The following is a 72,089-nucleotide window of genomic DNA, read 5'->3' on the forward strand; positions in this document are numbered from 1 at the left end:
AAGAAACAAAATGACCAAAAAAACCTACAAAATGACCAAAATACGACACAAAATGACTTAAAAAAAGACACAAAATGACCAAAAAAAGACACAAAATGACAAAAAAGACACAAAATGACCAAAAAACAACACAAAATTACTTTAAAAAAGACAAAATGACAAAAAAAGACACACAATAACCAAAAAAAGACACAAAATGACAAAAAAAAGACATGAACTGACCAAAAAGACATAAATATGTGAGACAGAAATATGTGAGATTAGTGGTAGAAATAGAACAAAGCAGCGTGGAGCCCTACTGTAAATTTACCTCTAAAGTTCTGGCTGTAAACTCCATGAGGCCAGTTTCAGTTTGATGATGATATACCAAGTAAAACTGGAGACAAGCTCAAATAGATTTAGTATCAAATGATAGAACTGGATGGAACCCTCTTATATGGTAGATTTGACACCTTTGGTCACATTTGACACATTTATAATTCTTTATTGAGCATGATAGTGTTTTAAAGTAAAAAAAAAAAAAAGATTCAAAATCACATTTTATGTTGGACTAAAGGACTAAAAAAGACACAACATGACAATAAAAAACTAAATTACTTAAAGACAAAATGACAGAAAAAAACTAAATTAATTTAAAAAAGACACAAAATTACTAAAAAAAATACACAAGATTACTGAAAAAAACACTAAATTACTTTAAAAAGACACAAAATTCCTTAAAAAGTCACAAAATTACCCCAAAAAAGGACACAAAATGACTAAAAAAAGACACAAAATGACTAAAAAAAGTCACAAAATTACCCAAAAAAAGGACACAAAATGACAAAAAAAGACACAAAATGACTAAAAAAGACACAAAATGACAAAAAAAAGACACAAAATGACAAAAAAGGACACAAAATGACAAAAAAGACACAAAATGACAAAAAAAGACACAAAATGACAAAAAAAGACACAAAATGACAAAAAAAGGACACAAAATGAATAAAAAAAGTCACAAAATTACCCAAAAAAAGGACACAAAATTACTAAAAAAAGACACAAAATTACAAAAAAAGACACAAAATTACAAAAAAAGGACACAAAATTACTAAAAAAGTCACAAAATTACCAAAAAAAAGACACAAAATTACCAAAAAAAGACACAAAATTACTAAAAAAAGACACAAAACGACCAAAAAAAGGACATTAAATGACCAAAAAGACTAAAACACATTAACACATGAACACTTTAACACAGAGCTGACTAACAAAATGATTCGGAGACCCCCAGAAATCATCTCGCGACCCCAATTGGGGCCGGGACCCCAAGGTTGAGAACAGCTGTCATGTTTACTCTACCATGGGGCGCTAATAGGGGCGGTCTACAACTGAGATAACCCTTTTTTTAAAAATATTAAATAAAAAAATGTTTATTTTGTTGTTGCATTATACTGAAAGACACCTATTTCTATTAATGGATGTTTTTGAGTTTTCCTTCAGTGGAAAGTCTTTCTGTGGAACCTGATTAACTCTAAAAGTGACTCGGAGGTCATGGTTAACTTGTTTGAGATATGATCGAGTCGTATCATTGGACAAAGAAAGCCGAGAGCCTCTGAGTTCCCCTTGACTAAAGTCAAACAGCAGTGACGCATCGTTATGAGGAAGTTGCAGCAGTTTTTATTCTTGCAGCCTGTGAATGAGAGGATTAAAGTGGTGATCAGCTTTAATACACAACAGGCTCTTTTCTCCTGTGAACACAGAAGGAGACAGTGAGTGTTTGAGATATTTTCGGGCTGTGGGGTGTGAAACCTTTCACTGCTGCAGCTATTCACTGCTGTCCTTCAGCATTCACAGCACGCACCTTTACACCACTGTCAAGCTCCCCAGAACTAGACCAGCCACTTCCTGTACACGGCTGATTTCACAATAAAACCCCCAGTCATCAGTTTTTGTGGATTCCAGAGGGTGTGAGTGAAAATGATATAAAAAGGGAAGTAGAGTGTTGATTTTATGATTTTTTTTGTTTTAATTTGTAATCATGCATATTTTATTTTGTGCGGGCAGTACATTTTTACATTTTATTTTATTTATTTTTATCCTATTTTTATTTTATTTTATCTCATTGCAGTACATTTTTACATTTTATTTTATTTATTTTTATCCTATTTTTATTTTATTTTTTCTTATTGCAGTACATTTTTACATTTTATTTTATTTATTTTTATCCTATTTTTATTTTATTTTATCTTATTGCAGTACATTTTTACATTTTATTTTATTTATTTTTATCCTATTTTTATTTTATTTTATCTTATTGCAGTACATTTTTACATTTTATTTTATTTATTTTTATCCTATTTTTATTTTATTTTATCTTATTGCAGTACATTTTTACATTTTATTTTATTTATTTTTGTCCTATTTTTATTTTATTTTATCTTATTGCAGTACATTTTTACATTTTATTTTATTTATTTTTATCCTATTTTTATTTTATTTTGTCTTATTGCATTTTACTGTTCTATTGTTTCCTACATCTCTTTGTATTGTGTTATCTATTTATTGTTTGTGCAGCACTTTGGAAACCTTGTGTTTGCTAAAATTGTGCTATATAAATAAAGTGGATTGGATTGGAAAAACTTTTAAATGTAATTTTAAGCACCAACTTCTTAGAAACCATGGGGTTAATTAGATATAGAATATTTAATTTTTTTAACCACTGTCCTGTAGGTGTTTGTGAAGACTAGCTGCCCCCAAATTAATCCAAAACAGACTGTAATCTAGTCATTTAAAGCAGTCTACTTAACACACACGGCTTTATTTCACTGACAAATGACCGAGTTGGGATTTTGTGGTTGTCACAGCTTTACATGCTCCAAACCTTCAAGGCCATCACACTTCAAAAGATGCATGACAGACGGTTTTACTAACTTTACAGTCAATTAAAATGTATATTATCTACTCAATTACCTTTATAATGGAATATAATAGACAAAGGAATATGGAAATACTCACACGTGGACATTAACAAAGTTAATTTACTTGAGAAATGGACTTATGTTCATTACTTATTTTATTGTTTTTACTGTTTTTAGTATTTTATTGTTTTCATTGTTTTATTGTTTTATTTATACCTATTTGTGTATGATTTATTCTATTTGAATAACTGTACAGCACTTTGGTCAACTGAGGTTGTTTTTAAATGTGCTCTATAAATAAAATTTGACTTGACTTGACTTGACTTGAGTAGTCACAACATTTTACAAGACAAATATTATGCATTTGAATCCACTACAAAGTCCTTGTTACTTTGAGGCGTAGCTTTGAAGTCAACTGATGGATTTTCTTTTCTTTTATTAAAATGTGATCGGACATATGCTGAGTAGGGATGGGTATTGAAATGTGAACCAGGAGACATGAAGGACCAGGACTGACGTGCGTGCGCAAAAAAAGAAGGATCTTAAAATAAAACCTTTACGAATGGATGGATTAATTCAGTAAATGTATTGCAGCAACAATAAACAATAAAAACTATGCTCTTTGAAAATAAAAAGAAAATGTGCTTTGAAATACTTTTTTTTTAAATTGTTTATTTCAGTACAAAAAGTCAGTACAAAACACTTTTATATGACCAGGAGTATCTATACTTTGACTCAAGTTTGGTGGTTGTGTAAAAACATTTTCTTTGTTTTATTTTGGAGGTGCATCTCATTTCCGTCCTCCTCTGTGTTTCTTATATATATATATATATATGTATATATATATATGTATATGTATATATATATATATGTGTGTGTATATATATGTGTATATGTATATATATGTATATATATGTGTATATATGTATATATATATGTGTATATATGTATATATATATGTGTATATATGTATATATATATGTGTATATATGTATATGTATATATATGTATATGTGTATATATGTATATGTGTATATATATGTATATGTGTATATATATGTATATGTGTATAGATATGTGTATATGTGTATATATGTATATATGTGTATATATATATATGTATATATATATATACATATATATATATATACACATATATATGTGTATATATATATGTATGTATGTATATATATATATACATATATATATGTGTATGTATGTATATATATATATATATATATATATGTATGTACCTAAACATGTATACACTCTTCAAAAGTAAAAAAATAAATAAGCAGAGACAGGAATAAAAAAAATAAATAAATAAATAAAAGTTATTTCCTTCTTTCCTTCTATTAAGAGCACTTCTATAACTTGCCCTCAGACTATGTGTTCTGGTTAAACTAATCAATAAATGGTTGCCAAATTCTGTAGAACTTTGTTTCCTGTTTTTCAGTAAGAATCTGATTTTCTCCAGCTCTAAATGTCTCATAACATCTGTCATAAGATTCACATAAGTTGGGGCTGCCTTTTGTTTCCAATCAAGTAATTAATTCAATTAAATCCAATTGGCACACTGTAACACTGTACATATTGCCAAAGCAAGCGTCAGAAGTTTAAAAAAAAAAGAAAAGATAACAGTAAGGAAAGCAATGTTTACAATAAATTAATTATAATTCTATTATTAATTTTAAAGGAATTAAGAAAAAACTAATAACAATACAATAAAGCAATATTTACAATAAATTATTATAATTATATCATTCATTTTAAAGGAATTAATAAAAGAAAAACTAAATATCATTAGTATATAATATATGTCTAATTCTTTGTTTTATTTTGAAGGTTTATCTCGTTTCCGCCGTCCCCGGTGTTCGTGCCTCCAGCTTGACTTCTCTCCGGTTAAACGGATCTCCCGCTGTCTGTCATTCCAGCAGAGGCTCTTCATCACCGAGGCTCGTCCACCTGTCCTCCTCCTCCTCCTCCTCCTCCTCCTCCTCTCTCTCTGTGTGGGAATATTTGACGCTTTTTTTAAAAATCACCTTTTACAGAAAAAAGAAAGAAAAATGGCGAGCAGCTTCTCCAGACTCCTGTCGTCCAAGCGGAGGCTGGGGCTCCTGTCGGTGGTGGGGGGCTCGGTGACGGCGGGCCTCCTGCTCCACCGGGGGGACACCGTCAGCGCCGGGCTGCCGGTCCGCAGGACCTACCCCGCCAGGTACCGCACCGACCGCGTCCTCACATGACCCCACACACACACTGTGGGCCATTATTATATATTCATGTATAGGTCGTGATTCATTTAACCCTATAAAGCCAAGTGTATTATATTAGATACAGTAATTTTTGAGACCTCTACATCATCAAAAACCTGATGTATACATGTGTTGAAGATAAACAAACTGAGCAACAAATTGCACAAAAATACCAGATGTAGCAAAAATGATATGCAGGTTCCACGAGTGGATCAGTCATTGCTGCATTAAAAAACTTCATATCTGCAGATGTATGATGTTGTGTTATATGGAAGAAATATGTATTTTGCATGGTTGAGGAAAAAGGAAAAGTCAAAGTCTTAATAGGTTAAATATGTTAGGGTTTATATGTTTTTTTTAGTTCGAGAAAAACAAACTGTGAGCAACAACATGCACAAAAAGACCTGATGTATCAAATATGATACAAATTAGAATTCATATATGCAATTTATTTATTGATTAAAATTCGTCAGCATGTTAATAAGCACTCAGTTTTTACAAAAATTGAATTTTCTGGCAATTATTTCATGGTTCAGGCTTTATAGGGTTAACGTCTTTTTTTGTCGTGATTCACAAACATGTATTTATTTATTTTATTTTTTTTTCATAATTCACAAACAGTTATTTTTTTTCATGATTCACAAACATTTATTTTATTTAAAAAAAATGTATATCAAACAGTAATACAATGCACAGTTACAAAGAAGAAGAAACGAGTTACAGAATGATAAACAATGCAAAAAATAAAATAGAAGTAAATAATATATTTTTTTAAACTACATAGAATAATAATTAAATGGAAAAGAATGAAACAAAAAATAAATAAATAATAAAAAATAAACAGACGCAAGATTACATGTTAAAGACTGCAGTCTTCACAGCTTTTTTATTTTGTTAATTTGTTAATTTAACGTCATTTCATCGACGCAAATTAACGGAAATGACGCTCCTCATTATCAGTTTAACCGTTAGTGAAAAAAAATGGCGCGGTGTGAAACAACGTGACACTGCTAGCTGAACAACAAATTAAACACAATATTAGACTTAAAATATCATGAAGAAATGTGTGAATTTGAAACAGTTTCATGCTTTAAACTATCACATAACAGCTAATTACACATTAATATTCATATTAATAACATTAAATAGCTTTAGACACTAAGAAAAAACGCCAACTGACACTTTAAATGCGCCGTTATTTACATTATCGACCGTTAAGCTCCTTGTTAGTACTGCAGGAGTTGTATTTAATTTATTTTTTTTTATGGGCGGAGGTAGCAGCAGTGTAGTGTTAAATTTAAAAACAATGAATAAAGCGACTCTAAAATGGCAGATTTAATATTAAAAATGTTAGCTATGGGTTCATTTAGGCTCACATGACAGAGAGGCAAAAAAAAAAAAAAACCCCTGTTTCTGCTGTTACATGAGACGGTGAAGTGATATTCAGTGGGTGTGTAAATAAAGATGAGTCAGGAAGGCTGGAGGTGATGCGTACGTGTTCAGCTGCACGCTGCATTATAAAGCTCCGCATATATAATAAAGATTAATAAAACGTTATCTGATGCAAAGATATAATAAACCCCTGTGGAGGGTTACATAACACACACACACACACACACACACACACACACACACACACACCGTGAGAGAAAACTGTCAGAAATATCAAGAAAATCAGTCCTGCACTCAAAATCTCACTGAAGTAAAAAGATATAGATAGATAGATAGATAGATAGATAGACTGCAAAAAAGGTGTTAGATAAAACAGTAAATCTGAGGGAAATGATCTTGCTGCATGGACAGATAATTTACCTTGACAAGATTTATTAAATTAAGATTATTAAATCTAGAAATAAGCATGTTGAACGCTTAAAATAAGAAATTAAAACTCTTAAAACAAGATAAATTAAAGCTGCCAGCAGTGATGAACTGGCCCGAGCAGAGTGACCTGATGATTATTTGTTTCTTACCAAGATAAAAAAAACTTTAGATTTAGAAGTGTTGGATAAAAATCTAAGACAAAATCTATACTCATATCAGAACATTGATATAATAGCGATATATTGCCCTACAGTCTTGATTAAAGTAGATATAGCTGTAGGATACTTATGCACTAACAAAGTCCAATATTTCCTTCTAAAATGTAGAGTAGAGATATAAAGGAGCATAAAATGGAAACACCTGAGTAAAGAACCTTAAATGTTCCTCTGCTGAGTGTAAAGGTTTGGAGGCTGAGATTAGTGAGGTCACCTCAGGGTGTTTCACTGGCTGCAGCAACCAAACGGCCATTAATGGTTCTCTCTTATCAGGTCTTATTGATTTAATTAACAGGTAATCATAATCTAACATCATACCCAACATGCTGCCAATGGGAAACACCCAACTGTTATTAATCATTAAAGCCAGTGTAATGTTAGGCAACAGATAAGGCTCACTGGATATACTGGGGAATCAGAATGTAAAAACACAGATTAAAGCTCTTATATCAAACTTGTACATACCTACAGGATACAGTAGATACATTAGAGCAGGGGTCTCAAACTCAAATTACCTGGGAGCCGCTGGAGGCAGTATCAAAATGACCAAAAAAAGACACAAAATAACTTAAAAAAGACAAAATGACAGAAAAAAAGACACAAAATTACAAAAAAAGACAAAATGACAGAAAAAACACAGAATTACTTAAAAAAGACACAAAATGACCAAAAAAGACACAAAGTTACTTCAAAAAGACACAAAATGACAGAAAAAACTTAATTACTTAGAAAAGACACAAAATGACCAAAAAGAAACAAATTTAAAAAAAAAGACATAAAATGACCAAAAAAAGACATAAAATGACCAAGAAAAGACACAAAATGACCAAGAAAAGACACAAAATTACTTCAAAAAGACACAAAAAGACCCAAAATTACCAAAAAGACACAAAATTACTAAAGAAAGACATAAAATGACACAAAATGACCAAGAAAAGACACAAAATTACAAAAAAATACAGAAAATAACCCAAAAAATACACACAAAATTACTAAAAAAGACACAAAGTTCTTTTAAAAAAAGACACAAAGTTACTAATAAAAATTAAAAAAAGACACAAAATTACCAAAATGGACACAAAATTATTAAAAAAAGACACAAAAGACATAAAATTACCAAAAAAGACACAAAATGATTTAAAAAAGACACAAAATTACCAAAAAAGACACAAAATTATCTCAAAAAGACACAAAATTACCAAAAAAAAAGACACAAAAGTATTAAAAAAAGACACAGACTGAGATCTGTATTCTCTCTGTATTTCACCCAAAAATCTATCATCTAAATGTCCATAACAACATCTCCTTGTTTATGAGAGAATAAAGTGTAAATGTGTGACTTTACACAAATAAAACATAAATAATGTCAGTGTGGTGGCCTTCCCTGGTGTTGGCTCAGTCAAATACTATCATAGATAATAATAGATAATAATCTATAATAGATAATAATCAGCCTCACAAGTGTTAAAGTGGTGAAACAATTGATCAGCTGATCCTGATAACATCGACCGTCTTCTCCACTAATCGATGAGGGAGAAAGGGAAGCTTGTGCCTTTATGTTGTAGACCAGGAGCATCAGAAACACAGTTTATTCTTTATAAACCCATATTAGGGCTGTAAATCATATTTATAATATGTCATTCTCTGGATAACGATGTGATATTTGCTGTGATATGATTTAGAGTTGATTGATTTCAGAGGCCTGTGATCGATATCAGATGATATTATATGACCTTTATTACTGTCATACCAATTCACAAAGAGCAACTAAAACATGACATGACAACTTTACTGGAATTTCAAAATAAAGGCACGCTCGATTTCCATTCGAACTGCAAGGCGGCATGGCACGATTCTTAGCCCTGCTTTTATTCAATCACAGAACGGGGAGGGACGGCAAGATGATGACGAGTTCTATTGGGGAGATGGAAACTTGTAGTTTTGTAGTTTTCTTACGGATCCAACATGGCAGCAGCAGACACCTAGCTCTCTTTGGATCTAGCTGTAGACAGAGTTCTAGATAGTTTAGAGCAGGGGTCTCAAACTCGCTGGAGGCAGTATCAAAATGACCAAAAAATTACAAAAAATAAGACACAAAATGACAGAAAAAGACACAGAATGGCCAAAAAAAGACACAAAATGACTAAAAAAAGACACAAAATGACAGAAAAAAGACACAAAATGACAAAAAAAAGATACAAATTTATTTTAAAAAGACACAAAATGACCAAAAAATACACAAAATTACTATAAAAAAAGACACAAAATTACAGAAAAAACCTAAATTACTTAAAAAAGACACAAAATTACAGAAAAACTAAATTACTTAAAAAAGAAACAAAATGACCAAAAAAAGACACAACATGACCAAAAACAGACACAAAATTACTAAAAAAAGACACAAAATTACAGAAAAAGACACAAAATTACTTTTAAAAAAAAGACACAAAATTACTAAAAAAAAAAGACACAAAATGACAAAAAAAAGACACAAAATTATTTTAAAAAGACACAAAATGACCAAAAAATACACAAAATTACTAAAAAAAGACACAAAATGACAGAAAAAAACTAAATTACTTTAAAAAGAAACAAAATGACCAAAAAAAGACACAACATGACCAAAAACAGACACAAAATTACTAAAAAAAGACACAAAATTACAGAAAAAGACACAAAATTACTAAAAAAAAAAGGACACAAAATTACAAAAAAAAAAAAGACACAAAATTACTAAAAAAAAAAAAGACACAAAATGACAAAAAAAAGACACAATTATTTTAAAAAGACACAAAATGACCAAAAAATACACAAAATTACAAAAAAAGACACAAAATGACAGAAAAAAACTAAATTACTTTAAAAAGACACAAAATGACAAAAAAAAGACAGAGAATTACCAAAAAAGACACAAAATTATTTTTAAAAAGACACAAAATGACACAAAAAAAGACACAAAATTACCAAAAAAAAGACACGGAATTACCAAAAAAGACATTTAGCTAATGGGGTTTAGCGAGACCCCGGTCATTGTTGTGGTCTCGCCGTATAACTGATCTGATTGGCTAAGAGCTACCTACAGACACTTATGACAGACATTCATAGCGCCCAATAAACGGCTCTGGAGGATCGTATGTAGCTTCAATATGTAGCTTCTTTTTTTTGTTTCTTTTTTTTTACTTTGCATTGATGATATTGGACTGTCTATCATTAAATATATTGATATATCAAATAGATCAGTGATACTTTTTTATTTTGTTCAGGGAAAAATAAAAAAAATACAGTTTTTATATGATTTCTAATCTCTTGGCCTTCCTTATCACCTGGCAGACAGGAAACAGGAGCCAATAAGCTTCTTAGTCTGTGCTGCTTCTGCATTTTTACTGTTTGCCAAATGTAATTTCATTCCATCTTTGGCTTTAAGAAGCTGTTTAGTTTGGAGAAAAGCCAAAGTTTGACAGCAGGTTCTTCAGTTTCCACAGTAGGTTGATTAAAAGTCTAAATCATTCATTCAAACAGAGAGGTGGATTACCGTTGGTCCTTTTTGTTAATTCAGCAGCATTATTTTACTGAAACATCTTGTTGTGTATCCTTCACTATTATCCTCATCTACAGTCAAGAAAAATAAATATTTTCTTCAATTTCTTGTTAATTTTAATGCCTGGTACAACTAAAGGTACATTTGTTTGGACAAATATAATGATAACAACAAAAAATAGCTCATAAGAGTTTAATTTAACCCATTTAGGCCTAAAACGTCTGGGAAAATGCCTGTAAAACCTCTGGGCGATGTTAAAATCAGCCCCTAAAACCTGAAGTTTTTCTGTAAATTCAACAGAAGTGTCAACGCTTCCTACTAAATAATAGATTTTTCAGCCTCTGTAGCAGATAGAAATGAAATTCAAAAAGTGTTTGAGAGCTTATAGCTATATGTGGCTTTCATGAGAATTTGAGTTTATTTGTCCAAACTTTCATTTGGACTTTCGTTTCAAAAAACTTTCGTTTTTTAAAAATCACCATGTTGCATTGCGACATTCCCACATGTATTCTGATACATTTCGTTGGCCAAGAGACCGAAAATAAGTGGAAAAAACTACAAATATTACAAAACATGTGTCCGCTTTCCCGGCTTTAATGGGTTAAGAGCTGATAATCTAGACATTTAACATGGTTTTCTTGATAATAACCAAAATCAATATCAATAAAACCATGGAAAATGTCTAGATATCAGCTCTTAAATTAAACTCTTATCAGCTATTTTTGTTGTTATCATTATATTTGTCCAAACAAATGAACCTTTAGTTGTATCAGACATTAAAATGAACAAGAAACTGACCAGGAATTTCACCAGGAGACATAAAATATTTTTTAAAAAGACATAAAGAGACAGAAAATGACTCCAAAAAAGAAATGAACAGACAAAAATTGTTTGTAAAATGACTAAAAGATATACAAAATTACAAAAAAAGACATAAATATACAAAAAAGATGTGAAAGGTCCAAAAAAAATACAAAAAAGACGCAAAAAGACACAAATTGACCAAAAAAGACGTAAAACTGCCAAAATAGACATAAATATACCAAAAAAAGATGTGTGAAAAGACCCCAAAGAATTACGAAAAGACCAAAAAAGACTCAAAAAGACCCCAAAAAACCATAGAATGACCAAAAAAACACCAAATTACCAAAACAAAATACACAAATTGACCAAAAAAGATGTAAAAATACCAAAAAAAGGTTTTTGATCATTATATTAGTCCAAACAAATGTACCTTTAGTTGTACCAGGCATTAAAATGAACAAGTAAACTGACCAGGACTTTCACCAGGAGACATAAAATAATTTTAAAAAAGACATAAAGAGACAGAAAATGACTCCAAAAAAGAAATGAACAGATGTAAAATGACTAAAAAAGATAAAAAATTACAAAAAAAGACATAACATTTTTTTTAAAAAGATGTTAAAGGACCAAAAAAAAATACAAAAAATACACAAATTGACCAAAAACGACGTAAAACTGCCAAAATAGACATAAATATACCAAAAAAAAATGTGTGAAAAGACCCCAAAAAAATTGCAAAAAGACCAAAAAAGACTCAAAATGACCCCAAAAAACCATAGAATGACCAAAAAAACACCAAATTACCAAAAAAAATACACAAATTGACCAAAAAAAGGTTTTTGATCATTATATTAGTCCAAACAAATGTACCTTTAGTTGTACCAGACATTAAAATGAACAAGAAACTGACCAGGACTTTCACCAGGAGACATAATAATTTATAAATACAATAATTTTAAAAAAGACATAAAGAGACAGAAAATGACTCCAAAAAAGAAATGAACAGACAAAAAGTGTTTGTAAAATGACTAAAAAAGATACAAAATTACAAAAAACGACATAAATATACAAAAAAAGATGTGAAAGGACCAAAAAAAATACAAAAAAGACACAAATTGACCAAAAAAGACGTAAAACTGCCAAAATAGACATAAATATACCAAAAAAGATGTGAAAGACCCCAAAAATGACAAAAAGACCAAAAAAGACTCAAAAATACACAAAATGACCCCAAAAAAACATAGAATGACCAAAAAAAAAAAAATACACAAATTGACCAAAAAAGATGTAAAAATACCCAAAAAAGGTTTTTGATCATTATATTGGTCCTTTAGTTGTACCAGGCATTAATCGAACAAAGAAACAAAACAAATCATGTTTTCCATGACTGTGTAATAAAAGCAGCAGTGTGTCCTGCAGCTATAAGGTGACAGGTTTAGATGTGTACGTGCTGTTTGACGTGTCCTTGAACGCCTCAGTCTGTCTGCAGTAATGCAGTAATGTTATCTGTGTTTGTGTTTGTGCAGTGCGGAGTTCCCTGACCTGCGCAAACACAACAACTGCATGGCGTCCCACCTGTCACCTGCCATCTACGCCAAGCTGTGTGACAAGGCCACGCCCAACGGCTACACGCTGGACCAGGCCATCCAGACGGGCGTGGACAACCCCGGGCACCCCTTCATCAAGACGGTGGGCATGGTGGCCGGAGACGAGGAGTCCTACGAGGTCAGAGGTCATTCTACTCCAGCTATTCTCAACCTTGGGGTCGGGACCCCAATTGGGGTCGCGAGATGATTTCTGGGGGTCGCCAAATCATTTTGGAAGTCAGCTCTGTCTCCACTGTGTTAAAGTATTAATGTATTTTTGGTAATTTTTGGTCTTTTTTTGGTCATTTTGTGTAGTTTTTTGTCATTTTGTGTCTTTTTTTGGTCATTTTGTGTCTTTTTTGGCCATTTTGTGTCTTTTTTGGCCCTTTTGTGTCTTTTTTTGTCAATTTGTTTCTTTCTTTAGTCAGTTTGTGTCTTTTTTGATCATTTTGTGTCTTTTTTTGGTCATTTTGTGTCTTTTTTGGCCATTTTGTGTCTTTTTTTGTCAATTTGTTTCTTTCTTTGGTCATTTTGTGTCTTTTTTTGGTCATTTTGTGTCTTTTTTGGCCATTTTGTGTCTTTTTTTTGGTCATTTTGTGTCTGTTTTGAGTCATTTTGTGTCTTTTTTTGGTCATTTTGTGTTTTTTTTGGTCATTTTGTTTCTTTTTTGGGTGATCTGAACTGTGCCTGTGAGATTGTGTTCAGTGAGCGGGGGTCGGGGACAACATGCATGTTAAATTGGGGGTCGCGACTCAAAAAGGTTGAGAACTACTGTTCTACTCTACTGAGTCTGGGGCTACTTTGGAGCTTTTTCACTCTTTCTTTTTTCATTCTGCCTGTATATGCAACTTAAATAATGATCACCATGCCATGCTGCTATCACCTTTTTCAGCACAACTTTACCTGATTATTATTTTGTCATTTTGACTTAAAGTATCAACGTTTTGAAACACAAAGAAACACATAAACACACATAAAATACAAAAAAACACGCAAAATAAACACACAAACACACACACAAAATACAAAAAACACATACAAAACAAAAACACACACAAAATTACAAAAAAAACACAAACACACACACAAAATACAAAAAACACATAAAAAACAAAAACATACACAAAATTACAAAAAACTAAATAATTACACACACACAAAATACAAAAAAAACCCATAAAAAACAAAAACACACACAAAATTACAAAAAACAAAAATAAACACACACACAAAATACAAAAAACACATAAAAAACAAAAACATACACAAAATTACAAAAAAACACAAATAAACACACACACAAAATACAAAAAACACATAAAAAACAAAAACATACACAAAATTACAAAAAAACACAAATAAACACACACACAAAATACAAAAAACACATAAAAAACAAAAACATACACAAAATTACAAAAAACAAAATAATCACACACACACAAAATACAAAAAACACATAAAAAACAAAAACACACACAAAATTACAAAAAAACACAAATAAACACACAAAACGGACAATTTTGTTTTTACAAAAAACACCAAAAAATTACAAAAAACACGCAGAACACACACATAAGAACCACAAAAAACACACAAAAAAATACTAAAAACACACAAAAAAACAGTAAACACAAAAGATTAAAAATGTTGAAACACACAGTGCAAAAATTAGAAAAATCTAAGTAAAAGTAAAATGATGTTACACTTGGTCGAGGTGATTTTTACTTTTGCAGAAAAAAAATGAGTTGACGCACTAAATTGGACATGGAAACTTGTAGAAAAGCCAAAACTTTAGAGTTCAGCTGACAGCAGGAAACATGCTGCTGAACGTTTTTACGTCGTGACGTCATGAAGAAGTCGAGCTCCGGCGCTCTCATGGACTCCAGAGGGTTAAAAAAACACACAAAAACACACATGCAAGCTCCTCAGTGCTTCCAGGATGGGTTGACCTTACCCTGGATCACAATGTGGACAAACCTGATTCCTGCGGCCTCCCACTGATTTGGATCTGCTCCAAAAAAATGTGTATGTGGTTGTATGTAATTATTTATAGAAGGTGTGAAAGCTATAGCAGATGGCGGCCGGCACACAATGAACTGTTGTGAACGGATGCAGCAGATAAATTTATATTAGTCAGAAAATGTAGTTCAGGTTAGGGCTGCACAATTAATTAATTTTAATCGTGATCACAATTTTGGCCGCCACGATTAAATTAACCTGATCGTCGGCGATATTTCCATTTTAAAATGTGTCTCTCCTGCATATCTAATCAACACTTTCTACACCAGTAGTCCTCCAACTACCAGGGGGCGGGGCCGTTTTTATCCCCTGATAAAAGCCTGGTTACTGATTGGATAGAACGGTAAACAGGATGTGACGTAGTACTGGACGCCACAACAACACGCAACATTTGTAAAAGCCGGCGAAGCAGTGTTGCCAACTTAGCGACTTTGTTGCTATATTTAGCGACTTTTCAGACCCCCTTAGTGACTATTTGTCAAAAAAAGTGACTGGAGACAAATCCAGCGACTTTTTCTGGTGTTATTGGAGACTTTTGGAGACTCGTTCTTACTCTTCTTAACGAGCTGCGAGGGCCGGAGGCTCGTTAAGAAGAGTAAGAATGAGTCGAAGCAGCACAGTCCTCCTGCAGCAGTCTCTCCCAGCTGCAGAGCCGGAGGGGATGTTAACCCCTTAGCGTCCAGTCTGCAAATTGCTAACAGGCTAACAGTTAGTTCTATAGCAGTACAGTGTGTATGTGCTAACAGGCTAACAGTTAGCTCTGTAGCAGTACAGTGTGTATGTGCTAACAGGCTAACAGTTAGCTCTGTAGCAGTACAGTGTGTATGTGCTAACAGGCTAACAGTTAGCTCTGTAGCAGTACAGTGTGTATGTGCTAACAGGCTAACAGTTAGCTCTGTAGCAGTACAGTGTGTATGTGCTAGCAGGCTAACAGTTGTGTATGTGCTAACAGGCTAACAGTTAGCTCTGTAGCAGTACAGTGTGTATGTGCTAACAGGCTAACAGTTAGCTCTGTAGCAGTACAGTGTGTATGTGCTAACAGGCTAACAGTTAGCTCTGTAGCAGTACAGTGTGTATGTGCTAACAGGCTAACAGTTAGCTCTGTAGCAGTACAGTGTGTATGTGCTAACAGGCTAACAGTTAGCTCTGTAGCAGTACAGTGTGTATGTGCTAACTGGCTAACAGTTAGCTCTGTAGCAGTACAGTGTGTATGTGCTGCTGCTGCAGGAGGTGTTCACTTAGTGATCTCTGTTTGTTTACAACAAGCACCAGACACTAAAAACTGTTGCTATTGTTTGTTTAAAAGTAATGCAACGAAAATACAGATGTTTTCCCTAACATGATGAATAATCGTGATTAATAATCATGATTACAACATTGATCAAAAATAATCCAGTAGTTTTTCTTTCATCATCCTGCTGACAAACAGACAAACGAACCTCAGTGAAACTATCAGCTCCTTGGTGGAGTTAACACAAACACTGTGGAGTTGTTTTAATATTGACTTGAATTGAATTTGTAATTTCCCCACATCACCTTCCTTTTACTGTCAAAACCATTTCAACATCGATAAAAACCTCAAAAGTTATTTCGAAATTTGTCTTACAACAACTAAAGGCATTGAATCACTCGTCCTCCCTTCCTGTCCCAGAGAAAGTGTTACAACACCGGGGAGGGAGAGTTTTAGGTTAGGACAGGGATGGGCAACAGGAGGCCCGGGGGCCTCATACGGCCCGCACCCTCACTTGAAGTGGCCCTCAGTACAACTACATGCATTTGAGCATGAAATCTTAAAAGTGCAGTGTAAAAATGCACAAAATTACTTCTTGCAATTAATGTTGGTCTGCTGTTCTTGCGCTGAAAAAAAAAAATCACAGTAAGTGGTTATTATTTGGTAACGCTTTATAATAAGGTCCTTAATAACCATTAATTAACAAGTAATAAGGCATTGTTCTCGCTTTAGATCCGGTAGTTGCAAAAAGCATAGTTAACTTATAATAGATGAGCAATAAAGTATTTTTAATAGTAGTTAAAAGTAGTTTTAATATCAATAAGCAAACAAAATAAGATTAATAAAGGCATGGCAAAGACATAATGGGTGGGTCATGGGTGTTTGTAATGCCATTATTAACACTTATAAGATACTCATGAGGCTTTTATTAATGTTCTTAAGCATTTGCAAACTGTTAACAAGTTTCTTATTAGTGCTTATAAATCTCTTATAGCCTGCTGTTAGCTGTATTATAATGCCATTATTAACACTTATATAAACTTATAAACACACAGTAATGTTAATAAGCATCTTGTAAGGACTTACAAGAGCCTTATTACTTGTTAATTGATGGTTATTACAAGGACCTTAATATAAAGCATTACCTATTATTTTTTATTTGCTTCAAACCTTTTGTGTTCCTATTTATACTGTTAAACATGCATTTGAGCATGAAATATGTGAAGTTACTGCACTGTAAACATATTTAAAATTGCAGTTTCATCATATCTGGTTATATATTAAGTGACGCTCCTATATGTGGCCCTGTGGTAGTGAACATGAAACATCGTGGCCCCTTGCAGCATTTAAGTTGCCCGTCCCTGGGTTAGGACGAGCCTTTGGGCTGTTTCAGTGTCTATCTAGAACAGCGGTTCCCAAACTTTTTCAGCCGTGCACCCCCTTCTATGTCCCAACCGGGTTGACGCACCCCCAATCCCCCACACCTTCAAAAAAAACAAAATGCAATAAGCTTTTGTATAGCCATATTAAAGGTGGAGGATGATGACAGGCTCAGGATCAGAGGCAGAAAGCAGATCAGTTTGGAAAATGTTATAATATTTTCAGCTGCGTTGAACAAAAATTGCAGCAAATTTAAATGAGCGTGGAGTGAACACAACCCCGTCATCATAACACAGGCTGGAAAAATGATACAAGAACAAGAAGATAACTTCTTCTACGCTTCATTATAAGATCAAAAACAACCAAAAATAGATGCAAAAATGACCAAATATGACACAAAATTATCAAAATAGACACAAATTGACCAAAAATACATGTAAAAATTACCAACCAACCAAAAAATAGATGCAAAAATGACCAAAATAGATGCAAAAATGAACAATAAATGATACAAAATTGAATAGCCTGTATTTATTGATTAATTAATAACACGTCTTTATTGTGTGGGGGGAAACAAATGTAATTGTGTCATTATCAGACCGCCATTACATTTTTCATCTCGCGCACCCCCTAGCAGCAGCTCACGCACCCCCAGGGGTCCACGCACCACACTTTGGGAATCCCTGATCTAGAAGAATAGAATAGCCTTTATTGTCATTGTATATATACACAACGAAATTGGAGTGCAACTCCCATTGGTGCAAAATAAGAAACTCAAAATATATATATACATACACAAAAAAATCTACAGAGAGTAACTCACTGTAGTAACAGTTTCATCTTGTTCTTCCTTTAGCGGTCATGAAAATATCTTCCATTAGTCTGAATGTTGTTTAAATCTTGTATTAACTCAGAAATCAGACGCCAGCAGTCAGTGGGAGAGTTGAAGGAGGAGTCAGCTCAGTAAATGTTGCATCGCTGTTTTCTGTAGAATTCTGACTAATGTTGATTTACTCACTGCTACTTGTCTGGGCGTTTTATTTTATCAGGCTGTGTTGTAATAAAGCTGCTGGTTAGTAAACTAAAGTGCAGGGTGTGTTCACCTGCAGTGTGTTGAATGACATAAAGATAAATATAAAGATAAAGATAAAGCAGAAGGAAGTGGATTCTTTTACAGACTGGTCTGCTCTGAACTCACACCAAAACAATCTAGATTGATTAAAAGAACTACAAGTAAGAGTAAAAACACGTTTAAATTAGGGCTGGGCGACACATCGATATAAAAAATATATTGATATATATATTTATTATAGGGCTGTCATACGATTATTTTTTTAAATCGCGATTAATCGCAGAATTTCCATAGTTAATCACGATTAATCGTGTTTTGAATTGCATGTTTAAAGTTCTGTTATTTCGCATTTCAAGGCAGTTTTGAGCCCATAATGTAAATAATTTGTTACCATTGTGTCTTAATTGGGATTCAAGTGAACACAAAGAAAGAATTTCCTTTTTGACCTTTTTTATTTTCTTTCAAAAAAGTGCCATGTAGACCAACTTAATACACTGTCTACTTCAAAAACAGTTTTTCAAATAAAGTGCCACTTGTCTATTTCAAAATAAAAAATACAGCTTAAACAAAGTGCTACAACAGTGTGGTCATGAAACCATGGTTTAGAGGCAGGAAACAACTTCCAAGTATTTAGAGGAATAAAGTAACATAGTGCTTACCTTTGAGAGATTCAATATATCAGGTCACTCTCTTATACTACTTCAAAAATAAATAATAGCACCATTAGCAAAACAACCATACTAATCCTAACTTGAAATAACAGTTATCAAGTAATATGTAACACTGGTGTGAAATTTGTTATTCACTTATGATAAACAGAACAGTCCAAAACAAAGAAAGCCACAGTAGGATATATGTAACATTTCCAAGCTTCAAATGAAGAATGTAATCCCCATAATTCACCTGTACAGCACAGGGGTTAAAAAAACAATGTCCAAATGACTGTATAGTGAAATGAAGAAAGAAAAAAACTGCATTCACTAGACATGAAATCCTGAAATGTCTGAGTTCTAAGTTTTCTCTCCTATTTCTTTTCTTTGAGCCAATTGCTAATACAGACCAGTCTGGTGACATTATCAGTGGACAGTGCTGCTCTCTTCTTTTGCAGAATGTGACCAGAGAGAGAGAACAGTCTTTCACATGGTACCGTCGTTGCAGGTGTAGCCAGATTAGCAACCCCCTTAAGTTATAAATCCCCTGCCTTAATTTAAACATTTTTTGAATACAAACAGGAATTGACATGTTTACCACTCGAAACATAATTTCTAATGTTTTTGAATATACAATGTCCTGAAATTTCAACGTGTGTGATCTTATAAAAAGCTGATTTGTAGAATCACGGTATCCAACTTCATTTATTATCCTGATAGCTCTTTTCTGCAGTTTAATTATTGGATCTAGGTTTGTTTTATATGCATTTCCCCAAATTCCAACACAGTATGTCATATAAGGCAACACCAGTGAAAAGTACAGCAAATGTAAATCTATATGTTCCTGTGTGTTTCAGGTATTTGCCGACCTGCTGGACCCGATCATCAAAGAGAGGCACAACGGCTACGACCCGAGCGTCATGAAGCACCCCACCGACCTGGACGCCAGCAAGGTGAAGCTCATTATTAATCAATCAAATAATGGTGAAGCTCATTATTAATTAATCAATAATCAGTGATTTACAAAATACAGATATGTGTAGAATAACTTCCCAACCTGCCTTTGTTCCAAGGGTTTGTTCCAATGTGAAGACGAGACTAGTGGGAACCAAGCTTATAATAGTATATATATATATATATATATATATATAAATATATATATATATAAATATATATATATATATATATATATATATATATATATATATATATATATATATATATATATATATATATATATATATATATAATAAACGGCTCCGGAGGATCGTAAACCACACCTCCTCTACGGAGAAATGAACGGCTGGTTCCCTGGTGTTAGCCAGGCTAATATTAACCTCGCTTTGTTCCAGCTCACGTCGGGGAACTTCGACCCGCGCTACGTGCTGTCGTCCAGGGTGAGGACGGGCCGCAGCATCCGCGGGCTGAGCCTGCCGCCCGCCTGCACCCGGGCGGAGCGCCGCGAGGTGGAGCGGGTGGTGGTGGACGCCCTCGCCGGCCTGAAGGACGACCTGGCCGGGAAGTACTACAGTCTGACCCTGATGACGGACCAGGAGCAGCAGCAGCTCATCGATGTGAGTGGTGCACCAGGCAGAGACGCTTTTCAGCTGGACTCTTATTGACTCGTAGTGATAATGTGACTCTTCTTCTCCACAGAGGGATTATTAGTTAACAGTGTTTAAACCTCTGAAGTCTCTGGAGTATAAAGCTGCTGAAAATACAGAAAAGACAAACAAAAGACACAGGTGTCTGTGGAAATGTTCCTCACTCCCACATGTATTCTCATTTTGTGTCTTTTAGTGTCTTTTTTTTATTTTGTGTCTTTTTTTTAGTCATTTTGTGTCTTTTTGTGTCTTTTTTGTCATTTTGTATCTTTTTTTTAGTCATTTTGTGTCTTTTTGTGTCTTTTTTTAGTCCTTTTGTGTCTTTTTCTTAGTCATTTTGTGTCTTTTTTGGTCATTTTGTGTCTTTTTTTTTGTCATTTTGTGTCTTTTTGTCCTTTTTTGGTCATTTTGTGTCTTTTTTTAGTCATGTTGTGTCTTTTTGTGTCTTTTTTTAGTCATTTTGTGTCTTTTTGTGTCTTTTTTTAGTCATTTTGTGTCTTTTTTTAGTCATTTTGTGTCTTTTTTTGGTCATTTTGTGTCTTTTTTTTAGTCATTTTGTCCTTTTTTTGTCATTTTGTGTCTTTTTTTAGTCATGTTGTGTCTTTTTTGTCATTTTGTGTCTTTTTTTGTCATTTTGTGTCTTTTTGTTTCTTTTTTTAGTAATTTTGTGTCTTTTTTGGTCATTTTGTGTCTTTTTGTGTATTTTTTGGTCATTTTGTGTCTTTTTTTGGTCATTTTGTGTCTTTTTGTCTTTTTTTTGGTCATTTTGTGTCTTTTTTTAGTCATGTGTCTTTTTGTGTCATTTTGTGTCTTTTTTGGTCATTTTGTGTCTTTTTGTGTCTTTTTTTTGTCATTTTGTGTATTTTTTTGTCATTTTGTGTCTTTTTTTGGTGATGATTTCAAAGTTCTGGAAAAGTACATTTATTGACTTGCAGCGATAATGTGACACTTCTTCTCCACAGAGGGATTGTTAAGAGTTAACAGTGTTTAAACCTCTGTAGTCCAGGAGATTTTGTTCAAATCTGTCAACTTCCTCTGCATTAATTTCTGTCTCTGTTCAGCATCTTTCAGTCTGTCCTTACATCACATTCATGGCTCCTTTTTCTCCACACAAACTTGGCTATCAGTCAGATTTTTCATTTTATTTTAATTAACAAAGTATAAAGCTGCCAGGAACCCAAAATACAAACAAAAGACACAGGTTTCTATGGAAATGTACCATTTATACACACAAAAACAGCAGAAAAAATAATAAATAATAAAACTACAAAACAGTCTATTTGCATGTAAATTAAAAATAGTAATAGTTTTCAAAAATGGTCTAGAAACATAAATGTCACACTGTGAAAGCTCCTATGATTGAACTTTAACTGGCTTTCTCAGCTTGTCTACATATCATATATAAATAAAGTTATTACTGTAAATTAAACATGTGTATTTTCAATAAATAGATGGACTCCAGAGGGTTAAGTAAACAGACATTTGACAATAGCAGTGAAATAGATTTCACTAGATGAATGAATTTCCCATAAAGGAAAGAAAGATTAATTTTTAAAAATCCCCTAATAGCTAAGTTTTTGTTTAAGTGTAAACAGAATAATGTCTTATAGGCGTAAACATCGAGTTTAGTCACATTCAGAATTAAAATTTGACTGAAATACAACACCAGAGAGATACTTGTCTAAATTGCACATATCAGTTATTTTAAAACAGTGGTTATACATGATGTAATATCCAGAGAGAAATCTCAGAATTGCCGAGCTTCAAGTTGTACATTTTTGCAGAAAAAGCTTGGATGTTCTCTGACATTAACACAGTGAATTTTGCAATAAAAAGAGATTGAAATAAGTCATTTTATGACTGAAAACTGACGAGAAGAGAGAAAAAATCTAATAATCTCTGTGATGAAAGTGGGACATTTGTGAGAGAGGAAGTCTGTGACCAAACTGTCCGATCTTAGTTATCCACTGTTGATGCTGTGAGTTTAAAATATGTGTTCTCTGTATTTACTGTAGGATCATTTCCTGTTCGACAAGCCCGTCTCCCCCCTCCTGACGTGTGCCGGCATGGCTCGTGATTGGCCCGATGCTCGCGGTATCTGGTAAGTGGGAAAAAAATAATTTTAAGTCCTTCTCATTCTGCCTCTTCACCAGATTGGAAACACTCACATTTAGAGACCTAGTTGATTTTAAAATATCACCATTGATGTTTAAAGTAATTCATCAAACAGAGTATCCAGGGGTTGTTTCAGGTCAGAAGCAGCCTGCAGGTATCAGTGAGCTGGAAAAACCTGAAAGAACAAACTCTGAGTATCATTGCATGACAAGTAAAGAGGATATGGAACAACTGGAGTCATGAAATGAAATCATGCACGACTATTGTTAAGTTCAAAAGGATTATGAAAAATGATATGCTAAATAAGTTTAAGTTACAAACTGGATGAGGACGTTCTTGTAACTGCCTTCAGGTTTTTTATTTTGTTATTTGTTTGTTTGGTTGTTTTCTTTACGGGAGTAATATAAAATCTCCGATCTAAATAGGTTGATATACTATGGTTGCTTGAAAAAAAAAATATATATATAATTATTATTTATATATATATATATATATGTATATATATATATATATATATATATATATATATATATATATATATATATATATATTTATTATTTATATATATATATATATATATTTATAAATAAAATAAAAAATATATATATTTTATATATATATATATATATTTTATTATTATTTATATATATATATATATATATATATATATATATATATATATATATATATATATATATATATATTCTAGCTATCTAGCCTACGTTTTTGTTGTTTACGTTGTTGTTTATTTTCGGTTCGAAAAGAAGAAGTAATTAATAATAATAATAATAATTTAAAAGAACATGATATAATATGAAAACAACTGCCTCTTATTATTTAACTTCCCAGGTATTGTATCTCCTGTCCCAGTAATGTTGCTGCTCCATGCTGAAGGTGTTTTATTCTCCAGCTCAGACCAGAATAACTCAAAGCAGCGTCAGCCAGCCAAAATCAATCAGCAGCCTCCCTCCTCCTCCTCCTCCTCCTCCTCCTCCTCCTCCTCCTCCCTCTGCCAGCCGTATCACTCCTTTCTCCTTAATAATTCACCTTCGCTTCATCCCTCCATCATCTCCTCTTTCAGGTCGACTGGCAGCTCTTTCTTTCCCTCTCTGGCTCCGTCTCCTCCTCTCTGCTTTCAGTTATTCACCTCCCATATGTCATGCTCTACTTTCTCTCTTTTTCTGCTTATCATCCCTCGCCTCTCTCTCTCTGATACTCCTTTTCTCTTTCACTCATCCTGCACCTCTCTCTCTCTTTATCTCCCCAACCTGCTGTCTCAGTAACCTATCCATTACCTTATTAAATCTCTAACAATATTAAGGAGGTCACTGTGGACAAAAAGTCTTTGTAGCGGCTGCAGGAGGAAATATGCACGACATCATTAGAAATATTGTGTAAAAAGTTAGTCTTGAGATTAGTGGACGGAGGAGTCGTTGGATATTAACGTGTTTAGGACGTGTAACTGTGCTTTGCTTCTTTTTTTTTAAAGGTTTTTAATTATATACACTATAGGCCAAAAGTTTAGAAGCTCTGCAACAAAATAAACATGATTATTATATAAGGAGTCACTTATTAGAACACATTTTTACTATAATTATCAGGTTTTTGTTGTTTAGACTTTGTGTTTCCTTCTTTCCTTAATGTATAAATCTGAACTCTTGTTTCTTTTGTCAGAGATTTGAACACAGTTGAGATTTATTGGGATTTTTGTCTCCAAACTCTCAAAAACCAAAGAGATAAAGTGAATAATGCAAACTGTGATTTTTTTTTTTTTTTACTTTTGCACTGAAGTTGTGACTCTTCCAAATCTTCTCAACTCTAAAACTAAACCCTTCGTTTCTTTAGTTAACCCTTTATCAGGCAAAGAACTATATTTGGTAACTTCAGGTAATATTTTGAGAAAAAAGTTGCAAATTTACTAGATTAAAGTGGCAAATCTACAAGAAAAAAAGTCGCAGATTTGAGAGATTTAAAGTGGCAAATCTGCACGAAAAAAGTTGCAGATTTATGAAAAAAAATCTGGAAAAAAGCAACTTTTTTCTCCCAGATTCACCACTTTAACCCTTGATAGGGCACTCATTGAAATACTTGCAAATTTCAACCCTAGAGAACATTGGAGGATATTACATGCAGCCAGAATGTGTAAAAAAACATACAAAAATAATATTTTGAGAAAAAAGTTTACGACATTAAAGTGACAAATCTGCGAGAAAAAAATGCGCAGATTTATGAGATTTAAAGTGATGAATCTGGGAGAAAAAAGTTGCTTTTTTCCCACTTTTTTCTCGTAAATCTGCGACTTTTTTCACGCAGATTTGCCACTTTAAATCTCTTAAATCTGCGACTTTTTTTCTTGTAGGTTTGCCACTTTTTTCTCAAAATATTACCTGACTCTAATTACAAAATATAGTTATTTGCCTAATAAAGGGTTAACATGAAAATGGTTCAATTCCATAAAGGTAAAGTCTGATCATGTAGTAAACACATCCAGAAATCCAAAGAATCCAGACTGGTTATTAAGAAAGCGCAAACAGAAAATTTAAGTTGCTCCCAAACTTTTGGCCTGTAGTGTAATTTACAAGTGGAAACCTTCTTGTAGCTGCAGAATCTTAATGATTAAAAAACTACATTCCATAAATATTTACAGCAGAACTCCTGGGATTTGGTCAGTTGTTTTTGCAGTATCTTGCCATCTGTATCTTATCAGAGTAGATTTAGGAACGGAAACAACACTTAACGCACAATTAATGTTAAAAATGTCAGAGGAAAGTGTCCCTTTCCTGTAAGCTTTGCTCTATCACTGACTGACTGATCCTCATGGGTTGTGTGTTTTCCATCCAACAGATATTACTTTTCTTCATGTTTTATGAAATGTCTTGTTTCTTTAAAGTATGTCGTAAATCAGTGCAGCCTCGCAGAAACACAACAGTCTCTGACCTGCAGCAGAAACAAGCTTTATCCTCAGAGACGGACCAAAATCATCCTTTAATAGAAGAAAAACATCAACAATCTTTACTTTAACTTATCCGACACACTTTGTCCTAATAGGCTTCCACAATATGAGTTATGTATTGATTCTAAAAATATGTTTAAAATATTGATTTATACATGACAGTCATCAGTAAATATATTGAAGTCTTCCATAAATTATGGATTAAAAAAGGGATTTCTGCTCTGTGGTCGGGTTTACTTCATGTTTTGCTTATTAATAACTATGATGAAAATAAAGGAAAATAAAGTATGAAAATAAAGTATTCAGATCTCTTACTGAAGTAAAAATACTAATACCACACTGTGAAATTACTCCACTACAAGTAAAAGTCCTGCATTCAAAACTTACTGAAGTAAAAGTACAAAAGTATCAGCATCAAACTGTACTTAAAGTATCAAAAGTAAAAGTACTCGTTATGCAGAATGAACCCACTCTGATTGTTTTATATACTCTGAATATATTATTGTATTGTTATTATTATTGATGCATTTATGTTAATTTTCTCAAGATATGGCTCCTCATTTTACTATTTGATATACAGTTATAAGGTTTAATTTATAAAAATAGCTAATCACTTTAAATTTAAATGGATCATGTTAAATCACGACCTGAAAACTAAACTTACTAAAGCTGTCAGCTAAATGTAATGGAGTAAAAAGAACAATATTTACCTCAAAATGTAGTGGAGTAGAAGTATAAAGTTAATTAAAATGTAAATGCTCAAGTAAAGTACAAGTACCTCAAAATGCAAACACCCCTCAGGGATCAGAACTGTTTAACTGAATATAATATCTCTTTCTGCAGGCACAACAACGAGAAGACATTCCTGGTTTGGATCAATGAGGAGGATCACACCAGGGTGATCTCCATGGAGAAGGGAGGGAACATGAAGAGGGTCTTTGAGAGGTTCTGCAGAGGTCTCAAGGAGGTAAAGACGTCTGTTTTTATGTTTGGGGGTTCTTTAAAGGGGACCTGTTATGCTTTTGCTTATTTTCTGGCATTACGTTATACTAGCGTGGATGTAACAAATGTTCTATTCCTACTGTTTAAGCTGCATCTAGTAGAAACCAAAATACATGTTTGAACCTAAAAATGGGCATTGTAGATCTCCTTTAAGATGCTTGGACGAGAGAGAGACAATAGCTTCTTTCATAGAGACGTTTCATGCGGGACATTTACGGCTCTGTAACGTCTCGCCTCGAAGCGGGATGCCGGGATCAAGTGATCCCACCAATTTTCCGCCTCCAAAGGTCACAGAGGAGGAAAATTGGTGGGACTGTTGGATGTGGGATCATTATTAACTGGACATCCCGGCAAGGCCGAATATTTGACGTAAGACACACTTCCACCTGGTCGACAGTCATCAAATCACTGTACACTGTGGCCGCCGCCTATTGTAAACAAACCAGCACGCTAACTGTACATGTGGTGTACAGTTAGCGCTGATCGTAGAGAAACCGGCATGCTAACTGTGCACAGAGTGTCCGGTGCTTGTAAACAAACGGAGGTCACTAACTGAACACATGCTGCTGCAGCACAGACACACTGTACTGCTACAGAGCTAACTGTTAGCCTGTTAGCACATACACACTGTACTGCTACAGAGCAAACCGTTAGCCTGTTAGCACATACACACTGTACTGCTACAGAGCTAACTGTTAGCCTGTTAGCACATACACTCTGTACTGCTACAGAGCTAACTGTTAGCCTGTTAGCACATCCACACTGTACTGCTACAGAGCTAACTGTTAGCCTGTTAGCACATACACACTATACTGCTACAGAGCTAACTGTTAGCCTGTTAGCACATCCACACTGTACTGCTACAGAGCTAACTGTTAGCCTGTTAGCACATACACTCTGTACTGCTACAGAGCTAACTGTTAGCCTGTTAGCACATCCACACTGTACTGCTACAGAGCTAACTGTTAGCCTGTTAGCACATACACACTGTACTGCTACAGAGCTAACTGTTAGCCTGTTAGCACATACACACTGTACTGCTACAGAGCTAACTGTTAGCCTGTTAGCACATACACACTACACTGCTACAGAGCTAACTGTTAGCCTGTTAGCACATCCACACTGTACTGCTACAGAGCTAACTGTTAGCCTGTTAGCACATACACTCTGTACTGCTACAGAGCTAACTGTTAGCCTGTTAGCACATCCACACTGTACTGCTACAGAGCTAACTGTTAGCCTGTTAGCACATACACACTGTACTGCTACAGAGCTAACTGTTAGCCTGTTAGCACATACACACTGTACTGCTACAGAGCTAACTGTTAGCCTGTTAGCACATACACACTGTACTGCTACAGAGCTATCTGTTAGCCTGTTAGCACATACACACTGTACTGCTACAGAGCTAACTGTTAGCCTATTAGCATTGTGCTACTGTGCAGCACTGCTGCTGCTCTGTTGCACGTCACTGTCTGAAATAAAAAATAAAATAAAAAGATCTTTCTGGCAATATAGTGGGAAATTTGCGGGACCGCACGATGAAAAGGGCTTTTGTTGGGTTTAAAAAAGGGGACACTGAACTTTTAATAGGATTTTTCATTCTGTTTCCAACACATCTCCGGATGTCTCAGAAGCACATACAGTTGTGTGGTTATTTTGCAGCAGTATGGTGTCAGTTGTTTGTGATTTCACCACGTTACGGGATCATAGTGGACCATTGTGCACAGCATCTTAAAGTTAGCAGCTGGAACAGACATCTGCTGTCATCAGATGTCTGCAGGGATGTAATCAGCCAAAGGGCGGGGCTTTAATACAGTGTAAGAGCATCTACTGTATGCTTACAGAAGCAGAAACAACCTGCTTGTTCTCGTCTTTGCTCTGACCAAAATAAGTCTTCAGACCGACACATAAAAACACAATGTCCAGACTCAGCAGCACACATAAATAATTTATCTAAGTGGTCCAAGTTCCCCATTAGAGGAGCAAACATGGTGCTGCACTGTTGCACTGAGGGCGAGACAAACACCAGTATGAGTCCAACACTGGGCCAGTGTTAGTGTCAGTCCAGTCCCACTGCAGCGCAATAAACACTCCTACAAATCAACAACTCTTCATTCTTTTATGATATGTAGTATATTTTATGCCACACTGGTTTAAACCAGGAATAAGGGTTGTAAGATCTGGGATATATCAGACAGAAGAGGTGTTTGTTGTGGACATAAACAAGTATAGATTGTATCCGTTTAAGGTTAAAAAGTAGACTTAGCAGCGTGCTCGTGCCCGGGAAGACGCGTCCATGCGTTGTGTATGGGCTGGAACCATGGACTATATATAAATATTGGACGTAGTCACCGTGACGTCACCCGTTGGTTTGTGGCCCGTTGGAAGCCTCGAGTTCAGCGTTGTACTCGTCGCCATCTTGTTTCCGATACAGGAAGCAGACCATATTTGGACTGTGGAGGAGGAGAGGGATCTGATCACTGACTACAGCCTCTCTACACCTCAACCTGACTGAGAGAAGCTGCTGCTAATTCATGTTAGCATTAACTGGAGCATTAACTGGGATGTTAGTTTTGGCTAGCAAAAAACAAAAACAAAATGTATCTTTCTTACCTCAGAAAACTGAGCAGCGACTCCTTGGAGCGTCTGTTAGTCCAACCAAACACTGAACAAGACATTTAATGAACAAAACGTTCAAATAAACTGTCATTAAGTGAAAATACAGTGAGAGGGTCAAAGTTATGAGACCAAACCGCTAAACATCCTCTTTTATATCTATATAACATTATATATAACTTTATTGACACGTTGCCGTGGATACGCATTGTTCTGCTTCTCTCCTGATGACGGCTCGCCTTGTCAGTGACCTGTCAATCAAAGGTAGCCCCGCCCCAAATCATACGATTCTTTATCTTCTATTTTCTTCTAAATGGGGCCATTATTAGAACTATTGACATCAAATTGTCTTGAAGAAGATTTTTTACTAGTGATTGAGACCATAGTGTTGTCCTGAAATTTTTTTATGAGGTAATAAATCAAGTGAGAAGTTTTCAAATTTAGCACTGAAATGAATGCGCAGATTTCTTTTGCAGCCAAACTTAGCGCCCCCTACTGGAATTTTCGTTGAATTGCAGGCTTAATGCACTTCCTGGTTGGCCTCCATGCTCAGACACGGAGATTGCCGCCTGGCTGGAACATTTGAATTAAATAACACAGAACATTGAGAGAGAACTTAGGGCTCCGTTGGAGGGACACCTTTCTTTTAGCAGCCTTGAAATTGTTCTCCTCCGCTGTACCTGGGCAGTGTATTCTGATGATTTATAATAAAGAAAACTAAAAGGAACTTCGACTTGGTCTTTAATCCACTTTTCTCACTCAGAGAGGTAGTAAATTTATACTACATGTCAGCTCTGAAATATTAAAAATCAACACAACACACAGCTGTGTGTGTGTAAACTGTTCAACAGTTTATCAGTGTGTTTACACTCCACCAACGTACCAAAGGTCAGAGGTCGTATTAATGAAGCACACACTGATTCTCTGTCAGGTGGAGCGTCTGATCCAGGAGCGAGGCTGGGAGTTCATGTGGAACGAGAAGCTGGGCTACATCCTCACCTGCCCCTCCAACCTGGGAACAGGTCTGAGGGCCGGGGTCCACGTCAAGCTGCCCCTGCTCAGCAAGGTAACACACCAGTTATTATATCGTTCAAATAATAAGATACTTCCCTGCTGCATAATTTCTTTTTCTTTCTTTTTTTTTTTAATTTGCTCTTTTACATATGCTTACCTTTCCCAGTTTGTTCAAAATTCTCAAATGTAATACACTTAACTTTCTGTGTCTTGTTTCTTGTTTTGTAAACAAAAAAACCTTGATTGTGAGTGGCAGAAATACTATTGTATATTGTCTGAAAGTAAGCACTGTATTATAATGCTCTCACAAAATAAAATAAAAATAATAATACAAAAATACACCACAGTCCGTAGAGACTTTTAAAAAAGGACTAAAAACATTCCTTTTTAGCAAAACCTTTGGTTCCTCCCATCTAGATGGTTTTTAGATTATGTATGTATGTTTTCTGTTTTTAGCTGTTTTTCTTTTTTTTATGCTTTTTATAATTAGAATGTTATGCTTTTAACGTGTAGCACTTTGAGATTTCCTGTAATGTAAAGTGCATTACAAATAAAATGTATTATTATTATTATTATTATTATTATTGCTCTGTAATGTAATGTAAAAAAAAAAAAAAAGATAATAAGATACTTATACTTCAGAAGATAATCAGGTTTCCCACGGATCATTACAAAGTGTTAAAATGCATTGATTTCCTTAACCAAAAATAAAGCCTTTATTGGTATTAAAGTGTCTCAAATACATTTTTCAAAAGTCTTAAAAATTGCTACGATCTGGAAAGCAGGATTTAATGAATTGTTGTTTTCTGACATTGTCATTTCTATTAAAAAAATCTTGCTGTTTATAATCTCTCGAAGATGGTTTATAGTGATTAAATGGTGTTATAGTGATTAAAGTGAAGTAGAGCCTGTGTAGAGTAACTCCTCTGCTCTACCACCAGGACCCTCGCTTCAGTAAGATCCTGGACAACCTGCGCCTGCAGAAGAGAGGGACGGGCGGCGTGGACACGGCCGCTGTGGGCGGGACCTTCGACATCTCCAACCTGGACCGCCTGGGACTGTCAGAGGTAAGAACACCTGGAGGATCGATAAAGGAGCTTCTGGGGAACCTGATGACTGTGTTGGCACCAAGTGATGCTCTCACTTTCTTATTCAGGTCATATTGAGGCAATAGTGTTAAATTAAGTGTTTAATAACCACACTGCAAAAAAGTTGTTAAGTCTAAAAACCAGATAAAACAGTAAATCTGAGGGAAATGATCTTGCTGCATGGACAGATAATTTACCTTGACAAGATTTCTTAAATTAAGATTATTAAATCTAGAAATAAGCATGTTGAACACTTAAAATAAGAAATTAACTCTTAAAACCAGATAAATTAAAGCTGCCAGCAGTGATGAACTGGCCCGAGCAGAGTGACCTGATGATTATTTGGTTCTTACCAAGATAAAAAAAAACTTTGTGTCTTTTTTTATGGTGATTTAAAAAAAATCTTTTTATGTATTTTTTGTGATTTTACGTCTTTTGCTTATTTTTTGGTCATTTTATGTCTTTTTGTGTCTTTTTTTGTTCTTTTTGTGTCTTTTTTTGTTCTTTTTGTGTCTTTTTGTGTCTTTTTTGGTGATTTAAAAAAAAAATGTAATGTCTTTTTTGTAATTTTACATCCTTTGGTTCTTTTTTGGTCATTTTATGTCTATTCGTGTCTTTCTTGTGATTTTATGTCTTGTTTCTTTTTTTGGTAATTTCATGTCTTTTTGTGTCTTTTTTGGTGATTTAAAAAAAAAATGTAATGTCTTTTTTGTAATTTTACATCCTTTGGTTCTTTTTTGGTCATTTTATGTCTATTCGTGTCTTTTTTGTCTTTTTGTGTCTTTTTACATCTTCTTTTGGTCACAAAATGACCAAAAAAGACAAAAATTTACAAAAGAGATCAAATTAAAGCTGCCAGCAGTGATGAACTGGCCCGAGCAGAGTGACCTGATGATTATTTGGTTCTTACCAAGATAAAAAAAACCTTAGATTTTTGAAGTGTTAGATAATTTATCTTGTTAAGGTAAATTATCTGTCCATTCAGCAAGATCATTTCCCTCAGATTTACTGTTTTTATCTGGTTTTTAGACACACCTTTTTTGCAGTGCAGTTAAAAGTCACTTGTAGTTGCTAAAAACATTACATACACGGTATATAGCTGTAGTCATGCATAAAAATGATGTACTTTGTTCCTCTAACCTGCTCTGTTACTGTTGAGAGTGTTAAAAGTCTTTTACTCTCGTCTTGTTGTGAGCTTCAGTCTCCTTAAACTAGATGACTTTATAGGCATGACGGATTATAAAACAGGATTAAGAATTTGACCGCCACATGAACTTCTCTTGTTACTGAACAACAATAATTCATGTTTGATGTCATTTGCAGTTTGTTTCAAAGATGTTGTTTCTTTCTTGTATAGGAGTTTTTCAGTTTGAATCTTTTGCTGTTTTTTTAGTCTATTACTTGTGTTTTTATGTGAATCTTTTTATGCTGCTATCCTGGCCAGGACATCAAATCAAATCAAATCAAATCAACTTTATTTATAGAGCCTTTTAAAACAGCCACAGCTGATACTAAGTGCTGTTCATGGCAGGACAGACCAACAATAAAAACAGAGAACAAATAAAAACAACTAAAGCAGAGCGAGTCTCATGCTGGGTAAAACCAGTAAATAAAAGTGGGTTTTAAAATTAATTTTAAAACCACAAAGAACAGATAAAAACAATGGAATTTTTTTTTTAAATATATTTTTTATTGGAAATTAGCATTCATAAGCATCAGTACAAGATATAACTTATTCCACAGCTGTTTTCCACATTTTTGTTTTTTAAAGGGTACATTAGAACAAAGAACCACAAAACAAAAATAAAAATAAATACAAAACAATAAAAAAAACATAGTATTATAATAATACAAAGGGAGGCAAAAGAGCAGGGAAACAGAAACATTAACAATTATACTACTAATAGCAATACATAACTAAACACAGGATGCCAAGTGTGCTCATTAAAAAAAAAATAGAATAAAGATGAAAAAAAATGCTTTAGTAATTTTACATCTTTTTGGGGTAATTTTACATCTTTTTTTGGGTAATTTTACATCTTTTTGGGGTAATTTTACATCATTTTTTGGGTAATTTTACATCTTTTTGTGGTAATTTTACATCTTTTTGGGTAATATTACATCTTTTTGGTGTAATTTTACATCTTTTTGTGGTAATTTTACATCTTTTTGGGTAATTTTACATCTTTTTGGGGTAATTTTACATATTTTTTGGGGTAATTTTACATCTTTTTGGGTAATTTTACATATTTTGGGGGTAATTTTACATCTTTTTGGGTAATTTTACATCTTTTTGTGGTAATTTTACATCTTTTTGGGTAATTTTACATCTTTTTGGGGTAATTTTACATATTTTTTGGGGTAATTTTACATCTTTTTGGGTAATTTTACATATTTTGGGGGTAATTTTACATCTTTTTGGGTAATTTTACATCTTTTTTGGGTTACTTTTTAGGGCTGCAACTAATGAATACTTTCATTATGGATTAATCTGTCAATTATTTAAACGATTCATGGATTAGTTGTTTGGTCAATAAAATGTATAAAAATATCAATCAGTGTTTCCCAAACCACAAGATGACGTCCTCAAATCTCTTGTTTTGTCCACAAACCAAAGAGATATTCAGTTTATTGTCATAAAGGAACAAAAACACCAGAAATATTCACATTGAAGAAACTGAAATCAGAGAATTTGGACTTATTGTCTTTAAAAAAACTGCTCAAACCAATTATTAGATTATCAAAATAGTTGACGATTAATTTAATAATCAATTATTGTTCGATTAATCGAATAATTGTTGCAACTCTAATAATTTTACATCTTTTTTGGGTAATGTTACATCTCTTTAAAATAAAATAAAGATTACAAAAAATACCTTGATAAAATAAATGAAAATTGGATGCATCAAATCGACTCAGTTGGGGTCCAGAGAGAAAACAATGGGATTTATCCTGGCAAAACAATTAGTAATGTATCAGGACCATTTTCTTTTTTTTTTTCAAAATATTTTTATTGTCAATTTTCAGAGTAGCAAACAACATACATACACAAATAATAAAGATAATAATAAAAGGCAAAGAAATAAAAACTAGACAAACTATGACATGTCAAAACAGAGTATACACAATATAATGTTAGAGTCGAATGTCCACTTAAGTGTATCAAATGTCACAACAGGTACTATTCAAGAACACACGATAATAATAATAATAAAAATAAATAAATAAATAAATCAGGACCATTTTCCAATGAATGTTGTTTATGATTATCTTGTTTTTTTGGGACGTAGAAACACAGTTTCAACTCAATTAACACAAGCGATTGAGATGGTTGTTGTTGTTTTTTAGACCAAAAGGAGCTAAAAGTGTTTGTCACATTACAAGAGAAGACGTGAGGAGAAAAACCAGGAGAGGAGAGGATGAGAGTGTTGTTGTACAGACTGTACTCTAGTCTGTTTTTATGTCCTTGTTCATGTTGTCACGCCTGACGGAGTCACTCAGGACAATAGAGCTGTTCTCTGTCGTTGTGAGTGTGCTATTTTATTGTGGTAACATGTTGGGTGGAGCAGACTGGAGCACAGTGAGATGATTTCTGGGGGTCTCCAAATCATTTTGGAAGTCAGCTCTGTCTCCACTGTGTTAAAGAGTTCATGTGTTAATGTGTTTTAGCCTTTTGGTCATTTAATGCCTTTTTTGGGGCGTCATTTTGTGTTTTTTTTGGTCATTTTGTGTCTTTTTTTGGTCAATTTGTGTCTTTTTGTGGTCAATTTGTGTCTTTTTGTGGTCATTTTGTTTCCTTTTTTTGGTCATTTTGTGTCTTTTTTGGTCAATTTGTGTCTTTTTTTGGTCATTTTGTTTCCTTTTTTTGGTCATTTTGTGTCTTTTTTTGGTCATTTTGTGTCTTTTTTGGTCAATTTGTGTCTTTTTGTGGTCATTTTGTTTCCTTTTTTTAGTCATTTTGTGTCTTTTTTGGTCAATTTGTGTCTTTTTGTGGTCATTTTGTTTCCTTTTTTTGGTCATTTTGTGTCTTTTTGTGGTCATTTTGTTTCCTTTTTTTGGTCATTTTGTTTCCTTTTTTTGTCAATTTGTGTTTTTTTGTGGTCATTTTGTTTCCTTTTTTTGGTCATTTTGTTTCCTTTTTTTGGTCATTTTGTTTCCTTTTTTTGGTCATTTTGTGTCTTTTTTGGTAATTTTGTGTCTTTTTTGGTCAATTTGTGTCTTTTTGTGGTCATTTTGTTTCCTTTTTTTGGTCATTTTGTGTCCTTTTTTTGGTCATTTTGTGTCTTTTTTTGGTCATTTTGTGTCTTTTTTGGTCAATTTGTGTCTTTTTGTGGTCATTTTTGGTCATTTTGTGGTCAATTTGATTCTTTGTTGGGTAATTTTGTGTCTTTTCTGACAAATCCCAAAGTAGCAAGTTCTTACTTTACAAGGAGTCTCTGGCTTGAAGCTGACTGTTACACACTTTAAATTTATAGCAAAGGACTTAGATTAAAAGTAACAATAAAATATAAAAAATATATATAAATGCACAGACAGAGAGATGTTTTAGTTGTTGTCTGCTTCATTATTTGTCCAAAATTTGTCGTATCAACTGAGTTTGTCTGATCTGAACTGTGAGATTCTGTTCAGTGAGACAACATGATGTTAAATTGGGGGTCGAGACTCAAAAAGGTTGAGAACTCCTGTGATGGAGAACCTGGTTTTCTTTCTGTTGTATAACTTTGCGACTGCTCGTCTGACTTGTGTGCAGGAATAAATCCAGCATGTTTTGACATAGAGAGCTTTAAGTGGAGCGGAACGGCTGTCTGACTCCAACACCCACTTGTGTTTTGTTTTTTTTGAGAGTGGGCTGCTCTGTTTGGTCCTCCATCATCCAGACTGAGGAGGAGGAGGAGGAGGAGGAGGAGGCTCAGGGTCAGCTGCAGCAGAGTGAGGAGGACAATCAGTTTTTATCAGAGCAGAACCATTTTGCACTGCAAAAAAGAGGTGTCTAAAACCAGATAAAACAGTAAATCTGAGGGAAATGATCTTGCTGCATGGACAGATAATTTACCTTGACAAGATTTCTTAAATTAAGATTATTAAATCTAGAAATAAGGATGTTGAACGCTTAAAATAAGAAATTAACTCTAACTAAAAAAACAAGATTAATTATCTAACACTTCTAAATCTAAAGTTTTTTTTTTTATCTTGGTAAGAAACAAATAACCATCAGGTCACTCTGCTCGGGCCAGTTCATCACTGCTGGCAGCTTTAATTTTATCTCTTTGAATATTTTTTGTCTTTTTTGGTCATTTTGTGACCAAAAGAAGATGTAAAAAGTAAAAACACAAAATGGCTCAAAAAAGACATAAAATTACCAAAAAAGGGAAACAAAATAACCGAAAAAGACACAAATTGACCACAAAATTATCAAAAAAAGACACAAAATGACCAAAAAAGACACAAAATGACCAAAAAAGACACAAAAAGACAAAAAAAAGACACAAAATGACCAAAAAAAGTCTGAAAAAAGACACAAAAATACATAAAATGACCAAAAAAGAAGCAAAAGACATAAAATCACAAAAAAGACATAAAAAGATTTTTAAAAATCATCAAAAAGACCAAAAAAAAGACACAAAAAGTTTTTTTTTTATCTTGGTAAGAAACAAATAATCATCAGGTCACTCTGCTCGGGCCAGTTCATCACTGCTGGCAGCTTTAATTTATCTGGTTTTAAGAGTTAATTTATTATTTTAAGTGTTCAACATGCTTATTTCTATATTTAATAACCTTAATTTAAGAAATCTTGTCAAGGTAAATTATCTGTCCATGCAGCAAGATCATTTCCCTCAGATTTACTGTTTTATCTGGTTTTTAGACCTTAATTTTTGCAGTGTGTATTTGGAAAACTTAGGGAACGAGCTTCAAAGTCTTTCATGTCTTTTCACAATGTGTTTACCTGCAGTGACCTGAGCGTTAACCTGCAGGGTGGGACTGGAACAGAGTGTTCCTCTCTGTCGCTGTTTTCTTTTAACGTGTGCCAAACATTGCTGCCTGAACTTGTTTGGCGAGGGCTTGAATGTGACTGATGTATACATCATTTATATGCAAATGTGCTGCACTGCACCTTTAAATCTCTTAGTAAATGTGCTTATTAAGAGCCACTTGTTTCTAAGATTATTATTCGAACAATAATTGATTATTAAATTAATCGTCAACTATTTTGATAATCTAATAATTGGTTTGAGCAGTTTTTTTTTAAAGACAATAAGTCCAAATTCTCTGATTTCAGCTTCTTCAATGTGAATATTTCTGGTTTCTTTGTTCCTTTATGACAATAAACTGAATATCTCTTTGGTTTGTGGACAAAACAAGAGATTTGAGGACGTCATCTTGTGGTTTGGAAACACTGATTGATATTTTTATACATTTTATTGACCAAACAACTGACCGATTAATCGTTTAAATAATCGACAGATTAATCTATAATGAAAATAATTGTTATTTGCAGCCCTAGTTTTTCTCAAAACATTTTAACATGCAACTGAATCACTGGTGCATTTTCTGAATAGTTTTAAATCTGGAGGTGAAAAAACAACAGTTAAAGACATCATAGTTGATGTTTCGTGATCTGAGAGAAAGTACAAACATCCTGTGTTTACCTTTTATTTATTCAAACTGCAGCTTCAGTTTATGAACCTTGCAGCTAACAGCAGATGCTGTAGATGTAAATAGAGCAGCTGGAGAGAGTGTGTCCTGCTCTGACTCTGGAGGAGGTGTTTCTGGAGGAGGTGTTTCTGGAGGAGGTGTTTCTGGAGGAGGTCACCAGCCTCTTGTTGATGCTCGGCTCGATTAGCAGTGCAGACGTGTTTATACTTGGTGCAGAGGAGCTACAGACACTTCTGGTATCCGTGCCCTGAATCACAGATAAAGTATGGTATGGTAAACAAAACTAGCTGCTTGACTCTTCCCGTGACTCTCACCAATACGTTATTAGATTACAATTTGAACTATTTTCAAGATGGAAAAGAGGAGGAAGTCCTGTAAGTGAGTGTGTGTTTGTCTGTCTGTCTGAAACTAGTGTGAAACTGGTCAGTTAGTGTCTAAAACTCGTCAGTTATTGTGTGAAACTGGTCAGTTAGTGTCTAAAACTGGTCAGTTAGTGTGAAAAACTTGTCAGTTAGTGTGAAACTGGTCAGTTAGTGTGAAAAACTGGTCAGTTAGTGTGAAAAACTGGTCAGTTAGTGTGAAAAACTCGTCAGTTAGTGTGAAAATCTTCAGTTATTGTGTGAAACTAGTCAGTTAGTGTCAAACTGGTCAGTTGGTGTAAAACTGGTCAGTTAGTGTCTAAAACTGGTCAGTTAGTGTCAAACTGGTCAGTTAGTGTCTTAAACTGGTCAGTTAGTGTGGAAAAACTGGTCAGTTAGTGTCTAAAACTGGTCAGTTAGTGTGAAAAACTGGTCAGTTAATGTCTAAAACTTGTCAGTTAGTGTCTAAAACTGGTCAGTTAGTGTCTAAAACTGGTCAGTTAGTGTGAAAAACTGGTCAGTTAGTGTCTAAAACTTGTCAGTTAGTGTCTAAAACTGGTCAGTTAGTGTGAAACTGGTCAGTTAGTGTCTAAAACTTGTCAGTTAGTGTCTAAAACTGGTCAGTTAGTGTCTAAAACTGGTCAGTTAGTGTGTGAAACTGGTCAGTTAGTGTCTAAAACTGGTCAGTTAGTGTGTGAAACTCGTCAGTTAGTGTGTGAAACTCGTCAGTTAGTGTCAAAATCTCGTCAGTTAGTGTCTAAAACTCGTCAGTTAGTGTCTAAAACTGGTCGGTTAGTGTCTAAAACTGGTCAGTTAGTGTCTAAAACTCGTCAGTTAGTGTCTAAAACTCGTCAGTTAGTGTGTAAAACTGGTCAGTTAGTGTCTAAAACTGGTCAGTTAGTGTCTAAAACTCGTCAGTTAGTGTCTAAAACTCGTCAGTTAGTGTGTAAAACTGGTCAGTTAGTGTCTAAAACTGGTCAGTTAGTGTCTAAAACTGGTCAGTCAGTTAGTGTCTAAAACTCGTCAGTTAGTGTGTAAAACTGGTCAGTAAGTGTCTAAAACTGGTCAGTTAGTGTGTGAAACTCGTCAGTTAGTGTGTAAAACTGGTCAGTTAGTGTCTAAAACTGGTCAGTTAGTGTCTAAAACTGGTCAGTTAGTGTGTGAAACTCGTCAGTTAGTGTGAAACTGGTCAGTTAGTGTCTAAAACTCGTCAGTTAGTGTGAAACTGGTCAGTTAGTGTCTAAAACTGGTCAGTTAGTTTCTAAAACTCGTCGGTTAGTGTAAAACTCGTCAGTTAGTGTCTAAAACTCGTCAGTTAGTGTCTAAAACTCGTCAGTTAGTGTGAAACTGGTCAGTTAGTGTCTAAAACTTGTCAGTTAGTGTCAAAAACAAAAACATTAAACTTTTTTTTTTTACAAAAAACACATAAAAACGCACATAGAAATTACAAAGAACACAGATAAAAGCACAGATATTCCCCAAAAAACACACAAAAACAGTAAACACAAAAGATTGCATTAAAAATCCTGAATGCACACTGCAAAATTAGAAAAATCTCTTTGTGGAAAAGCCAAAACTTTAGAGTTCAGCTGACAGCAGGAAACATGCTGCTGAAGGTTTTTACGTCGTGACGTCATGAAGAAGTCGAGCTGCGGAGCTTTCCTGGACTCCAGAGGGTTAAAATCATCTGCTTTCAATAACAATGTGTGTCTGAAACAGTAAACTGTGCTGCGTCCCTCCTCAGGTCCAGCTGGTGCAGACGGTGGTGGACGGCGTCAACTACCTGGTGGAGTGTGAGAAGAGACTGGAGCGAGGCCAGGACATCAAGGTGCCCCAACCCATTAAACAGTTCAAGTAGAGCCTGACCCCTGACCCCTGACCCCTGACCCCACCCCACAAACCTCTGAGCACACACACACATGCACAAACACCCCGCTCCGTGCCCATAGATATTATATTATAAATAAATATTAGGGCCGGGACTCGATTAAAAAAAATTAATCTAATTAATTAGAGGCTTTGTAATGAATTAATCGAAATGAATCGCATTTTAATCGCATATAAATATTTGACCTGAGAACAGTGAGAAGTAATTTTTTTCACATGGATTTTTAGTATACCATTGAATAATGACTGAATACATAAGCTTAAGCAACAAAAATATTGTTTGTTTTTGTTCAAGTCCAACAGACCAGTGACATTTTTGCCATTAAGTGTAGCAATAGCATATTTATAACTATAGTACATTTCATAAATCCAGGTAGCCTATAGGTAGGTAGACCTTCTGTAAGCTAGAATACTAGAAAAATACAATCCACGCTAGCTAGCATACTAGCCGCTAGCTGCTATATGTTTAGCATTGAGGTGATACTTGAGGCTGGATGTGAATTCCTTGTTGCCTAGCAACACAACCATGCTCTTATGGACGCTTCCATCCGTTGGTTTTTAGTAACTAAATGTCCCATCATCCACGGGGCCAACCAAAGGTCTCATCAGCTTCTTCCTTCATGTTCACTGTGGTTTGTTGTTGTCTCAACTCATCAACGCTAGTTGGTGCTCCAGTATAATCGGTCCTCCTGAAACTCATCCAGTGAGAAACGTTCCGCGGTGCAAAAATAAGTGTGATTAAAATGCGGCAATTTTTTTTAACGCGTTAATTTTTCGTGTCATTAATTAATCTTAATTAACGCGTTAAAGTCCCGGCCCTAATAAATATCTATGTTAGCGCCTCATTTATCCCCACTACTCCCTCTCTGCCCCACACTATACCTCTCTATGATATAATCTATATTTATTATACTGCAAACCAGAGTCCCAGAATACTGCATTGGGCTTTAGTGTTTCAGATGCATTTCAAGGGTTTTTATAGTAAACTCAAAGCTCTAAAATGGCAGCAAATATAAATGAAGGATGCACAAACTGCAGGCTAGTCTGCCTGTCTCTGCATGGCCAACCAGTATCTAAGGCTCTGCTCCTGAAGCCCTCCTCAGCCCTCCTCAGCCCTCCTCACCGGCTCCACCTGCCTCCTCCCCTCACCGCATGTCGCTCCTCCTCCCCTCACCGTGTGTCGCTCCTCCTATCTGGTGCTTGTTTAGTGCGTCCATGTGTAGCCTTCTCTCCATCGTGGATCGTGTGTTTCTTTTCCACCATCTGAATGTAAACTAACAGACTCCCAGAGGACTGAGTGTGTGTGTCAGACTGTAACATGAACTAGCCGGGCTGGTTTCTGTACTGTAAGCAATATCATTCCAGCTCATTATGAATGTCACACTGTAATGACTTTTATTAAAGAAATCATCTATTTAACAGTAGCTCCTCTGTCCGCCTCTCATTGGTCGCCGGACTCCTTGTTTTTTCTGTCAAGTCAAGTCAAAGTTTATTTATAGAGCACATTTAACCCTATAAAGCCAAGTGTATCATATTAGATACAGTTATTTTTGAGACCTCCACATCATCAAAAACCTGATGTAAACATGTGTTGAAGATAAACAAACTGAGCAAAAAATTGCACAAAAATACCAGATGTAGCAAAAATGATATGCAGGTTCCACGAGTGGATCAGTCATTGCTGCATTAAAAAACTTCATATCACCAGATTTATGATGTTGTGTTATATGGAAAAAATATGTATTTTGCATGTTTGAGGAAAAAGGAAAAGTTAAAAATGTTGTTGTTTGATGTTTTTGTTAGTTCAAGAAAAACAAACTGTGAGCAACAAATTGCACAAAAAGACCTGATGTATCAAATATGATACAAATTAGAATTCATATATGCGATTTATTTGTTTTTCAAAATTCGTCAGCAAGTTAATAAGCACTCGGTTTTAAAAAAAATTGAATTTTCTGGCAATTATTTCATGGTTCAGGCTTTATAGGGTTAAAAAAAACAACCTCAGTTGACCAAAGTGCCGTACAGTTATTAAAATAGAATACATCATACACAAATAGGTATAAATAAAAACAATGAAAAACAATAAAGTACTAAAAACAGTAAAACAATAAAATAAAATAGAATAAAATAGTAATAAAAGCTCAATCCAAAACAGAGTTGGAGATAAAAAAAGACAAATAAAAGGGTAAAAGTAGAAAAGAAAGCCAAGGATTCTTGCCTAGCTGGGACTGAACGCCAAGGAGAATAAATAGGTTTTTAATAATGTTTTAAAGTGCTCAAAAAAGTCTGTCCAAAGCTTTGAGTAACCATGGTAACCAGCTGGAGGAACGTGGTGATAACCATCAGCGTGGCGGCAGATCGGCATGTGACTGTTATTCAGAGGCGGAACAGAACTGTGTTGTGTTTGGAAGCTGACACTCGGTTCATGTTTTTACTCGTTAGACGTTAAATCTGAAAAGTGTCAGATTTTCTTGACACCACAGGTTTTAACCTATAGATATCACCATGAAACTTTCCCACTTTGTTATCTATATTAACCCTTTGGAGTTTGGGGCTATTTTGTCAGTTTTTGACTCCTTTTCATTCTGCCTGTTTATAAACCACTTAAAAATCTTTACCGTATCATTGTTTTCAGCACAACCTCACCTATATGACCTGATTTTTATTTTTTTATTTTGGATTACTGGATCAACATTTTGAACACAAAAAACATAAAAAAAATTAACCAAAAACACACAAAAAACAATTTTTTTTTTTACAAAAAACACATAAAAACACACACACAAAAAAACAACATAACACAAAAATAAACACAAAAAAAAAAATACAAAAACACACATACAAAATTAATTTTCTTTTCATTTTGGCTTACTGGATCAACATTTTGAACACAAAAAACATTTAAAAAATTAACCAAAAACACACAAAAAACAATTTTTTTTTTACAAAAAACACATAAAAAACACACAAAAACAAAATGACATAACACAAAAAAAAACACAAAAACACACATACAAACTTAATTTTCTTTTCATTTTGGCTTACTGGATCAACATTTTGAACACACAAAAAAATTAAAAAAAACCCACATAATAACACATAAAAACACACAAAAAACTCATACAAATAAATACAAAAAACCCACAAAAAAATTACAAAAACACGCACAAAATTAGGAGAATAGGAGAAATTTACAAAACACAGTAAAATAAAAATAACATGATATGGGGGAAAATGTACCAGTGCATGAAAAAACCATGTTTTGCCTGCGGAGGCTCGGATTAAGGACCCTTGTTTACGCTGCAGAGGCAGTCTGGTCTTGGCAGCATAAATGTTTCTTGCAATCAACAAAATCTACAACTCGATCTGAGAGCAGAACCATCACTGACTTCATCTTACTTAAAAGTATGTCCTCATGGGTTTATTCCTGTGTGTCACAGAGCTCCATTGTTGTCCACAAACTATTAAAACACACCAGTGAGACACTGTAACACTGACTGATGTTCCTTCATCAACATGAACTCATTCACACACAGTTCACAGCTGTTAGAGCTGCAGCGATTGCATTAATTATACATCAGATCATTTCCCGCCAAAAATCTGCTGGTTCAGGCTTCTGAAATGTGACAGTTTTCTGCTTTACTGCTTCATATTGATCCTAAATTGAATATTTAAAGGTTTTAGACTGTTAGACAAACAAAACAAGCCAAGTAAAGACATCACAGTGACCATTGAGATTATATAAATGGCATTTTTTTTCACTATTGTTTAACATTTTATGGACCAAACGATTAATTGAGCAAGTTATTCAGTAGTTAAAATGATTAAAATTGTTATATGTAGCTCTAGTAGTTATTTTTGCCTGACGTCTTTTGTATATATGTATTTTCCTTCTTCCTTCCTTTATTTCAGCAGCTATTGAACTTACTGATCATTAATACTATTAATTAATTATTATTACAATAAAGTAGGGCTGGACGATATGGACCAAAAATCATATCCTGATATATTTAGGCTGAATATCGATATACGATATATATCCTGATATTTTTATTCACAAAGTGAGAGCAAATGTTCAGTCAAAGCCAAATATGACATGTAAAAAAAGTAGTTTTAAGTTAACATAAATACTGTATAACAACAGGAGAACCTTTTTTTTTTTTTATCAAAGAAATTAAAAAAAAGGTCTTAAATAAAAGCCGCAGCTTGTCTGGAGCAAAGGTCACAGTGCAAATTTGAACTATATCGATACATGTGATAAGGTCTTATTCCATATCACATTTAAAAATATATTGATATATCTTTTATATTGATATATCTTTTATATTGATATATCGCCCAGCCCTACAATAAATTAACTACAGTTCACTTAATGACCACCGGATTCATTAATAAGGATTCTCTGAAAATTACACATATTACCTTTACACTAATGATTCATTTACTATGAACAGGTGTTTGGTGTAAACAACCACAGTAAGAAATACAGTGATAAATGTACAGTGTGGCTCCTCCTCTGCTCCTGGAGGAGAATATGAGTCTCAGTCTGCGTCTTGTTGTTTTCTCTGCAGCCGGTCTGTAACTAGAGCTTTGTCTCGTCCTCCATGAATAGATTTTTATTGTCTCCAGCGATTAAACAGGCAAAACAATTTTTCCAGTGTTGTGGTCTGAGCGCTGACGGACAACAAGGAGCAACAAGGAGGAGCAACAAGGAGCTGAACAAGGAGCTCAAACAGGAGCAACAAGGAGCTCAGTGTTCAGAGACAAGAGGAGACGCAGACGAGTTGGTGTGGAGAGGAATCTGTTTCTGTCTTCAGAGGATCTGATGGCCTCAATACCTCAATAACACCTCCTCTACTCCTCCTCCTCCTCCTCCTATCTCTCTCTTTTTTTCTCTCTCCTCCTCTTCTCTCCTCTCTCCTCTCTCCTCCTCCTCCTCCTCCCCTCCTCCTCTTCTCTACTGCTCCTCTTCCTACTGCTCCTCCTCCTCTCTCTCTCTCTCTCTCTCCTCCTCCTCCTCCCCTCCTCCTCTTCTCTACTGCTCCTCTTCCTCCCCTCCTCCTCTTCTCTACTGCTCCTCTTCCTACTGCTCCTCCTCCTCTCTCTCTCTCTCTCTCTCTCTCTCCTCCTCCTCCTCCTCCTCCTCCTCCTCCTCTTCTCTCCTCTCTCCTCTCTCTGCCCTTCTCCTCCTCCCCTCCTCCTCTCCTCTACTGCTCCTCTTCCTCCTGCTCCTCCTCCTCTCTCTCTCTCTGTCTCTCTGTCTCTCTCTCTCTCTCTCCTCCTCCTCCTCCTCCTCCTCTTCTCTCCTCTCTCTGCCCTTCTCCTCCCCTCCTCCTCTCCTCTACTGCCCCTCTTCCTCCTGCTCCTCCTCCTCCTCTCTCTCTCTCTCTCTCCTCCTCCTCTTCTCTCCTCTCTCTGCCCTTCTCCTCCTCCCCTCCTCCTCTTCTCTACTGCTCCTCTTCCTCCTGCTCCTCCTCCCCCCTCTCTCTCTCCTCCTCCTCTTCTCTACTGTTCCTCCTCCTCCTCTCCTCTCTCTCCCCTCCTCCTCTCCTCTCTCTCCCCTCCTCCTCTCTCTCTCTCTCCCCTCCTCTTCTTCTCTCCTCCTCCTCCTCTCCTCTCTCTCGCTCTCTCTCTCTCCTCCTCTCTCCTCCTCTCCTCTGTTCTCCTCCTCCTCTACTCTAAACCATGTCTCAGCCATAATGCTGCGGTCCTCTTCTCCTCTTCTCTCCTCCTCCTTGTTCCAGATATGGCTGAGGAGCCGGCCGGTTGCCGTGGCAACCACGTCACGGTGGCAACGGGAGCTCCGATTTAGGAAAAAAGGGGAAGAAGAAACAGAAAACAAATCTCTAGCTGCAGAACCCACACACACACACGAAACACAGATTTCTGGGGTGACATAGTGAAAACGTTACCGTGACAGTAATCTGTGATGATTAAATAAGGATAAAAATATCAGTTTAATGTGTAAAGACGACATGCAGAGATGTCAGTGGGTGACCTTGAAGCAGCAGATTCTCTAACATAATGCTGAGTAGAGATTCTCTCCTACTCGGCCCGTCTCCTCCTGCTCTAACCTCATTTGATCCTAAATTATTTCTGTCTCAGCTGTGAGTTTACAGTAAACGCTGGCTGCTCTGGAAGAAAGACAGCTCTGCTTTTAGGGATTAGCAGCTGCTCAGCGTGAGGAGACTTACTGAGGTGTTTCTGAGAGAAACGAGGCTATTTAGGAAGGAAGTTTATAATAATGGAGAACTAAAAACTCTCCACATTCAGTGTTTTTACATGCACAGTTTAATCGAGCTATGCTTAAAAACCGGCGACCGGCTAATGTGACCGGCTAACTATCCGGGAAATGTGACCGGCTAATGTGACCGGCTAACTATCCGGGAAATGTGACCGGCTAATGTGACCGGCTAACTATCCGGGAAATGTGACCGGCTAATGTGCGACCGGCAAATGCGACTGTCTAATGTGCGTCCGGCAATGTGACCAGCTAATGCAACCGGCTATTGAGACCGGCAAATGCAACCGGCTAATGCGACCGGCAATGTGACCGGCTAATGTGCGACCAGCTAATTAGCCCGGCTAATGCGCGACCGGCTAATGTGCGACCAGCAAATGCGACCGGCTAATGCGACCGGCAATGTGACCGGCTAATGTGCAACCGGCTAATGTGCGACCGGCTAATGTGACCGGCAATGTGACCGGCAAATGTGACCAACTAATGCGACCGGCTAATGTGCGACCGGCTAATGCTACCGGTTAATGCCATTCTGCCACAAAAACACACTAATTAATTTTTTTGTGTGGTGAACATTTATGTTAAAATATTTTATATATATAAAACAAAAATGAATTATGTAATATTTCGCTCTGTTTTCTTTTCATTAATTTCTAAACCTGCGTTTTGACAGAAAATACTCCTAAATCATAGCAAAAAGCAAAAAATGACTAAAAAGTCTTTAAATTCTAAAACTAACAATAACTACAGCTGTACTCAACTACTATTAAAATAATTTTTTTCTATGAAAATGTAGGCCCATTAAAGCTGTGTCCCAGATTTTTGTGAACTCTGTAGAATTTCTACAAAATTTTAATTTTAATTTAATCAGATGTAAAAAGAGTTAATTATAATCAAAGGACCTCCTGCTTTTTTAAAAGGTGTGAAGCTGATAAAGTTCAGCTAAGCCTTCTAATATTTGATAAATTAATGAATAATATTGCCATCAGGTCTGTCCCACTATAGAAACAGAACATTTACACTTTTGTTGCAGTTTGTAAAAGAGAAACAATAATCTAATAAGAAAGTCAATAACAAATCCCTTTAAAGTAAAACCTAAATGTCCTCTACCTGCTTAGAATGACTTGTGTGCATTTATATAAAGTGATAATAATGTTTTTAAGATATAAAGTATGTAAGTAGAGTATTATGTGCATGCAGAGAGCGCCCTCTGGTGGCTGTTTGTTATAACTGCAACATTGATTAGGATGTTGTTTTTTTGCAGTGTCACATTTTTTAAAAAAAACAACCTCCAACTAGGTTGACAAAAATATCCTCTTTCTATTCTAAAACTGCTGTAAAACACTATTTATTCATATTATATTCCACCTTCATTACATTAAATATTTTAACCAACATCCATCCTGATCATAACTATTAAATATGCACTTATTTTGTGTATATGTATAAATACTGAGGAGTCTTAATGGATGACTCACTCACCTTCAAGCCACATATAGAAAAACCTTGTGAAGAAGCTGAGGCTGAAATTGGCGTTTTATTTTCTAAATAAGTTGTGTTTTTCTTTTAACCCATAAGAACCCAGACCCAGTAATCCTTAATCAGGGCTCTCAAACTCAAATTACCTGGGGGCCGCTGGAGGCAGTATCAAAATGACCAAAAAAAGACACAAAATGACAGAAAAAAAACTAAATTACTTTAAAAAGAAACAAAATTACTATAAAAAAAAGACACAAAATGAACAAAAAAGACACAAAATTACCAAAAAGACACAAGATTACAAAAAAGGCACAAAATTACAAAAAAAATACACAAAATTACAAAAAAGGCACAAAATTACAAAAAAGGCACAAAATTACAAAAAAATACACAGAATTATCAAAAAAGACACAAAATTACAAAAAGACACAAAATTACAAAAAAGGCACAACATTACAAAAAAATACACAAAATTACAAAAAAGACACAAAATTACAAAAAAGGCACAAAATTACAAAAAAAAATACACAAAATTACAAAAAAGACACAAAATTACAAAAAAAGCACAAAATTACAAAAAAATACACAGAATTATCAAAAAAGACACAAAATTACAAAAAAGGCACAACATTACAAAAAAATACACAAAATTACAAAAAAGACACAAAATTACAAAAAAGGCACAAAATTACAAAAAAAATACACAAAATTACAACAAAGACACAAAATTACAAAAAAAAGCACAAAATTACAAAAAAGACACAAAATTACAAAAAAATACACAGAATTATCAAAAAAGACACAAAACTATTTTTAAGAAAGACACAAAATGACTGAAAAAAGACACAAAATTATTTTAAAAAGGCACAAAATTTGAATAAATAAAAAAAAAATTAATAAAAACAAATAACTATTTGCCTTTTTGTGTGCATCTCCATAGCATATATCAAAATTGTGACTTAAATGTGTTCAGTTCCCTATTAATGGATTAGAATTGTTAAATGGGTTTAAACTTAGCCTAGTAACAAAAAATAAGCTTTTTGAAATTAGCTACTTTTTTTTCTGTTTCCAGTCACAGCCACATTAAGGAGAAGTCACTTCCTGTCACAGTCACATGACCATCACACCAGGGTGTTGAGAATACGTCCTTAGGGATTTAATGAGTTAATGTGAAGCATAAAGCTGAATATGGAGATTATAGAAGCTGTAAAGTGTTTGTTACAGCCGTGTCACTGTGGTTCTTATATGTTAAGATATGTGCTGGCAGAGAGCGCCTTCTGGTGGCTGTTTGTTATAACTGCAACACTGATTATGATGCATTTTTATTTTTTGTGCAGTGTCACATTTAAAAAAAACACCAACAACAACCTCAAACTGAGACGACAAAAAAATACCCTCTTTCTAAAACTGCTGTAAAAACACTATTTATTAATATTTTATTCCACTTTCATTAAATTTAATCTGTTAACCCTCTGGAGTGTCCAAAAGCTCCAAATAATCCAGACTTTATTTTATGTTGGACTAAAGGACTAAAAAAGACACAAAATGATTAAAAAAAGACACAAATTGATTAAAAAAGACACAAAATGAGAAGACAGAATGACAAAAAACCCCACAGAAGACACAAAATTACCAAAAAAGACAAAATAACTAAAAAAAAGACACAACAAAAGACACAAATGACCAAAAAAGACACAAAATGACTCACAAAGACATGAAAACACTGGAAAAGGTGTAAAAAATGGACCAAATAGCCCAAGACTCCATGGAGTTAACCAACATCCATCCTTATCATATCTATTAATTATTCATTTATTTTCTGAATTTTAACCCGTAAAATCCCAGTTTGCTGACATAATGCCACTCTTGTTTATGAAAAGAAAACACAACATTTTAATAATTTTCTGTATACTAAATGCTAGTGAGAGTTTTAATTTAATCCTGCCCTCTGGCTGTAAATTAACCCTCTGGAGTCCATGAAACTGCTTCACCATGACCTGACATAAACCGAAGCACCGTTGATAAAAAGATAAAGAACTAGATGTTATCCTCATTTTATCTCTTATATGTTACATGTGAAACGTGTGTTCAGTTTGCAACATTTAAAAAGTCTTTACTGAGCATGATTGTGTTTTGTACGACGGTGTTTTAGGGCCAAGTATGAAAAAAATAATAATAATACGGATCTGGGGAAGGGGGGTAATACTTCGAGAAAAAACTTGCAAATCTACGAGATTAAAGTAACAAATCTACAAGAAGAAAGTAACAGATTTACTTGTCTTCTTGTGTCTTTTTTTTTGGTCATTTTGTGTCTTTTTTTAGTCATTTTGTGTCTATTCATGTCTTTTTGGGGGGTTTTTTGTTGTTATTTTGTGTCTTTTTTAGTTATTTTGTGTCTATTCATGTCTTTTTGGGGGGGTTTTTGTTGTTATTTTGTGTCTTTTTTTTGGTCATTTTGTGTCTTCTTCTGTGTTTTTTTTGGTCATTTTGTCTTCTCATGTTGTCTTTTTTTTCTGTAATTTTGTATCTTTTTTAGTCATTTTGTGTCATTTTTTAGTCATTTTGTGTCTTTTTTTTGTCATTTTGTGTCTTTTTTTGGTCATTTTGTGTCTGTTGTGTCTTTTTTAGTCATTTTGTGTCTTTTTTAGTCATTTTGTGTCATTTTTAGTCATTTTGTGTCTTTTTTTGGTCATTTTGTGTCTTTTTTTAGTCCAACATAAAATGTGATTTTGAATCTTTTTTTTAACTTTCAAAACACTATCATGCTCAATAAAGAATTTTAAATGTTGCAAATGTGACCAAAGGTGTCAAATCTACCATATAAGAGGGTTCCATCCAGTTCTATCATTTGATACTAAATCTATTTGAGCTTGTCTCCAGTTTTACTTGGTATATCATCATCAAACTGAAACTGGCCTCATGGAGTTTACAGCCAGAACTTTAGAGGTAAATTTACAGTAGGGCTCCACGCTGCTTTGTTTTCTAGTCTGATGGAGGCAACAAGTCTGGATTATTTGGAGCTTTTGGAGACTCCACAGGGTTAAGATGATGACAAAACAGTATGAGCTGTGTCTGTTATGATTACACCTGGATTTGTGCCTTTTTGTGTGTGTGTGTTTTTTTTGCACCAATTAGGTGAGTCCACAATGTACAGAATGTGAAGGAATAACGTGAGAAAACAGCAGGTTTTCCCCCCTGAGGCCCATTAACAGGTTAATCAGGCTGTGATGTAACTCACCAGCTTTTTAGAATTCCTTTAAGGATTTTAACTTACAGCCAGAAGGCAGAATTACATTAAAACTCCCACTAGCATTTAGTATACAGAAATACATTTTTAAAAATTGTGTTTTCTAAGGGTTAAAATTCAGAAAATAAATGCATATTTAATAGTTATGATCAGGATGGATGTTGGTTAACCCTCTGGAGTGTCCAAAAGCTCCAAATAATCCAGACTTGTTGCATCCATCAGACTAGAAAACAAAGCAGCGTGGAGCCCTACTGTAAATTTACCTCTAAAGTTCTGGCTGTAAACTCCATGAGGCCAGTTTCAGTTTGATGATGATATACCAAGTAAAACTGGAGACAAGCTCAAATAGATTTAGTATCAAATGATAGAACTGGATGGAACCCTCTTATATGGTAGATTTGACACCTTTGGTCACATTTGCAACATTTAAAATTCTTTATTGAGCATGATAGTGTTTTGAAAGTTTAAAAAAAAGATTCAAAATTACATTTTATGTTGGACTAAAGGACTAAAAAAGACACAAAATTACCAAAAAAAGACACAAAATGACTAAAAAAGACACAAAAAGACCAAATAAGACACAAAATGACTAAAAAAAATACACAAAATGACTAAAAAAAGACACAAAATGACTAAAAAAAGACACAAAAAGACCAAAAAAGACACAAAAAGACCAAATAAGACACAAAATAACTAGAAAAGACAATAAAAGACAAAACATGACAAAAAAGACACAAAATGACCAAAAAAGACACGAAATGACCAAAAAAAGACACAAAATGACTAAAAAAGACACAAAAAGACCAAATAAGACAAAAAATGACTAAAAAAAATACACAAAATGACTAAAAAAAGACGAAAAATGACTAAAAAAAGACACAAAATGACTAAAAAAAGACACAAAATGACTAAAATAAGACACAAAAAGACCAAATAAGACACAAAATAACTAGAAAAGACAATAAAAGACAAAACATGACAAAAAAGACACAAAATGACCACAAAAAGATGCAAAATGACAAAAAAAGACACAAAATTACCAAAAAAGACACAAAATGAGAAGACAGAATGACCAAAAAAAAAAACACAGAACACACAAAATGACCAAAAAAGACACAAAAAGACATGAAAAGGATTCAAAAATTGACAAAATAGCCCAAGACTCCATAGAGTTAAAGTTTATTTCTAGCTGTAATGAGGACAGTGTACAGTTTGTTTACTAGTAGTTCATAGTATAATACATATAACATATTATCTGAACAAGAGTCCTGTACAGTTGTGAAACAGCAGCAGAAAGTCCCAGATGTGGACAGAGTCCTCTGCAGGACAGCAGTGGACAAATACAGAAGAAGTGAAAAACAAACTTCCGGTAATCACAATTATGTCTCAGAAACATTTTGCTCCAGAACACTAAATCCTTTGAGCTCAGTTTTTCCACAACAGATAAATATGGAACAATGACAGAATAAACCTCCAGATCCACGTGGTGATCTCCATGTTTGTCTGTTCCTATGACATATGACACCAGGTTTTAATAATTTATCAACACCGGGGAACTTATATGTTTGTTTTTTTATAATATGAGTTAATAAAAGGGGGTTAGGAAGATTTAACCTGTGAATGAGGCTATGAGGCTTTAAGGACGGAGGGGTTAGAGGAACTCATAACTACCCAAATAAAACAGATCTGTAATGATTAACCTGTTGACCATCTGGAGTCCTCGAAAGCACCGGAGCACGACTTCTTCATGAGGTAAAAACGTTCAGCTCAACTCTAAAGTTTTGGCTTTTACACAAGTTTCCATGTCCAATTTAGTGCATCAAGTCTTTTTCAGCGAAGGTTAAAATCACCTCGACCAAGTGTAACAAACATGATTTTCCTTTTTTGCAGAGATTTTTCAGATTTTGCAGTGTGCGTTTCAACATTTTTTATGCAATCTTTTGTGTTTACTGTTTATTTGTGTGATTTTGGGCTATTTTTGTGTGTTTTTATCTGTGTTTTTTGTCATTTTTTTCATTTTTCTGTGTGTTTTTTGTGTGTTTTTTATGTGTGTGTTCTGTGTGTTTTATGCGTTTTTTTTGTGTACTTTTTTGGTGTGTTTTTTTAGTCTGTTTCTTGTGTGTGTTTTTATGGGTTTTTTATGTTTTTTGTTTAAAAAAAGTGTTTTTTGTATGTTTTTTATTTGGTTTTTATGTGTGTGTTCTGTGTGTTTTTATGGGTTTTTTGGTGTGTTTTTGTCTGTTTCTTATGTGTGATTTTATGTGTTTTTTATGTTTTTTGTTTAAAAAAAGTGTTTTTTGTATGTCTTTTTATTTGTGTTTATTGTAATTTTTTCATTTTTGTGTGTGTTTTTGTCATTTTTATGGTTTTTATGTGTGTGTTCTGTGTGTTTTTATGGGTTTTTTGGTGTGTTTTTGTCTGTTTCTTGTGTGTGATTTTATGTGTGTTTAATGTGTGTTTTTTATGTGCTTTTTGTAAAAATAAAAATAAAGTTTTGTGGTATGTTTTTTATTTGTGTTTTTTGTAATTTTGTGTGCGTTTTTGTTTTGTTTTTACGTGTTTTTTTTATTTTTTTGGTGTGTTTCTGTGTGTTTTTTTTGTTTTTTATTATTTGATTATTTAATTATTATTGCTATCATGTCTTTTTTAAAGCACTGCTCTACAAATAAAGTTTTTTTTATACTACTACTATATTATTATTATTATTATTATTATTATTATTATTATCATCAACTTTAATTTAAACACTACTGGGTGGCCTAATCTGAAAATAATATGACATTATTTGTTTGATTTTTTAAAAATTGTTATTATTGATGTAAATCTGCAAGGCAACTAGTTAGAAAACCTCAAATAAATAAAAGTAGTTCAATATTTGCCTGCAAAAGTGTTAAGTAGCATAAAATAGAAAAACTCATGCAGAGTATAAAAACTTAATTTGTGCTCAAGAAAAGCACTTGAGTAAATGTACTTATTTGAATTGCATGATCCAATACATGGGGACAATTTTAATTGCTTTATTTTTATATTTTTAAATATAACTTTGTTTTTATTCAGCATTTTATGTTGAATTGTTATTGTTATCATGTATTTTTTCTGTGTGTTTGTTTATTTGATTTTGATATACTGTAAGCACTGCTCTACAAATAAAGTTTTTTTTATAATAATAATAATAATTATTATTATTATTATTATTATTATTATTATGAGTTTTACTTAAGACATTACTGGGTAGCCTAATCTGAATATAATATACCATTATTTGTTTGTTGATTATATTATTATTATTATTGCTGTAAATCTGCAAGGCAACTAGTTAAAAAAAAAAAAAAAAAAAAGCTTAAATAAATACATATAATGGAGTAGAAAAAGTTTAATAATTGCCTATAATAATTGCAAAAGTGTTAAGTAGCATAAAATGGAAATACAGACGTAAAGTATAAAAACTTTAGATTTGTGCTTCAGTAAACGTACTTTATCCCCCCAGCTGTTTATCTGATAATCGATTATGAAGTTGTTTGCAGTCCATTAAAAATCAGTCAACTATTGACTCTGAGGAGTTCTGAGAATCTCTGTGCATTGGGCTGTTTTTATATATTTAAGTACCAAAAATAAAAGTACTCATTATGAAAAATGACCCACCTCAGAATTATATATAATTTTAATTGCTTTATTTTTATTTTTTAAATATTACTTTGTTTTTATTCTGCATTTTATGTTGAATGTTATTCTTATCATGTCTTTTTATTCTGTGTGTTTGTTTATTTGTTTTTAATATACTGTAAGCACTGCTCTACAAATAAAGTTTTTTATGTGTTTTACTTAAGACATTACTGTATATATATATACATCTGTATATGTAAAATAATATGCTATTATTTGTTTGTTGATTATATTTATTATTATTATTATTATTATTGCTGTAAATCTGCAAGGCAACTAGTTAAAAAAAAGGCTCAAATAAATACATATAATGGAGTAGAAAAAGCTCAATAATTGCCTGCAAAAGTAGCATAAAATGGAAATACAGACGTAAAATATAAAAACTTTAGATCTGTGCTTCAGTAAACGTACTTTATCCCCCCAGCTGTTTATCTGATAATCGATTATGAAGTTGTTTGCAGTCCATTAAAAATCAGTCAACTATTGACTCTGAGGAGTTCTGATTCTGTCGCGTTCTGATTGGCTCTGATCTGACGGTATCTCATTTGTCGGCTTCCCATTGGCTGATTCGGACAGAGTGACGCGGCGGCTGGACCAATGAGCGGCTGCCACACTGTGGTTAGGAGAGGTTCGCTGGTCCCGCCCCCTCCTCTGTCTCTTTCTCTTTCTCTCTGAGTCTGGCCGAGTCCAGGAGCAGCTCAGTCCGGGGAAGCGACGCTTAGAGCCGCAGAGAGAGAGCAGGGCTGCCCGGACACTCACTACCCACCACCCGAAGCTTTGTTCCTGTGTTACCCGCCTGGTTCGGTGCCATGCTGCGGCTGATCCTGCTGGCCGCTCTGGCCGGCTCCTCCTGGGCCAGCGACGTGCTCGACTACACCGATGATGACTTCGAGAGCCGGATCGGGGACCATGACCTGGCTCTGGTGGAGTTCTTCGCCCCGTGGTGAGTGTTTGAACGCCCCTAGAGCCGTTAGAACTCATTCAGAACCGTTAGAACTCTAGAATTCTAGAATTCAGAACCGTTAGAACTCTAGAATTCTAGAATTCAGAACCGTTAAATACGTCATTTAGCTTACTTGTGACCAACCGTTAGCATGTTAGCTTCAGGCGGAAAAGGTGTCATCCACCAAGCAATAATCATTTTTGTTTTATTTATTTATTATTGACCTGGTGATTTAACGGCTGCTACAGTTTGACGCTTCATGCAACATTTATCTGTAATAATAATTGGGATAATTAGTGTTGGCTGGTGTCTTTTATAGCCGCTATGGTTCGTTTTCAATGGAAACTGCGTGCTAATGCTAACGAGGCTACGAGGAAGTTAGGGGCGTGTCCCGTCACTGTTGTAACGCTCTGATTGGCCGGAGAAGTTTTGGTGTCCACAGCTGATTGGTCCAGAGGAACAGTGACGTGGTTGCACTCTGCCAAACTTGAAGTGTCACAAAGTTAAACATTGTCATGGTTTAGAAATTAGTTTAAAGATAATCCTCCTTTTTACATGTTTAAAGGTTTATAAACGTACTATACTGCCCTACAAATTCTAACTGCAGTAACTACATTTTTTGTCCAAATTAAGTTATAACTAAAAATGATGTCTGTTTTATCTTGTGACAAAGTTTTAGGTTTCAATTTTGCTTTATTTCAGAGAAATAATGATATAAAAACCACAATCCAACTCAAAACCAAAGCAGACTGCAGTTATTGCACTTACCACAATCTGCTTTGGATATATATACTATTTTAAACATAAAAATGATAGAAATTATAAGTTTATTTGATAGGGAAATTATTATCTAGATAGTGATGAAGTAAAAAAAGTGAGATAAAATTATATCAAGACTAAAATAAAACATTACTTTATGATGTTAAGTCCAAAATATGCACATCTTTGAATAGAGTTGTTAAACACTTTTAAATACACTTCTAACAAAATCAATTTGAAAATGTTTTTTCACTGAAAACAAAATATAAAAGCTGAAAGAAGACAACATTATAGTTCCTGCACTCTTTTTGTGCATTACTATTAAAACCTTTTACAGCAAAACCAGAGTGCAGTAACTACATTTTTGGGATCAAAGGTCAAATAAATCGTCATGATTTTTGAGCATAAAAATTACATCATCAATACATGTAGAAATAAGTGTCATAACACTTACCTACCTATAACTCATTTGGCTGGCTAGTTAAAAAACTTTAAAGGAGTTTTTCTCAGTTTTACCCTTTGTGTAGTTATTGCAGTTAGACTTCGTTGGGCTGAATACTGCTGCTGAAAACTAAAACCTCAAGTTAGAAATGGGCAGACATTTAAAATCCACTTTACAAGACTGAGTTTCCTCTGAGAACATTTTAAGTTTATTTCAGATATTCACTCCTACAAGACTCCTGGTCAGGAGTGAATATCTTAACTGTTAGTCACCAGACTAGACTGTTAAGATCTTCACATTCCTCCTGTTTTAAACCTTCTGTAATTTTTTGCAAACTGTAGAACAGCATTAAGTCTGTCGGTGTTCTAAAAGAGCGAAAAAGCACTTCATCAACATAGAACAGACATTTATGTGCGTTTTTTGCTTGTTATGTTTATATGGTTTTCATTTGTGTGAGAGTTTGTTGCATGGCCTTCACTTTATGATTTAAAATGAATTAATTGCATTTAATCAGTTTAATAATTTCTTCTCGTATGAAATACATTTTCTGCAATTTATAATCAATATAAATACTCCATGTATTGAATGGATTTTTAAAAAAATATTTATTTATATTTTACATTTTAACTGCCAAAAACACAAAGCTTCCAGTTCATTGAATGTGAATATTTGCTATAAACATGTTTCGTGTAGACAAAACAAGCAGTAATATTTTTGCTAAATCAGGCTTGGAACATCTATGATGCCATTTTTTTTGTATTTACTGACATTTTATGCACCATAAAGTCATTTTGACTATTTTTTTGTGTGTATTTATTTGTATTGTTTTCACAACAGAGAAATGTATACAAATTAGAGCTAGTTGGTGGAGCTACACAGAACAATACATGTTTTTTTTGACATGAGACAAACAAAAAAAGGGTATAAAATAAATGGCACAGCAACAGAGTAATTTTTAATAGAATAATCCAGTAAAATAATAGTTAGTCGACCCTTTTCTTGTTTACAAGCTTGTTAAAGTGAATCAGTTGTGAATCAGGTTTTTTTTTTTCTCCACACTTACACTTCTGGTACTTTAAAATCCTGTTGAGTTTCCTCCACAGTGATCAGATTCCACTCTGTTAAGACCCTGAGGGAGACGTAGTGATTTCACAGACTGAAACCTGAACACAGTTGTGTGTGTGTGTGTGTGTGTGTGTGTGTGACGTGTCCTCCTGTCTGTCCTGTAGGTGTGGTCACTGTAAGCGTCTGGCTCCAGAGTACGAGGTGGCCGCCACGCGTCTGAAAGGCTCCGTGGCTCTGGTCAAGGTATTACATCATCACTTCTTTAACTTTGACCTCTTCGGCGATGCTCTCTGTGTCTCTCAGGACAGTAAATGATTTTCTGTTCCTCTTCAGGTCGACTGCACATCCAACAGCAAGACATGCAGCAAGTATGGAGTCAGTGGATACCCCACCCTGAAGATCTTCAGGGACGGAGAGGAGACTGGTCCTTACGACGGGCCCAGAACTTCAGGTATGACTCTGATTTATTTACAGGAGCATCAATACATTAGAATATGATGAAAAAGTCCATTTCCAGTAGTTCAAGTCAAACAGCCCCAACCAAGTATTGGTTCATATAGATTAACATACTGTTCAGAGGCAACATTTCCATATTAAACAGACTTTTTAAAATTGGTCTTTTGTAATATTCAATTTATTTTGAGACACTGACTTTTAGGTCTTCATTAAATGTAAGAAATAATCATTATAATTAGAAGAAATGTGTGTAATGGATCTCTATATTATTTCACCTTTTTGAATTGAATTACTGACATAAATAAACTTTTCTATCATATTCTAATTTATTGAGATCAAGGTTCTAACAGTTTTTCATTTTTCATTGGTTTTAATTTTAATTTCGTTGTCAATAGTTGTTTTCAAATTCAGTTATTTTCAATGAGTTTTTAGTGTGAGTTTGCTAGTTTTAATTAGTTTTTATTTTTTTTGGAAAATGCTTAGTTTTAGTTTAGTTTTTATTAGTTTTAGTGTTAGTTTTTTTTGTTAAGGGGTATTTGTTGGGCGCCAGATTAAAATAAGTTGCAAATGTAGATTTCATATCAACCAAAAGGTTTATGTATGAAAAAAGTTGACAAAGATGAAAACGAAGGACATTTTTACTATAATTTTAGTTAGTTTTGCAATCACAAAATACAGTTTCGGTTAGTTATTGTTTTTTAAAAACTCTTGTTTTTGTTTTTATTTCAGTTAACAAAACTGTTTTTTCAAGTCTAGTTTTAGTTATTTAGTTAGTTTTCGTTAACTTTAATAACCTTGGTGAGAGCCTCATTAAAAGCTTAATAGCTTCCTTTTTAAGAAAACCTTCAAATTTTACATAACTTATCATCTCTAGAATCTGTAAAAGCAAACATTTTCATAAGAATTTAAAAAAATTGAATGTTTTTTCAATTCTAGTTTTAGTTATTTCGTTAGTTTTCGTTCACTATAATCACCTTGATTGATTGAGATGCACCAGTATGTTTATAAAACTGCACATATGCTCAAGTATCTGATTATTCTCCTCCTGTGTTCCCCTCTAGACGGGATCGTGGGTTTCCTGAAGAAGCAGGCCGGACCGGCTTCTGTGGAGGTGAAGACTGAGGAGGACCTGACCAAGTTCACCTCAGACAGCGACGCCAGCGTTGTCGGTGAGTCGCTGTTAGAGTTCAGAACCGACGGGACTCTGGTTGTTGTTTTGTCCTGATGTGAACATGAACCTTGTTCCCTCTCAGGGTTCTTTGCTGATGAGAAGAGCACGGCGCAGGCTGAGTTCCTGAAGGCGGCCAGCGCCCTCAGAGACAGCTACCGCTTCGCCCACACCAACTCTGAGGCTCTGCTGCAGAGCCACGGCATCGACGCAGAGTCAGTACAAACACTTTGATTCTTTAGTTCAGTCCTGAGAGAAGATATTGGCAAAAAAAAGGTCCAAGACACCAGCAACATGTCCTGTTTCCTGTGTGCAGGGGAGTGGTCCTGTTCCGCCCACCAAGACTCAACAACAAGTTTGAAGACAGCTCGGTGACGTACAGCGAGGACAAATACAGCAGCAACAAGATCAAGAGGTTCATCCAGGACAACATGTGAGTGTTGATGCTCTTCACTGGAGTCACTTTAGTCCACCAACACTTCTATAAATGTCGACACATCTGTAAAACCTCGTTTCTCCACAAAAAATCCTGCAAAAGCACCAATTTTAATCGTGAGATCAACAGACATGTGCTGAGGAATTTCTAAAAAATAAGTCATTTAGCATGAAAAAACCCAACTTATTGACTCAAAGCTTACATGCTGTGTTCATGTGCTGTCAGAATAATCTGAAAAAAGTCTCTCGACCTCAAATCAGACCGACCACTTGGAATATTTTGGTGCAGAAGTTGCTGAGTCCACGCATCAGTTTTTTGCTCACAAACTGGGTTCATACAGGTGCTTGAAACCCTTTAAAATGCTTGAATTTTAATGTTGTGATTACAAGGTTTGAAAAGTGCTCGAATTTTGGATAAAGTGCCTAAAATTGTATCTGCATTTCTTTAACAACAAAATCCTATTGAACAGAAATATAATTAGTTGGAAAACCTGAAATGAATACGTAAAATAATCATTTTCAGTATGAAAGAAATATTCAAAGAAATATGTAATTTACCACAGCTGTAAGATGCTGTAAAAGCTTGAAAATGGACCTTGAAAGTGCTTGAAAAGTGTACGAACTCTGCAAGTAATTTGCAACAGTCTTCTCCGTCGTCTCCACATTAAGACTTAAAGCTCATGAACGCATCAGAGTTGGAAGAAAGAGTTCCCAAAAAAACGGGACCATCTGAGCAGCATAGAACAACTGATCAGACCAGCTCCAGTTGCAGAGTAGGGCTGGGCGATATGGAGCAAAAATTGTATCCTGATTATATTTAGGCTGAATATCGATATATACAATATATATCCTGATATATTTAGGCTGAATATCGTGAAAGCAAATGTTCAGTCAAAGCCAAATATGACATGTCACAAGTAATTTTATTGAAAGCGTTTATTTAAGTGAACATAAATACTGTATAACAGGAGTACTTTTTTTTTTTTTTTTTAAATCAAAGCTCCATAAAGTGCACATTTAGATAAAAAATATGTTAAATAAAAGCCACAGCTTGCCTGAAGCAAAGATCACTGTGCTAATTTGAACTAAATGGATATATGCCATAAGGTCTAATTCCATATCACATTTATAGTATATGGATATATGGCCCAGCCCTACTGCAGAGAGGAGTCTTTCTTTGCATTAACCCGTTTGTCTTGCTGGGTGCGGTGAATGATATCGCGTGTTTACGTTGGTGGCTGAGCGCCAACAGGACGCGGTGTCGACTCTGCAAACAGTCAGCTGACCTCTGAACTCTGGGAGGCGACTGCAAGGAGTGAAACTTTATTTCTAAACTCAACTTATTTATGATCAGAGACAGAAGTTAGCTGGGAGTCCAACTGACTCTCCTGATAATATCTACCCGTTTCTCTCTGCTCACTTTAGTTTCTCTTTTGTCTCTAGCAGTGTGTGTGTGTGTGTGTGAGTGTTAGAACGGCTGTGGCTTGTTTTTTTAGGTGTTGGTCACAAGTGAGCTTAAAAACAGGAGGTGGTGAGAGTGTGATCAGCAGATATTCCCTGTTGTCTCAGGCTCATGAGACTACACTGAAGGTGATGTAGTCATTGTGACACATCAGGACAGTTAATGTCTGCAGGAGTTGATGGCGTTGCACAGTTTATCTGCATGCACTGATGAAACGTGATGAAACACCGTTGCTAAAAGGCAACTGTGGATCAGCGTGGGTTTAAAAATTAAAAAAAAAAAAAAGGAACAGGCCGTATTTCCAGCTTCCTAACTATAAATTTAAAATATTGTTGTATGTAAACGTTGTGTGTGTGTGTGTGTGTGTGTGTGTGTGTGCAAGTGTGTGTGTGTGTGTGTGTGTGTGTGTGTGCGTGTGCAAGTGTGTGCGTGTGCAAGTGTGTGCGTGTGCAAGTGTGTGTGTGTGTGCAAGTGTGTGTGTGTGCAAGTGTGTGTGTGTGTGTGTGTGCGCGCGCGCGCACGCAAGTGTGTGTGTGTGTGTGTGTGTGCGCGCGCGCGCACGCAAGTGTGTGTGTGTGTGTGGTTTACTGTTTCCACTAACAGTCGTGTGGTAAAACCTGCAGACGAGGAAACGTTTTGATGTGCAGATAGTCTTTCTCAGGCAGGTGTGACGAGAAAAACAGGCATTTCTTGTCCAGGCAGTAATCCTCTAAATTCACCGTGACATAAAACAAAACACCAACACAACACCACAAGACCTTTACACGACTCAGAAAGGAAGAAAAACAAAAACGGCTTCTTCATGATGTCACAACGTTAAAAAGAAGCAGCATGGAGCCTTCTCTAAAGTTTTGGCTTTTTTTTTAGAAGTTTCCATGTCCAATTTAATGCATCAACCCTTTTTCAGCAAAGATTTAAAAAAATAAAAACCCTCGACCAAGTGCAGTAACATGATTTTCTTTTTTTTGCAGTTTGCATTCAGTATTTTTAATGCAATCTTTTGTGTACACTTTTTTTTGTGTTCAAAATGTTGATCCAGTAAATCAAAAGTAAAAAAAATAATAATCAGGTCATATAGGTGAGGTTTTGCTGAAAACAATGATACCAACACGTCATGGTGAAGATTTTTAAGTGGTTTATAAACAGGCAGAATGAAAAGGAGTCAAAAACCGACAAAATATCCCCAATTTCAAATGGTTAAAAAGTTATTTTGTTTTTTAACTACAGTTTATTACTGGATCTACAAGAAATGGATCTTTATGTCTTTCACACCTTCGCCAGAGGAGGATCTTGTGGATCTAAATGTTTCTCTTAAAGCTAAATGACCTCTTGGTGGTCTAACAGTGAGCAGACGGTCTGTGAGCTGCTGTCAGTGTTTTACCTGCATGTTAACACACTCTGTCCCTCTGCTGCAGCTCACAGATAACTCCTGCATTTTTAGTTTTTCTTTCCATATGACTCAGGATAACCTTCACTCATTTACTTTTACTTTCATTTTGCTCAGCCTCCTCCTCCTCCTCCTCCTGTCTAACACTAACTCATGACATTCAATTCCTCAGACTATTTAGACTTTAGCAGACTTTCTGAAAGATCTAACCCAGGGGTGGTCAACCTGAGGCTCCGGGGCCTCATGAGGCCCTTCAGGCTGCTGCAGTGGCCAGCAGAATTATACCAAATGAAACATTTATTTCTTTACATTTCAATGTTCATTTATCATTGGTGTAGGCCTAAAGCAGTTTGTATTCATCAGCCGTAAAAAAGTGTCAGTTATATATGACATTAACCCATTAAAGCCTGGAAAGCGGATACGTCGTTTTGTAGTATTTGTATAAGCTCTCAAATACTTTTTGAATTTCATTTCTATCTGCTACAGAGGCTGAAAAATCTATTATTTAGTAGGAAGAGTTGACACTTCTGTTGAATTTCCAGAAAAACTTCAGGTTTTAGGGACTTATTTTAAAATCGCCCAGAGGTTTTACAGGAAGTTTTAGGCGTCAATGGGTTAAAATAATGTTATAAGATTTTAGTCAACGTTTCTGTATTCTGACAAACTCTTATCAAGAAATTACAGCTTCTTAGTGATGTTGGTAGGATCATTTAGACTTAGTAGGCTGTTTTATCTTCACTGTGAGAATGAAAATAAGCTTTGTGGCTACAATTATGACATTTTCCTCTTTTTTTTGGCCAACAGTGGCTCTTGTGTTATAAAAGGTTGCCGACCCCTGGTCTAAACTGTGTGAAGAGACATTTCCCTGCTGTATAAAGAACAAAAAGCATCTGTTTTACTGGACTAGTGTTTGGTTTGACCTGCTTCATAGAATCTGACTCGGTGGTTTAGATTCTTTCTGAGAGCTGATTTTCTTTTTCTTTCTCTCTCAGCTTTGGAATCTGCCCTCACATGACGGACGACAACAAAGACCAGCTGCGGGGCAAAGACCTGCTGGTGGCTTATTACGATGTTGATTATGAGAAAAACCCCAAAGGCTCCAACTACTGGAGGAACAGGTCTGTGGCCCCAGCGGAGCTGCTTCCTCTGAGACTCACCTCTAATCTCAGCCTTTATTTGTTTCAACACAAGGTGTCTGAGTCCTCTGAGGCTCTGGACCACAGTCACAAGAAACTATGTGTAAATGAGAGCAGGACTTGTTTTTACACATAATTTAAACCCACAAATAACCAACTAGTCTTTCTTAAAATAGGAAGCTTTTAATGAGGTTCTCACCAAGGTTATTATAGTTAACTAAAACTAACGAAATAATTAAAACTAGAATTGAAAAAACATTTTCATTAACTGAAATAAAAAGAAAAACGATAACTAACAAACTGTATTTTGTGGCTACAAAACTAACTAAAATTATAGTGAAAATGTCCTTCGTTTTCGTCTTTGTCAACTTTTTTCATACGTAAACCTTTTTGGTTGATATGAAATCTATTTCATCTATCTGGTTTTATGACTTAATAAACTTATTGGGGCTGAGATGGATCAGACAAAGGAAATAAAGGAAACATTTATTGTGACTTTTTTTCAAATCTTGCACCCAACAAATTCCCCATTACAAAACACTACAACTAAAAAAAACTAAACTAAAACTAAGCATTTTCCAAACAATAAAAACTAATTAAAACTAGCAAACTCATTAAAACTAACTGAATTTGAAAACAAAAATTGACAATGAAATTAAAACTAATGAAAAGTCCAAAACTGTCCAAAACCTTGATCTCAATAAATTAGAATATCATAGAGAAGTTTATTTATGTCAGTATTTCAATTCAAAAAAGTGGAAATAACACATTAAATAGATCCATTACACACATAATGAAACATGTCATGTCTTCATTTAGTTAATTTCTTCTAATTATAATTTATTATAATATTATTATTTATATTTATTTAATTTTCCAGACTTATCACATTTTGAACCTTGAACTAATCCTGTCTGATGGATGTTTCTGTCACAATTTTAAGCTTCAATTTGTTTGCTTTTTTCACTCGCACATCCGGATTCCTGGAAAGAAAAAAAAAAAAACATTTAAAATTTAATTAGAGAGTGTGAGAACCAAGGTTATAATAGTTTAGGATTTTTCATTAGTTTTAATTTCGTTGTCAATTTGTTTTCAAATTCAGTTAGTTTTAATTCGTTTTTAGAGTGAGTTTACTAGTTTTAATTAGGTGTTGTTGTTTTTTTTGGAAAATTAAATAAATATAAATAATAATATTATAATTAGGAGAAATTGACTAAATGAAGACATGACATGTTTCATTCTGTGTGTAATGGATCTATTTAATGTGTTATTTCCACTTTTTTTTTAATTGAAATACTGACAAATCAACTTCTCTATGATATTCTAATTTATTGAGATCAAGGTTCTAACAGTTTTGGACTTTTCATTAGTTTTAATTTCGTTGTCAATTTTTGTTTTCAAATTCAGTTAGTTTTAATGAGTTTGCTAGTTCTAATTAGTTTTTATTTTTTGGAAAATGCTTAGTTTTAGTTTAGTTTTTATTAGTTGTAGTGTTTTTGTAATGGGGTATTTGTTGGGTGCCAGATTTGAAAAAAAGTCACACTAAATGTTTCCTTTATTTCCTTTGTCTGATCATCTCAGCCCCAATAAGTTTATTAAGTCATAAAACCAGATAAGATGAAATAGATAGATAAAAGTTGACAAAGATGAAAACGAAGGACATTTTCACTATAATTTTAGTTAGTTTTAGTTAGTTTTGTAACCACAAAATACAATTTCAGTTAGTTATCGTTTTTTAAACTGACGTTTTTCTTTTTATTTCAGTTAATGAAAATGTTTTTTCAATTCTAGTTTTAAGTATTTCATTAGTTTTAGTTAACTATAATAACCTTGGTGAGAACCTCCATTAAAAGCTTCCTTTTTAAGAAAAACCTTCAAATTTTACATCATTCATCATCTCCAGAATCTGTAAAAGTAAACATTTTCATAAGATTTTAAAATTCCTGACAGTCCCTGAATGTATCGTGTGTCACGAAAGGAGCAAAAATGAAGAATTTAAACTTAAAATTGTGATTTTATTTAATCAAAAACACTTTGTTCTACATGGAGCAGAGGGGAAAGTAACAAACAAACAAACCAACTTGCTATTTTCTTTTGTTATGATTCTGCACAAAATATATATTTAAACTTCTCCCCACTTCTAGCTGTGATTGTGCTGCTTTCATAGATTTTATATATATTTTATATATTGCAGTGAAACATGAAGCCACAGTGGAAAATAATGCATGGAAACAGTTTGAGAGGAAGAACGTGTTGCACCACTAAGAATGTTTTTGAACTCCTTCCAGTCTTTAACTCTTGACTCCTGTAACCTGTCAGGGTGATGAAGGTGGCTAAAGGCTTCCTGGATCAGGGGAAGAAGCTGAACTTCGCCGTGGCCAGTAAGAGCATGTTCAGCCACGACGTGTCAGAGTTCGGTCTGGACGGCAGCTCAGGAGAACTCCCACTGGTCGCCATCAGGACCAGCAAGGGGGACAAGTTCGTCATGAGCGAGGAGTTCTCGTAAGTCCACACACACACACACACACACACACAGGATGATGATGATGATAGTGGTGTTTTCCACAAAGAGCATCTGACAAACACCAAGTTTACCACAAAGAAGCGTCACTGTGAATCATTCACACACACACACACACACTCTTGTACTTCTATCTTTGTGAGGACCCTCATTGGAACAGTGAATTCCCTTGCAAAATTATAATAGTTTTGAATTTTTCATTAGTTTTAGTTTTTATTAGTTGTAGTTTTTTGTAATGGGGTATTTGTTGGGTGGGAGATTAAAAGAGGCCACAATAAATTTTGCCTTTATTTCCTTTGTCAACTTTTTTCATACATAATGAAGATGGATAAGACAAAGAGGAAAACGAAGGACATTTTCACTATAATTTTAGTTAGTTTTGTAACCACAAAATACAGTTTCAGTTAGTTAATTAATTGTCTTTTTTTAAACATAAACCTAATTGTAACCTTTAACCCTTAAAACAAAGTCTGGAATCTTAAAAAACCTTTAAAGAAGTGAGGACCGGCCGAAATGTCCTCACTCTGTTGGTTAAAAAATGTGTTCTGGTCCTCACTATGTGGGAAGTACAAGAACACACACACATTCTTGTACTTCTATCTTCTATTCTATCTTGTACTTAAATCTCAAAAAAGCCTTTAAAGAAGTGAGGACCGACCGAAATGTCCTCACTTTACAAAAATGTCCTCACTCTGTTCGTTAAACATGTTCTGGTCCTCACTATGTAGGAAGTACAAGAACACACACACACACACACACACACACACACACACACACACAGAGCCTCTCTCTCTGGCTAAACTTCAGAACTAATGATGTTTTCTACATGAAGTGCCGCCCTGTAACTCAGTAAAAGTGTGTCTGATGTGTTAAACCACTGAATAAACAAATAGAATCACATAAGGGCTGGGCGACATATCAATATAAAAAATATATATCGAAAAAAATATGTCGTTTATAAATAAACGGTTTCAATAAAACTACTTGTGACATTTCAGATTTGACTTTGACTGAACATTTGCTCTCACTTTGTGCTAAAAAAAAATCAGGATATATATCGTACATTGATATTCAGCCTAAATATATCAGGATATGACTTTTGGTCCATATCGCCCAGCCCTAAATCACACATTTCATTTAATTTTGCCTGCAGGAGCTGATGAATTTAAAGTGATGCATTAAAGTGATTAATGATCTCCAGTCCAAGTTAAACTTAGTACTTGTCCTGTATTTGTTGTCTCCAACTTGTTTCTCTAACTGTCTCTGTCTCTGTTTCTGTCCTCTCAGTCGTGATGGGAAAGCTCTGGAGCGTTTCCTGCAGGATTACTTTGACGGAAACTTGAAGCGTTACCTCAAATCAGAGCCCATCCCCGAGAACAACGACGGGCCGGTCAAGGTGAGAGGAGTTTAGTTTCTACTTCATTTTTAGTTGGGATTTATAGGAGAGACTCCAGAAAGTCAACTATTAAGTTAACTAATTCAGAGTATTAAATCTAGAAATAAGCATGTTGAACACTTAAAATAAGAAATTAACTCTTAAAACAAGATAAATTAAAGCTGCCAGCAGCGATGAACTGGCCCGAGCAGAGTGACCTGATGATTATTTGGTTCTTACCAAGATAAAAAAAAAAACTTTGTCTTTTTTTTGTGTGTGTCTTTTTTTGTCTTTTTAGGGTGATTTTACGTCTTTTGTGTCCTTTTTTATGTTTTTTTTTGTGTCTTTTTGTGTCTTTTTACATCTTCTTTTGGTCACAAAATTACCAAAAAAGACAAATGTACAAAAGAGATAAATTAAAGCTGCCAGCAGTGATGAACTGGCCCGAGCAGAGTGACCTGATGATTATTAGTTTCTTACCAAGATTTAAAAAAACTTTAGATTTAGAAGTGTTAGATCATTTATCTTGTGTCTTGTGTTTAGTCACACTTTTTGCAGTGCAGCAGCCTGATTGTGTCAGATCTGTCGTGTTTCTGAAACAAACGATTGTTCCATTTGAGCTTTATGTCAGATTTACATAAATGGCTTAGTTTCCCACAATAAATCATGATATATAGTTCGTTTTGTGTTAAATATTAGCCTATAAATCATACTGTTAATGAGAATTTTATTTGCTTAAATCAGTGTTGTAGACTCTCTCCACCATGAACAGTTGTGATAAAATCAGAGAGAGCTGGAGGCCACAAACAAACAGCAGCTTTCTCTCTTTCACTTCCTGTCGTTTAACTGTCTGTGGAGAGAATGAAAAGAAACCTGGAAGTTTTATTTACAACCACTAAAAACAAGCAGGTGAAGAGACGGACATGTTTAGTTTGTCTGTTCGACTGTCGGCACAACAAACAGAGAAACTCTCTCCATTCTGAGATCAGCAGCTCAACCAGAGTCACAAGTGTCTCAGCTAAAAGTTTAGTTATTTCTGCTTGAACAGAAGGAGACAAACATGAACTGATGATCCCCTCTTGTGTTTTGTTAGGTTTGTTTATTCCAAAAGTGAAAACAACAAATGAACTGAGGTGTTTTATCTGTCCTCAGGTGATCGTGGCGGAGAACTTCGACTCCATCGTGAACGACGACAGTAAAGACGTTCTCATCGAGTTCTACGCTCCGTGGTGCGGACACTGCAAGAACCTGGAGCCCAAGTTCACCGAGCTGGGAGAGAAGGTGAGACAGGCAGACAGACAGAAACAGAGTGTTAACTTTAACATGTTAGAAGATTTAAACATCAACAACTACACATGGAGACAGTTGGATGAGTCAGTTCTTCACTTTTTGTGATGTAAAAATAATAAAAACAGCTGATCTGTAACACGTACAAACCACTTAGTGAGTCTTGATTTTTTGGTCTCTCAGGAAGTAGATTTTGTGAAACTATCTTCCAAACTGTTAACATTTTCTCTCTTCTTCCCTTAAAGCTCGCCAACGATCCAAACGTTGTCATCGCCAAGATGGACGCCACCGCAAACGACGTGCCGTCTCCGTATGAAGTCAGCGGGTGAGTCATCGTCACGTCACGATGGAGGGAACTTTAGAGTTTTTAAAATAATAACACAGCATTAAGGGGGGCTGTGGCTCAGTTGGTAGAGCGGTCGCCCTGGTCACACTGATCGGAGGGTTGGTGGTTCGATCCCCGGCCATGGCAGCTACATGTCCAAGTATCCTTGAGCAAGATACTGAACCCCAAATTGAATGAATTCCCAACGGTGGCAGGTGGCACCAGTGTGCCCTGGTAGCCACTAACACCAGTATGAATGTGTGTGTAAACGGGTGAATGAGTGTAGTCTGTAGTGTAAAGTGCTTTGGATAAAAGCTCTATATAAGTGCACCCCATTTACCATTTACCAATACTTGGCACTTGAACTCTACGTGGGTTAGCAACATTAGCCGTATTTTGACGAGGGGAGAAAAGTGTCCACGAGTCTCAGGCCACGCCCCCTCTAAAGTCCCTCACTCTGCAGGTCTGCATTACAAGTTAGCCCCCAGAGGGATTTAGAGACTCTGTTTGGTTTTCACCGTCGTTAACTGTGCACAACGTCAGCAGCTGAAACCAGCAAGGCTAATTATGCAGCATGGCTAATTATGCTCCGCTGATCATTAACATAGTGATGGTGAATTAACGGCATCACTCACTGTGCACAGAGTGTCTGGTGCTTGTTGTAAACAAACAGAGATCCCTAAGTGAACACCTCCTGCAGCACATACACACTGTACTGCTACAGAGCTAACTGTTAGCCTGTTAGCACATACACACTGTACTGCTACAGAGCTAACTGTTAGCCTGTTAGCACATACACACTGTACTGCTACAGAGCTAACTGTTAGCCTGTTAGCACATACACACTGTACTGCTACAGAGCTAACTGTTAGCCTGTTATCACATACACACTGTACTGCTACAGAGCTAGCTGTTAGCCTGTTAGCACATACACACTGTACTGCTACAGAGCTAACTGTTAGCCTGTTAGCACATACACACTGTACTGCTACAGAGCTAACTGTTAGCCTGTTAGCACATACACACTGTACTGCTACAGAGCTAGCTGTTAGCCTGTTAGCACATACACACTGTACTGCTACAGAGCTAACTGTTAGCCTGTTAGCACATACACACTGTACTGCTACAGAGCTAACTGTTAGCACATACACACTGTACTGCTACAGAGCTAACTGTTAACACATACACACTGTACTGCTACAGAGCTAACTGCCGCTAACGGCGGCTCTTCTTAACAACTCGTTAGCGGCTCGTTGAGAAGAGTAAGAAGGAGTCGCTGGATTTGTCTCCAGTCGCTTTCTTGACAAATATTCGCTAACGGGGTCTGAAAAGTTGATAAATTTAGCAACAAAGTCACTAAGTTGGCAACACTGCTTCTCCAGCTTTTACAAATGGCGTGTTGTTGTGTAGAGTATTACGTCACATCCTGCTTAGTGTTCTATCCAATCAGCAACCAGGCTGTTTTCAGGGGAGAAGAAAGTCCAGACAAGTCCGCTCCAGGCGGCTCGTATTCAGATTAGGGGCGTTTCGGCTAGTGAGACCCGCCTCATTCTGGGAATTGTCCGGCTGTTACCCGGTAGTGGAAACAGCCCTATTACTTGTTAAATTTATTTCCTAATAACTGAGTTCTCATCCTTCTCCTCCTCTTTTCTCCTCCAGGTTCCCAACACTCTACTTTGCTCCCGCTGGACGTAAGATGAGCCCAAAGAAATACGAGGTGAGAACCAGCTGAGTGATGATTAAAACAAAGTAAATGAATGTTTGTGTCCGTCTCGCTAACTGTCTAACCGTGTCTGTGGCGCTGCAGGGAGGCCGCGAGGTGAGCGACTTCGTCTCCTACCTGAAGAGGGAGGCCACCAACCCGCTGGTGATGGACGAAGACTCCAAGAAGAAGAAGAAGAAGAAGAAGGACGACGACGACGACAAGAC

General features: G+C 35.0%; 2 protein-coding genes across 2 annotated transcripts in view; both read left to right on the top strand.

The window, feature by feature from the left end:
* The first annotated feature begins 4,828 nt into the window (after positions 1 to 4,828).
* Positions 4,829 to 42,190, top strand: LOC131973365 (creatine kinase U-type, mitochondrial-like). The gene is made up of 9 exons (XM_059335351.1): positions 4,829 to 5,115; positions 13,057 to 13,255; positions 20,329 to 20,424; positions 20,824 to 21,045; positions 23,091 to 23,176; positions 26,987 to 27,110; positions 30,696 to 30,830; positions 31,720 to 31,845; positions 40,624 to 42,190. Exons 1-9 carry the CDS (start codon positions 4,967 to 4,969, stop codon positions 40,735 to 40,737), a joined length of 1,251 nt encoding a protein of 416 aa, XP_059191334.1. The 5' UTR covers positions 4,829 to 4,966; the 3' UTR covers positions 40,738 to 42,190.
* Positions 42,191 to 55,822: 13,632 nt separating this feature from the next.
* pdia3 (protein disulfide isomerase family A, member 3) overlaps positions 55,823 to 72,089 on the top strand; it is a 16,682-nt gene continuing 415 nt past the window's right edge. Inside the window, exons 1-13 of the mRNA XM_059335335.1 lie at positions 55,823 to 56,342; positions 58,773 to 58,851; positions 58,942 to 59,059; positions 60,126 to 60,233; positions 60,318 to 60,447; positions 60,549 to 60,665; positions 64,509 to 64,634; positions 66,972 to 67,154; positions 68,461 to 68,569; positions 69,701 to 69,829; positions 70,081 to 70,160; positions 71,820 to 71,877; positions 71,968 to 72,089. The exon at positions 71,968 to 72,089 is cut by the window's right edge and continues 415 nt beyond it. Of these exons, the coding sequence (XP_059191318.1) occupies positions 56,209 to 56,342; positions 58,773 to 58,851; positions 58,942 to 59,059; positions 60,126 to 60,233; positions 60,318 to 60,447; positions 60,549 to 60,665; positions 64,509 to 64,634; positions 66,972 to 67,154; positions 68,461 to 68,569; positions 69,701 to 69,829; positions 70,081 to 70,160; positions 71,820 to 71,877; positions 71,968 to 72,089 (1,493 nt within the window). The 5' untranslated portion in view covers positions 55,823 to 56,208. The remainder of the gene's footprint in view (positions 56,343 to 58,772; positions 58,852 to 58,941; positions 59,060 to 60,125; positions 60,234 to 60,317; positions 60,448 to 60,548; positions 60,666 to 64,508; positions 64,635 to 66,971; positions 67,155 to 68,460; positions 68,570 to 69,700; positions 69,830 to 70,080; positions 70,161 to 71,819; positions 71,878 to 71,967) is intronic.

This window comes from Centropristis striata, chromosome 6 (assembly GCF_030273125.1).
Source record: "Centropristis striata isolate RG_2023a ecotype Rhode Island chromosome 6, C.striata_1.0, whole genome shotgun sequence".
Classification (NCBI taxonomy): domain Eukaryota; kingdom Metazoa; phylum Chordata; class Actinopteri; order Perciformes; family Serranidae; genus Centropristis; species Centropristis striata.

Bases quoted from the DNA above. Each gene is read 5' to 3' on its own strand.
- LOC131973365 (XM_059335351.1), top strand. From the start codon at position 4,967: ATGGCGAGCAGCTTCTCCAGACTCCTGTCGTCCAAGCGGAGGCTGGGG. The intron at 13,256-20,328 runs GTCAGAGGTCAT...TGTGTGTTTCAG, and splicing joins GAGACGAGGAGTCCTACGAG to GTATTTGCCGACCTGCTGGA. The intron at 31,846-40,623 runs GTAAGAACACCT...GTCCCTCCTCAG, and splicing joins ACCGCCTGGGACTGTCAGAG to GTCCAGCTGGTGCAGACGGT.